Below are 72,089 nucleotides of genomic sequence, written 5' to 3' on the forward strand. Positions count from 1 at the left end.
TCTTGAAATCCCAGTCAAAATGAAAATTTCGGGACGAAATTCCTTCTAACGGGGGGATGATGTGACAACCGTCAAATTTCGGTCAATTCAAAGTCAACAAGTCAAACCGGTCAACTCCAATAACCCTTGTATGCTAGGGTTTACGTTATGTAATCACTATACAATTCGCTATTTTAATGAGAAATCATCATTTGGAAAGTTCATGTGTTTGATTTTCCTTAGCCTTAACAAGTGCTAAACAACGAACCAAAGCGATAAAACACTATTACACAATCATCGGGATTGTGTAAGACACTAAAACACGGTTTAATGGGGTTTACGAACCTTGCGTTGTGAAGCCGGACACTCAAATTAAGCACAAACGAAACCTCTCTAAATCGTTTTCACTCTATCTCTTTCTATTTGAAATCTCTCCCAAATCTCTCTCAAAAGTTACTTTAACTTTTTGTAATCATTTGGGTCATCTCGACCCTTGACCGGGTCAAAAAAAATCGCTTGAAACGGAGTAAAAACGAGTAAAATAGCTTTAAGGATCCGAAACCTAAGCTTCTGGACCGAAGCCTCGCATCCGAAGCCTCGCATCCGAGGCCTCTGATCCGAAGCGAGGGTCCGAAGGTCCGAAGCGAAGGTCCGAAGGTCCGAAGGTCCGAAGGTCCGAAGCCTCGCAGACAGCTCCTTTTTACCGGTTTTTCGACTACGACTTCGTTTTAACTCCGTTTTTCATTATTTTAACGTGGGATTTTCACCCAAAACTTTATTTTATAAACTAAGGCCCCAAAATATATAAATCTCCAGGGTTTTTATAAAATATATTAAAAGAATTGGTGATTGAACTAATTATTGAGGGAATATTTGCTTTTCCTTAATTTATGGCAAAAGCAAACCACCACCACCTCACTCTATGATTAGCCATTCTTTCCCACTACCCCTTGTCTCCTTAGTGGACCTTTACAGCCAATCTCCAGCTCTTCCCACGTTCTAAGAGCTGGAGGATTGATCCTCTCTCCTCATTCTCCATAAAACTCTTTCATTCTACACTTAGCAACCAAGAACACTCTCCAAAATTCTCTCATCTTTTCTCTCAACTTCAAGAACTTCAAGGCTTTCTCCAGGGATTTCTTTCTTCAATTAGTAAGTATCTTCATCATTCACATAATTATTAAACTCCATTCTACTCAAATCATTGATATCTTACACAAGTTCCATCTTATTCGGTGTTAGATTCTCGAGTCGTCAAGACATCTTCTTAGTGTTCTTGGGTTGAACACTTCCTCTCTCTCACTTTCATCTACTGAAACCACATAAGGTGAGTTCATACCCATACATTTACATGTTTTCTTAAGTTTTAAGGGGGGAATACAAGTAAAATCATCAAGAACACAATTAAACTTTTCCTAACAGATTACATCAGAAAAGATGGACGTTAATCACGGACTGTTTTGGTCAACTTAAATATTTTTGTTTTCAAAACTGTTTCAGGTGCAAGTAGTTCAAACTCTTAGCTTTAAAATGGCTACTTGCACATCTCCATATGATTTTTCTACAATTTATGGTGATTTTTACAAAACTGCCTGTCATTTCAGAGGCAAACCCGGACCAGTCTGTGATTATGAACATTTTCACCTCTGTTAGAGATCACTAAAAATCATGATAAAATTTACGAACAAACTAGACTCATATTCCAAACTCTCAAAATTTGCGGATTTGGATTTAGAGCTTTGATGATTTTTCTATAAATTTTCTAAGAACGGTAACAGAAACTGTTTTTAACGAAAAGTTGCTGTTAAGTTCATTTCACCTTGTAACATGTTGAGCAAGGTGTATATCTTTATGTGATTATATGTTACTGCAATATATGACATTTTATCTTAATATTTAGACACACATCAGTTTACAACTGGATTTGGTCATATAAAATATAAAGAATAACAAGTGATTATAATCAAAGTACAATCGATACATTCAAACATTAAATAAACTATTTTGAATATAGTTTGCATACATTACCACGTACTACCCTTGGTTGATAAACTATAATAGGTATAGTTTATGATACATTACATAACACATACATTTAAAAAGGGTACATTTATACAAAGGATATTTTCATTAAGCAAGGTACGGCCATACGGTACCAAGTTTTCATAACACGTAATTCCGTTAATGACTTTGTGAGACATTTACTTCAAATTACCATTAAGTCCTGTATTGTAACCAGAGTCTCCTTGAGGGAGAGCGTGATACTTGTGTATAGATCTATATTGGGTTTGACAAACCCACACCTAAACTGCATGCAACAGTTAGACCGATAGGTCTGGGGTGACAAATGTCATAACATTTCCGACGCCTGAAGAACGTCGTTTTAGGCAACCTTGGTCATAGTATGGTTATAATAAACTCACATAAAGTATTAACAAACATTGGAAATTACGGGAACTTCATTAAAATTTAACGAGTTTATGTCGATTTAAACTTGCATTGTTTTACTATAAATATGACAAATTACTTGTACATTTCGGTCTTTGGGTTTTAAGACTACATTTACACATTAAGGAAAATATTGGATTTTTCTAACACAAATACTACTTTTACAAACGAAAAGCTTATGAACTCACCAACCTTTGTGTTGACACTTTTTCAAACAACTTGTATTCTCAGGAAATCATTAAACAGGTAATCAAGTGCTTTTGAGGATGGGACGCTAAGGCGTCTACTATTTCATATTTTATCAACATATTGTAATTGATTCGTAAACATGTAATTCATACAATGATGTAAATTTTTTTAATTGTATATATGTTGGTTGTGTTTGCTTGAATTACTATTACAATTGCTGTTATGATACTATACATGAAGTCCTCCACCCCCGGACGTTTCCGCCATCCTTGGTTTGGGGGTGTGAAATATATTACATATATTTGAATTTCGTTTGTTTTATTTCTATTGGTTTTGTTGATTGTATACTTCTGTCATAACAATGTAATACAGAAATCAAATATTGAAGAATGGATCAAAATTCCATCATCAAAACACATGTGGAAAAGCATGCGAAATTCAAAGGCTCATATTTTCGGAGATGGCAACAGAAGATGTTGTTTTATCTAACAACTCTTCATTTTTCCAATGCTCTCACTGATGATTCTCCCTCTCTTCCTACTGGTGTAACCACTGCAGAAGGAACAACACCACCCACTGAAGCCCAATTGGCAGAACATCAAAGGGCTGTGGAAACTTGGAACACAAATGAATATAATTGCAGAAATTATATTTTGAATACCTTGGATGATTCCCTCTATGATATCTACTCTACCATGACTACTGCAAGAGATATATGGGAATCACTAGAAAAGAAATACAAAATAGAAGTGGCATGTTCCAAGAAATTCGTGATTGGAAAGTTCATGAATTTCAAGATGGTGGATACCAAATCTGTCCTCAAACAAGTGGAGGAAATTCAAGTCATTGCACATGATCTTGAAGTTGAAGGTATGGGTATAAACTCTAAATTTCTTGTTGGTTTAATCATTGAAAAACTTCCTCCTTCTTGGAAGAATTTCAAACTATATCTTAAGCACTTAACTGATGACATGAGTTTTGAGCAACTTGTGTTGAGAATTTGTGTGGAAGAAGATAACAGATTGAATGAGAAGGCAAATGCAAATTCCTTGGAACCAAGTGAAAACTTTGTTGGAGAAGAAAATACTTCAAGGACAAAGCACAACAACAAGAAAGGGAAGCAAGGCTCCAAAAACTCTTCCAAAGATGGCAAAAATCATGGCCCTAACCATAAGAATTTCAAGAAGAATTCTGGTCTATGTTATGTTTGTTGAAAAACTGGACACAAGGCCAAAGATTGCATATTTAGGAGGGGTCAAGGAGGAAACAATGGAGGAACCAATGGAGGGAACAATGGAAACAATGGTGGTAATTCTGGTGGAGGAAATTTTGGACAAGCCAACATGGTTGAATCACCAAATTAGTTTGTTGTTGTGATTCAAACCAACATGGTTAGCAATTGTGTGGATTGGTGGATTGATACTGGAGCCACAAGGCACATTTGCAACTCTAGAACCATGTTTTCTACATACCAGAAAGTCTCAGATTCTGAACCAATGTTTATGGGGAATGGCTCTACTGCAAAAGTTGAAGGAAAGGGAAAAGTTAAGCTACAACTAACTTCTAAAAAAGAACTTGTTTTAAGTGATGTCTTACATGTTCTAAGAATCTGATTTCTGGTCCTATTCTTAGTAACAAGGGATTCAAACTTGTATTTGAGTCTGATAAGTTTGTTCTCACCAAGGGTGGGATGTATGTTGGAAAGGGATACCTTAGTGAGGGTCTCTTCATAGTCAGGGTCTTACCTTTGTACTATGGTGTCGAAACACCAAACAATGATGTAACCAATGTTAATGCTAATGCAATGATGGGCACTACTAGCCCCTCTTCTATGTATATGCATGATCCTTCATTTTTGTGGCATTCTTGTTTGGGACATGTCAATTTTCGCTCTATTCAAAGAATGGAAAAACTTGGCATGTTACCAAAATGTTCATTAGACAAAAACATAAAATGTGAGGTTTGTGTAAAATCAAAATTTTCACAACATCCTCATAAATCAGTTGAAAAATCTAATGAAATACTTGGCTTAATCCACTCTGATTTATGTGATTTTAGAGCAACACCTACAAGAGGGGGAAAGAATTATTATATTTCTTTTATTGATGATTGCAGCAAGTATTGTTATATTTATTTGTTAAATACCAAGGATGAAGCCTTGAATTCTTTTAAGAATTACAACGCTGAAGTTGAAAATCAACTTGACAAAAAGATCAAAATTCTAAGGTCTGATCGAGGAGGAGAATATGAATCCAAAGACTTTGCTGAATTTTGTTCTTTAAATGGTATTATACATCAAACAACTGCTCCATATACTCCTCAACAAAATGGAGTGGCAGAAAGAAAGAATAGAACATTGAAAAACATGATTAATTCAATGTTAATTACTTCTGGAGCACCACATAATCTGTGGGGACAAGAATGTCTTGTAGCAAATTCAATACTTAATAGAATTCCTCATAAAAAGAGTGATAAATCACCCTATCATCTATGGAAAGGGAGGTTACCCTCTTATAAAAGGATGAAAGTATGGGGTTGCCTTGCTAAGGTACAAGTACCTCCTCTTAAGAGGACTAAACTTGGACCAAAAACCATAGATTGCATCAATCTTGGCCTTGCCATGAATAGTGCAGCCTATAGTTTTTGCACTAACTTCATGATGAGGTTGTTGAGCTCCAACAATGTCTTGTTCACACTATTCAAATGATAACTTATGATGAAATTATCATAAGAACTTGGGAGAGAACCAAGCACAATATCTACTGCAAGGTTCTTATCGAAGACAACATCGAGATTCTCGATTCGGTCATTGTAGCTCTTCATATGTTGAACGTTAGTTCATACCGATCCACCTTCTTTGAGTTTTCATGACATTAGGGCTTTGAGAACTTCAAATTATTTTTCCTTTCCATTTTCTAAAACATATCAGCTAATTGCAAGTTTATTTATACACCAAGTGTTCTCAAATGTCTTCCGAATATCCAAGGACATAAAAACAAGCATGACGCAAAAAAACTTATTCGAATCATCCACGTGTTTGTCGTGATCAACTTTTTCTTCATTGGTAGAGTTTTCATCAATTTTGGGAATAGGATCACTGAGCACGTATTTGTGATTGTCATACCTCAATGTAATCCTTATATTTTCATCCAATCAAGATAGTTTTCCCTGCCAGTGAGCTTCTCTCTATAGAGAACTTATATGAGGGAGAAGCTTGAATTGGTTATAGGACGAGGGGGGAGACGAAGACCATTGATGCGCAACATCTAAATATGAGAGAGATAATTTAGTTAGATAAATCAATACATAAATAATTACCCAATTTATATTAAGGATAGGATCGATATTTTAGATTCGTTTTATGAAGAGGGATACCATAATCATATCACAACTTTTTTTAGGTAGGTAATACACTTTAGCAATTTCAATCTCTATGAAATTCCTAGAACTTTGAGATTCATTGAAACTATTCAATGACGTGTTAATCTCGAATTTGCACATCCTCTATTTTTTGCTAGGATAACGAGGTCTCACAAATAAGATAATGAATTAACCATGAATTAACACGTGACAATCGATTATGTCATGGTTCTCTAATTGATGTGTCAAATAACCACACACGTTCCGTCAAAAAACCATAATTACAAGTGCCACATCACTTTCTACTTACATCTTAAATTCATGTGTCGGTTAACCACACACGCTCCATAAATAGACGATAAGGAATAATGTGTATTATTTATGGGTTAGAAACTATTCACATTTTCCTAATATAAATAGAATGGGAAATTTAGTTCTAGTACTTTATAAGTTATACTTTTGACAAGACATTGCCCTATCAAATCCTTTCAGCTAGCGACAATCCACCACGCAAAGAAGCGTTGAGTGAAAAAGACAGTCATCCAATGATCATTTTATAGGTCGTTTCCTTATACCTCTCTTATAGCATGAATTCATAAATGAGACATACTCTTGATTCGACTAACGGTCTTTTTAAACATGTGAGGACACACGCTTTATATATATATATATATATATATATATATATATATATATATATATATATATATATATATATATATATATATATATATATATATATATATATATAAGGGTGTATTTTAAACAATTTAAAATGTTCAATATTTAAAACATTATCTTTAATTAACATTTAATTAATTAATTTGAAATCAATTCTCTATAATTTCAAATCACTTAGGCATATTTATCCATTTGATTTAAATATTCAGTTTTAACAGACAAAGACAATATTTAAAGTTAGAGATTAACCCCAAAATTCCAAATTGTAGCATAAGACCCGAGACCTGAAAAATACATCAGGGTGGGCCGTGTCGAGCAAAGGCACGTCACGTCCTGTGATTAAACATGTTTCTTTGATCTTTGTTAGTTTTAGTTTATTGCTCAGAATGAAAACCTAATGCCTCTTATACCATTAATCGGTTTTATATGTAACTACGCACTAGATTTAGGCAACAAAAGCATCCAAATATAATCCAAGTGTACATACATGCTAGATCTAGGTTTTACAATTATGGAAACGTACTTACAAAAACTATGAAAAGAAACTAACAAAGGAGATAAAACACCAACCTTTCAATTATCATAGTATATACTTGTGTCCACTTGAAGATCATGAATACTAGTGTTGGTCTTGGAAGTTCTAGCACCCAAAATAGGAATGCCTCTAATGGCTCACACCTAGAATACTAAAACCCTAGAAACAATAAGATATATATATATATATATATATATATATATATATATATATATATATATATATATATATATATATATATATAGAGAGAGAAAGAAAGAGAGTATGTGAGAAAGCCTTTCAGGAGGTTGCTTTGGTCGAATTCCTAAAGGTCCAGAGAGGTCTTTATACACCTGTGGTGATTTGTAAATAACCATGATTTGAGTCAATTAAATAATAAGACTTAATCTTGATTCAAATCGTTTCCTTATCTGTTACTTGGATATATTCTGGAAGCCTCCTAAGAGCCCCTCAAAACCATAACTTATGAACTTTAAAAACATCTGTGATCTAATCTCTATTGGTTCTATATTTACAAGAATGATCATAACATGATATTATCAATAACGTATGATCATATAGGATCAAACTAATAATAAGTATACACCAAATTGATAATTTTAGCTAGTAAATATGTTTCATAGTAAGATGTCGTAACTTTTGCATTTATTATTTTGTGAAAATAATATTGTATCTTAATTTATATGTATGAATTAATTTTACATGTACATGCAAAATCGATCATTGGTGGATATAAACCAGTTTATTTTATTTTTTTCAAATGTGTTTGCTTCCGGTGCTATATTTTATGGTTTTTGAAATCCAACTTCTAAACAAAACCCAACAATCTCTTGTATCCCCACTGATGTGTCATTTACAATATTGAGCATGCAAACTGCTTCGAGTCCGCTTTTCGCAGATTTATTAGTTCTAATATGAAATCCGTTCTCAACATATTTCATTTCTAATGGTAGCTTCATATCTTCTTTGTTTTTTTAATGGTAGCTTCATATCTTTTTTTGTTTTTCAAGAACTAAAACTCTTTTGATATGTGACGAGGGTTCGTTGAGAGTTTGAGAAATGATAATGATTGAAGCAATCTCCGCTAAGTAGCTTTAATTTCTTTAAAAAATTAAGAAGAACAATTATCCTTTTTGGATTGCAAGAGCTCAATGTTACAATTATCACATTTAGTTTCATTAAAATTTGATATACCTTCGTAGTTTTCCAACGATTGTCCGTGTAGGCGTATGTTTGAATCATCAATACATCAACAATTTTTAAAACTTGTTACCTGATTCACCAGCTTCATATACAAGACTATCATAAGCAATTTTCTTACCTCTATGATGCACATCATCGATTTCCCCAGGAAATTCATTATAAGTGGGGGTTATAGATTAGTATGTAGCTAATTGATTAATGTTAGAATGTAATGATCGATGATGAAACTGAAAGAGAATATTGTGAAATGAGTTTTCCCATTAACGAATAATGTCTCATTACAAAGCTTATATACATACAAAGTATAAATAACTACTATAACAACTTTCTAACTCAAATTACATATATACCCTTATGGTTATGAACAACTAATAACGGTTTTGTAAACCAACACCCCCTCAAGCTGAAGGGTGTAAATTCAGCTTGGAAACAGCATCAGCATGGATAGGACCAGATAAAGTTTTGGTTAAAACATCCGCTAATTGCATCTTGGTGGGAACATGGTGTAAAGAAATTAAACCATGAAGAAGTTTTTCTCGAACAAAATGGCAGTCGAGTTCAATGTGTTTTGTTCTCTCGTGGAAAACAGGATTAGATGCAATATGTATAGCTGCTTGATTGTCACATTTGAGTGGAATAGGAGTGATATCAGTAATATCAAATTCATTAAACAAGCGAGTTAACCATGCAATTTCTGAACACACTCTTCGCATAGATCGATATTCGGCTTCTTCGGATGATAAAGAAACAGTAGCTTGCTTCTTAGACTTCCATGAAATGGGTGATCCTCCAAATAGAATAAAGAAACCACTTACAGACCTCCTGGTGATTGGAAACGAAGCCCAATCAGAATCACAGTAAGCATCAAGGGTAAAAATGGAATCTTTGTTGAAAAATAAGCCTTGGGCTTTGGAAGATTTGAAGTATTTCAGTACATGAAGAGCAGCTTCATAATGATCTTGAGTAGGATGTTGATTGAATTGACTCAAGTATTGAATGGAATAAGCAAGATCTTGTCATGTATGAACTAAAAAGTTCATCTTTCCAATCAGTTTTCTATAAGTTGTAGGATCATCAAGAGGAACTCCAACATTGGGTCGTAACATGTTCTTGTTTGGCAATGGTGTAGAAACAGATATACTGTCATCATCAATAGAATAGTGAGAGAGTAATTCACGTATGAATTTACTCTGATGAACAACCATACCAGTAGTATTTCTTGTAAACTCTAGGCCGAGGAAAAAATTGATTGTTCCCAATTCTTTGATCCGAAATTGAGCATCTAGAAAGGCTTTCAAAGATGTAATTTCATCAATATTGTTACCAGTAACAAGAATATCATCAACATAAACAGCAATAATAGTAATAGAACCATTACCCTTTTTTAAGAACAAAGAGTAATCGTTTTTTGAGTGAACATAGCCTTGTTGAAATAATGCTTGAGTTAACTTTGCATACCATTGACGAGAGGCTTGTTTTAATCCATACAAAGATTTGTTTAGCTTGCAAACCAGATGAGGATTATCAACATTATAACCAGGTGGTAACTTCATAAACACTTCTTCATGTAAGTCTCTGTGTAAAAAGGCGTTATTGACATCCAATTGTTGAATATCCCAGCCCTTTTTGACAGCCAAAGAAACTAAACAGTGAACAGTAGTGAATTTAACTACTGGAGAATAAGTTTCGTGATAATTTGTGCCTTGTTGTTGACTAAAGCCTTTAGCAACAAGGCGTACTTTATGTTGCTCAAGAGATCCATCTACTCTATACTTAACTTTGTAAACCTACCGACATTGAATTGGCTTTTTTTTTGGATTAGTGTCTAAGTCCATAACTATAATTGGTATGTACTTGACCCGACTTGGCATGGTCCATTTGGGTCGCACTTCACCGGAACAATTTATATGGATAGTCTTTTGAGAATAGTATGTTTATGATTTATATTAATATATTATAAGTTCTAATATATTAATATGTAATCATATTATTTAATTAGTATTGATCAAGAATTAATTTAGTGATAAAAAAGGAACTAATTAAATATGGACTCTTATATATATATATATATATATATATATATATATATATATATATATATATATATATATATATATGGAATGGGCCAAGTTCATTTAGGTTGGGCTAAGATTTCATGGATAGTCCATGGAGTGTTTAACCCATGGATCCTATGGAAATGAAAGGTCATGGGTATTAGGGTTTACATGAATGTAACCCTAATCCTCCATACTATATAAAGAGGTCTTTGGCACAAGAAATGGCACTAGTGAGTGTGAAAACAAGAGTGGGCCAATTTCTAGTGTGCTTACTATTCTCTCAAGCTTTCCAAGGTGTTCTTGGTGATTTGTGATTCCACTTGAGGCTTCCACACTATTGGGGCTAAGCTCTTAAAGATCAAGACTTCAAGCACCATCAAAAGGTATGTTATCTAACTAGGCTTTTGTAGTATAGTTGCTTCATATTATACTAGTTAGGATGAAACCTTGGAATATTGAATATTTGCATGTATAATAGAGAAAACATAGATCCAAGGTTTATAGGGTTGCATGTACACCATAGGAGTGTTAGAATGCTCAAAACCCTTCAGTGGTATCAGAGCCTAGGCTTGTTTTCATTTATACTTGATGCAACTTATTTTTCAAAACCAAGAATCTGCCCAGACTGAAAACTCGACGAGTTCTGGCCAAAAACTCAACAAGTTCAAGAGTTAAAGCATGAAGTCAACGAGTTCCTTAGAGATCCGACGAGTTGGTCATCCAGTTTGCAGATTTTCGATGTTTTTGGCTGAAATTGGACTAGAATCATTACCTTAAACTGTTTTGGTCTTATAAAACTTGTTTTTAATGTGGTAATGATTATGGTAAACCAATTTCAAGGTTATTATCAAAATTTCAAGTTTTATGTGTGTTTATGTAATTCTTGAAGTTGTTGATATAATTGTTCATACACTTATGAGTTTTGGTAGATCATAGGAATTATTTGCAAATTGGTTGTTAGTTAATTCTTGATCTAAATGTATTTTAATGGAGTCCATAATTTGTCCTCAAGTTATGGATTACCAAAAGTCATTCCTTTTGAAGATTCATTAAAATGCAAAGGTTACAAAATTGAAGAGTCTTTTCGTTTTATGAACTTCATAACTTGTCCTCAAGTTATGGATGTTCAAGAGTCTTTTCATTAAAGTTTTTAAAACCTTAATTAAACTCATAAGTTATGAAAATCCAAAAGTTTATGAATAGTTCAAAACTTGCCCTCAAGTTTTGGAATTTGTAAAGTCTCACACACACTTTAATTCCAAACCCTAGAGTTTTAAAAGTTAAAATTCAATCATTATACTTTATAGTATTATAAGTTAATAATATATATATATATATATATATATATATATATATATATATATATATATATATATATATATATATAAGAACAAAGTCAGTCTTACCGTTAGTACGCCTCATTCACGAAGCCGGTCTATAAGGGGGGTATAAGGTTACTGCCTATAAAATGGCAGTTTAATGGGTGTCCACTCTCACCCACCACTTCCTTGACTGGTGGAGGGTCGTTAGCCGAACGGGTAGGATAATGACTATAATTCTCCCTTCATTATAAGTATACTGATAAATATAAAGTAACTAAACCTATTATAAATTCCCAATCTTAGTTACTTTAGGAAAATGTGAATTTGGTGCTAACCCATGAAATTACACTTTGCACTTTACTTAAGTCGTTAGTGGAGCGTGTGTGGTTAACCGGCACACTAACCTGGATCTAACAAGGTAGGCAAAGGGTAACTTAATGTTTATCATAGGATCGGTGGAGCGTGTGTGGTTAACCGGCACATCGATTAAGTGATAAATATTAAGGGTACCAAGTATATTTGCATGGTTATTCACACCTTGTTTTGTGATCCTCGGCATCCCAGTCACAAAACTTGTGAGGGCACAATCGAGATTGAAACATGCCGTTGAAAAGTTCAATGAATCTCAGAAGATCTAGGAGTTTCAAAGCCAATTAAAAACCTAATAATTTATTTCGTTTTTCATGGTGGAAATTGGTGAATCGTCATTCACCTACCTTCAAATATTTTGTAGCTTGGATTACGGCATCCCTCTTCCAAGTTATAAAAGTATTGTGTTGGGTCCTAGCCTTAATATTTCATATTGGGTGTTATATTAAGGACTTAAATCAACTAACTTGAATATCTCCCATTGTAGATGTCTGGTTCAGACAACTATGATCTTCCCAAATCCCTAGGAACAAGCTTTCCTAATGAAGATGATGTCCCATGGTTGGTTCATGGAAATCATACTTCACTTCCTTCACCTCCTCCAATTATTCTCCCTAACCCACAAGTTCTTGAAAAGTTCAAGGTCACTCAAGCCCTATTTGCAAGCAAGGTCTATGTGTGCTAACATCTTAGAGATAAAGTCACATATTGACAAGCCGGGAGAGTTGGTTGTCAAGGTCTAAAGGAAGTTGGTTGTTGATTAGGTTCTTCAGTCACTTTCTAAGTCACATAGTGAGCTCCTTTAGGACTACTATATGATAGACCATGACATGACCGTTAATGATCTTACCTATTTGCTTGATGCTGTTGAATCAGCAATGATTTGAAGCACTGGTAAAGCAAATATGATTGGAAGATCGACTTCCCAAACTTCTATGGAAATTGACAATGGTGACATTGGAAATCCAGAAAAGCTTTCTCTTCCCAATGGAAAGGGATCGGCCATAGTCAACTCAGTTGACCAACTGGTAAAGAGAAAGGCTGAGTCTGAGATAGTCCCGTGTACCATGACTAAAGAGTCCATAAGTTTCTATTGCCAAAAGAAGGGGCACTGGTTGCGAAGCTCCCCTGTTTACCTGAAAGATCATAAGGTTGGTCAAGTCAAAAAGTTTGATTCTACTTCTGGTAAGTCCACTATCTAACTCTATTAAGGTCCTATTTGGAGATTCTTATTACATGATGTGACTGGGTCACATGTTGAAGTTTTAAGAATCAAAAAAAAGAGAGGAAGCTTAAAGAAGAGTAAGCTGGTTCTAATCGCGAAGATGGATTTCGATCGCATACTTCGGTGATCAGAATTTTTGAGCTGCTGCTTAAGAGTTGTGATAGATTGCTTAGGAATAGATAACAACATAGTTTTCATATGCATTTGAATTGTAAAGATTAGTTTTTCCGCAAGTTTTAAATAAAAGAAAAGTTTCGTTTTTATTTATTTTAAATATCCTTACAGTGGCATTTGTGAAAAAACTGTTGTTTATATGATTCCATTTATAGGAACATTGGAAAATGGATTTGATTCTTTCGTTTGTGTTAGTGTCATAATTTACCAAATAAGGAAAGATTCTCATCACCCAAGTTTCAATTGGACCGAAACTTAGAATCATGCAAGTCGTATAGTATGATGAATGAAAATCTTCATCTTTGGAAAATTAAGACTGATTCCTTGTTCACATGTATATTTGAATCAAGTGAAGGACTAAGGGATCGAGTACACATTCTTGTGCACTCGTCAAGTCCACCACAAAAGATCGTCAAGACTATTCGTCATGATTTACTAAAGTTTAGTAAATATGGTTATACTTACAAGTTTAAGTATAATTCTAAAACCTTGGAAAAGTTTCAATGTATTGCAGAACAAATGAGAAGAATCAAATTAGGCAGAAAGATAAAAGTTTCTTAAATCTGAAAAGATGGGAGAGTACTTTAGTATCATGTTTTATGGTCATCTTAATGATTATGAAACCATATCATAATTGATCCTCTAAGGACATCCTAGTGCATTCTTATGGCTAAGAAGAGGAGTCATGAATTGTTGAAATGGTTAAATCAAGAAGATGAATCATACTTCGTTCCAAAACCATTCTTAGAGTCATACTCCAAGATTGTAACTTGAGTGACATATCTAAAAGAAGATTTATAACACTTGTCAAATGTAGAGTAAAATGTTTTCTACTCTTGTACATTTGAAATTGGTAAGTTGTGATGTTTTGGATAAAACAAAGACCAACTAAGGCCAATTGTGTGGAGTGTTTCTCTTGATAAGAGTCCGCACTATCTCTTGAATATTTGTTTGTCAAGGAATGGGTCTTGGCAAGAGAGTCTTATATGTCAAGAGGACAGTAAGAGTCTAAAAGATCTTGAAAGAGTCTAATCAAGAATAAAACCTGTAGTTTATCACTAGCACACGACTTGAGGTTTATAACCTTTCGTGTTGACATATTCCTATTTTTGTGCCCATTCTAGTTAAAGTTGGCTTTGCATATGTGTTCTGAGAGTTCTCAATTGGTTGCATAACAACTTGGAAGCAATGGCAGACCCTTGTGCTGCCAGGTGGCAAGAAGTTAAGACTGCACAAGTTCAGTCCATATGAATTTGTCACTAACCGTGTCTTGTGATTATGGTTTTGACAAATTCACATGGAAAGGAACACATACACCATAAAATCTAAGTGTCATAAGGTTTCTCTCCGATTCATGAAAATGATGGTGAGGAAACGCTTTCACTAAGAGGTTTTAAGTAGATAGAAATTATGATATTTGCATTCTCAAAGTCGCTAGTGGAGCGTGTGTGGTTAACCGCCACACTAACATGGACTTGTGAGAAATGGAAAAGGTCTAAACAATTGAGACTATGATTACGGCATCCCTTTTCATAGTTCTGAAATTGTTTAGACACACATGTGTGCTATCTAAGGAAATGTATATGATTTTGATAAAGTTTTATCAAAGCATCTCGTATCAGAAATCTGAACTTTGGTAAGAAAGTCAATAAAGTATTGATTTCTATAAGTCCAGCTGATTTCTGAGTACATGTCAAAGCTAGTGGGAGCATAAGTGTTATGCTAATAATCACCATGTTAGTGGGAGCCTGATAATTATGATAAGTGTTGCAAGTTAGCAATGTTAATTATAGAAAACAAAAGTATTAATTGGGAAAAGTTGTTTTGCTATAATTAAGGGAGAGGAAATTATACTTTATTTCAAATCTAAAAGCTTAGATCGTGAGATTTTAATCATATTTAGTCAAGGATATATATATATATATATATATATATATATATATATATATATATATATATATATATATATATATATGAATTTTATGTTGGAATGGCTCAACTTGACGAAATTCTATATATAGTGTGTTCTCAAAATTTGATTATGATTACGACATCCCTCTTCATAGTCGAATTATGAAAACATGGCAAATACAAAAATTATTGTAGCAAAATACTGGTCTAGAATCATGTCTTTATGTGAGACATCATGAATCGTGTCCCATATGCTTCGGGTACAGGATCGATTGCATGTGCTATAATATTTATCCTTTCTAAATTTTCCAAAGTGTCTAGGGGCATTAAGAGGGGAAAAGGTCTAGAATTGGATATGACTAAAATGATTAAGCAACTGTCGAGGACAATCTAAGGTTTACCAAAGGTTGGTTGCTCAGGGACAGTTGGAAGTATAATATTAATTTTGGAAGGACCATATTGACATATTCTGAAAGGAGGCAACTCTTGTTCAGAAGTGATAGTCAAAATGGGACTATGGAAATGTCTTCATGGGTGGAAACTATTCAATTTGTGTAAGATTAGAAAACTTAATGCAAGAAGGATGTTCAAAGAAATGTACTTTGAATATGAGACTTCATTTCCATGGAGTTGATCTCCATTGGAATACTCTGTAATGTCTGTTGACAAGTCTTTGTGACTTTGTGCATAATCATTACAGAGGATCAGTGCATATAAGTTTAAAATCTAACAGATTTCGGTAAATGGCAGGAATTTGGAATTCTTGCATTTGCGGTAAGGATTTGGGATTGTGAAATGAGAATCATTGGAATTATGTTCAATCGATCTCTTTCACAAAGTAAAGATCATAGACAAACTTAGTGTGCATACTTAGTGAATGGCATAACTAATGTTTGGACAAACATAGTGTGCGTACTTGGTGTATGGCATGACTAGTGTTTAGAAAACATAGTGTACATGTTTGGAGCATGGGACAACTATTGTTTTAATTCAAGTATTAAAGTTGATAATTTGAAACAGTATACAATGAATAATGTGTAATCAATATGGTGATAAATAAAAGGTGTTCTATTTATATTCATAAGTTTCTGAGACCATATTGGATTCGATTATTCTTGTGTTTCACTTTGCATGTTTTCACTTCCAGAATAACTAGGTCATTCTTCCTGAATGACTAAGTTATTCAAACCATCCAAAGTCGATAATACGTTGGAAGTAGGTATTAAGGCAATACTGTCATGAAGTTGGTTTGTAGATGTCTAAGGTATTGGACATAGCAAGAGTTGCTACAACATTCATGAGTGCTCATAAGTTCTGAGTATTGGATTAAAACCATGCTCATTTGACTCACTTCATGGATTTTATCACGAGTGATCCTGAGACGATAATATCTTATATTCTTCAAACCTAGATATATGAGTTGTTGCCTATGAGTTGGTTATACATTGATTGTACGAAAACGCATTGGTAACTCAATGTTATAAATTGTGCCTTTGTGTATGATTCAACAAGTAGTAGGACAAGCATATGAGTCGAAGTTTATCCATTCCTTTTACCCTTGATGGGATAAAAGCGATATTTGTGGGCCCCTCGATGATTTAGTGATGGCACACCTAAGTGCTTGGCCAAGCCTGGAATGATTTGATTTGTTCAATTAGTCGGTCGTCATAAATCGGAAATCGGGAAACAACAAATGGACAAAGAGAATTATTACAATCCATGTCTCGGTCCATATGATATCGAGAATGGAGGAATATATGATCCCTTATCTAATGGACAAGTCATTGACTAAGGCCAGAGTTCGACAGCGGCTTTAAGAGCTACGATTGCTAGTCGGGTTTTGGAGTTATACGCAATAATAGTTTTAGACTTATCCAAGTGGGAAACTGTTGGATTAGTGTCTAAGCCCATAACTATAATTGGTATGTACTTGACCCGACTTGGCATGGTCCATTTGGGTTGCACTTCACCGGAACAATTTATATGGATAGTCTTCTGAGAATAGTATGTTTATGATTTATATTAATATATTATAAGTTCTAATATATTAATATGGAATCATATTATTTAATTAGTATTGATCAAGAATTAATTTAGTGATAAAAAAGGAACTAATTAAATATAGACTCTTTTATATTTATATATATGGAATGGGCCAAGTTCATTTAGGTTGTGCTAAGCTTTCATGGATAGTCTATGAAGTGTTTAACCCATGGATCCTATGGAAATGAAAGATCATGGGTATTAGGGTTTACATGAATGTAACCCTAATCCTCCATACTATATAAAGAGATCTTTGGCACAAGAAATGGCACTAGTGTGTGTGAAAACAAGAGTGGGCCAATTTCTAGTGTGCTTACTATTCTCTCAAGTTTTCCAAGGTGTTTTTGGTGATTTGTGATTCCACTTGAGGCTTCCACACTATTGAGACTAAGCTCTTAAAGATCAAGACTTCAAGCACCATCAAAATGTATGTTATCTAACTAGGCTTTTGTAGTATAGTTGCTTCATATTATGCTAGTTAGGATGAAACCTTGGAATATTGAATATTTGCATCTATAATAGAGAAAACATAGATCCAAGGTTTATAGGGTTGCATGTACACCATAGGAGTGTTAGAATGCTCAAAACCCTTCATTTTTACCCTTAGGTAGTTTGACTAAACTCCATGTGTTATTTTCGATAAGAGCAGATAATTCAGTTTGCATAGCTTGTTCCCGGCAAGGATTACCTTTGTCTTGATGGTAAAATGCAGGTTCTAGAACTTGGAGTGTAGTATGAAATGCAAACGAATGAAAATGGTGAGCATGATTTTAAAATGTGGAAGGAGAGGGAATGCATAAATTTGTTAAGGTATGAGAACAATGATCAGTAGAGTTAACATTGTTATAAATATAATCTTGAAGATAAGCTGGAGGTTGTCGAACACGTGAAACTCTTAGAGCATGAGTTTGAGGTGGTTCAGGGGCATTTCGGTCATTTGGAATAGTATTGAAAGAAGTATTTGGATAAGTTGGAAGATCAGGGGCATTATTGGGAAGAAAAGAATTAGGTGTATGAGATTTAGGTGTAATCAAATGTAAAGGGAAAACATCTTCCACAAATTGAATATCTCTTGAAATTTGTATTGATTTGGTAATCAAATTGAGAACTTTAAAGGCCTTTTTTCCAATTGGATAACCAATAAAGATACAAGGAGTTGATCTTGGCATAAATTTTTCTCGAGGAACTGAAGATGTAGCAACAAAACAAAGATATCCAAATGACCTGATTTGAGAAAGATCTGGTTTTTGATTGAATAACACTTCATAAGGTGATTTATTGTGTAATACTTTTGTGGGCATTCTGTTGATTAAATGAATTGCAGTTCGAACACATTCAGTCCAATAAGCACTACCCACTCCATATTGAAAATATAAAGTTCTAGCAACCTCCAAAATGTGTCTATGCTTCCTTTCAACAGTTTCATTCTGTTGAGGGGTATATATTGTTGATCGTTGATGTTGAATACCTTTTTCTTGAAAAAATTTGATTCCTTCATTACTAGAACCAAGCTCTAAAGCATTATCTATTCTAATGATTTTCACTGTCTTTTGATATTGTGTTTGAACATAAGTAACAAAGGATTTGATAAGAGTAAGAGCATATCCTCTATGGGTTAACATGTGAACCCATGTATGTCGACTGAAATCATCAACAATGGTGAGGAAAAACTTATATCCATCATGAGATAAAGTTTTATAAGGTCCCCAAACATCAATGTGTATTAGATCAAACGGATGATTAATAGTAGAAATGCTCTTTGGAAAAGGATTTCTATGTTGTTTTGATTTAAAACAAATAAAACAAGAGTCAATAGATGAATCATGAGAACAATCGACAAGAGACATAGAATGAAGTTTTTGAACAAGTAAATGCCCTAATCTGTTGTGCCACAACATAACATTGGAATGTTTATCCATTACATTGAAAGAATGAAAGTTCAATGTATTTATTACAGAAAAAATATAAGAAAAATTGTGCTGAATGAAGTAATGATCAAAGACATAAAGGTCTCTAATCCTTTGGCCAAAAGAAGCAAGAGCAAACTTATCCTTTACTGAAGGGTCCTGCAACATACAGTGTTGATCAGTAAAAAGGATAAATGTATGAAGCTGAGAAGCAAATTTAGGTACAGAAACAAGATTTTACTTGAAAGAGGGAACATAAAGAACATTGTGAAGAGTGAGAGTTTGATGTATTCGAACATTACCAATGTAAGAAACAATAGTATCATTCCTTGTCACAACTAGCATTTTCGACTAGGAAATTCTATTTTCCATGTAAACATCAGCTATTGTAAAACTTGTACTTTAAGTGAATATCATGCTATATGCTAACATCAAATCATCCATTTGAATCCAAACCCTTTATTGAAGTTCAAAACCTAATACAATACATCTCATATGTTCAACTATGGATTGAAAACCCTAAAATCCCGGTTCAAGTTTATTATGGACTAGGATCCTCTTATTGGGCCTAATGGACCAATAACTTTCAATTTGACTACTTTGGGCCTTGGAACCCTATTTGGGCTCTAATTGGACCCACATCCATGAAATTAAGGTATTTTGGGTCATATGGTCCTAGAATGATCCATCTTATTTCTAATGGGCCATAACTTGTTTCATAAGCCCTAATGGGCCGTAAACTACATCATTGGGCTTCATTGGGCCGTGAACCCTCATAAGGGCCCAATAGGCCGAAAATATTCATGTTGGGCCTCATAAAATCGGACTAAGTCAAGGGAGGGCCCAAACCATTTCATTTCCTTTTTCCTTGCCCCTCTCTCGGCCCAACAATAAAATAAAATAAAATAAAGGAAAAACAAATGGGAGGGAAATGGAGTGACACCTCACTATTGCTTGTTGGATATCCATGCAAGAGTGCATGTATCCATGCAACTCTCACATCACCCTCTTCCAAAGTCAACTTTCCTTCTCTCTTATCTCTCACTCTATCTCTCGGCCTCTTTCTCACTCTCCAACCTCTCTCACATTTCAAGATTAACACCAATTTCTCTCAACACTCTTCCCCTATTTTCCCTCAAGAAATTTGTGAGTCTTAGGAGAGTCATCAAGAGGATCACTTCAAGCTTCACATTGTGGTAAGATCTTACAAACCTAAGTTGATATACTTCATTTTTAAACTCAATCACTCCTCTTACACCCATGTTTTTCGTGAATCATGTTTCTTAGAACATCCAAAGTTCGAAAATCTCCTCAAGAACACATCTAGGGCCGAGATCTCCTCATCTCTTCACCAAAAACCGAAAACTTTAAAGCAAAGTGAGTTTATACCCCCTATTTTCAATTTTCACTTTGTTTAGGGGGAGAATACAAGTTGTTTTGTGTAGATCTATGTGTGTATGCATGATTTTGTGTGTTTTCTTTAGTTACATATGTGCTTATGTGTTGAAAACTTCATGAACTAAAGGATCTACCAAAAGATGATGATATTAGTATAACATAACACTTATTTCAACATATCTCACAAGAAAAAGGTTTAAAATACATCAAGGGTACTTGAATCTAAGAAAAACTTCATGAAAGGGACTAAAACTGACAAAAGTGACAAAATATGGGTTGTTTATATAAATCTCAGCTAGTAAGGGGTTCAAAAGGAAATTTTTTCTAAATAATGGCTAATCTCGACAATTGAGACCTTATAGGGACCAAAAATGTAAATATTTGCATAAGTGGGCCTTATTTGGGCTTCTCACGGTTTTGGGCCCAATAATTGAAATTTTTAGTCTTTTGTGGGTTAAATTGTCATTTTCAAGAAAATTGTGTCAAAAATGTAAATTTTTGATAAAAAGGGTCAAAGTTGCGAAATTATGAACATTTGGGCCAAAAAGATGAAATTTTCTATAAATGGGCCGAAAATGTATTTTCACAAAAATCAAGCCAAAAATGATATTTTTGACAAAAATGAGTTGAAAATGTTATTTTTACAAAAACTAGCCTTAAAATACAAGTTTTGTCCAAAATGGGGCCTAAAATGTTATTTTTACTAAAATTGGGCATTAATTGTAAATTTTTGGCTTATTGGGCCAAGAATGTCATTTTTACAAAAAGTGGACTTTTTATGCTATTTTAGTAAATAAATGAGCTAATACTAGCAAAATAATAACAAACTGGCTAATTTTGTCATTCTCATGTTATTGGGCCTTAGTGGCCCATTAATATGCTTGATAGGTCCTGAATACTATTTATTTGTTTAGTGGGCCTCACTGACCCATTAACATGCGCGGCGGACCTTGGATACTATTTGCGTGCTATTTGGGCCTATAAATACCTTACATGTGAAATGGGCATTAGTTGTCCTTTTACATATATTTTGGGCCCATGTTATATAATCTCATTCCTTTCGGGCCTAAAAATGACCTACGAGTTTAGTGAGACTCAGTGGTCTGCTTACATTCATTGGGCCCGGAAGGAGTTTTATATGTTTCTCTTCGCGTAAAATTCGATTAAGGATCTAGTGAGACTTGTCGTTTGACACCTATTGAGTGTACGATCGTAGCCTGTAGTTATAACCAGAGTCTCTTGGAGGGAGAGCGGGGGTTTGTATATAGATCTATACGGGGATGACACCCCACACATGAGCTGTTCGCTACAGTTAGACTACATCAGTCTAGGGTGACGATAACTTAATTCTATTTTCTGACGGCGTTCACAAACGCTAAGACAGGCGAAATTGTCATTAATTAGTATGGTTATGACGACTCACTTAGAGGAATTAACATTATGAAATTTACAGGAGACTATTCTTTTCCTTCTTTTACATGCAACATAGGGTTGTCTAGGGGCATTCTATTTACATTCACTTCACTCACTTTCGGCATTCTATTAAACAATAACACACATGCATTAATACCAGATCGGACACAAACATACTAAACTATTTTAAGAAAATACAGGATTTTCTTGTGGTTACATAGTTATACAAATCATTTTCTCAAACATGCTTATGAACTCACCAACATCTTTATGTTGACCTTTTTGAATTAACTTGTATTCTCAGGAAACCGTTGAAGCAGGTTGGGATGAACAGTTTAATGGATGTTTTGTTATATTTTGCTCCATCATACTCTAATTGTTTTGGCATGTAATATTTAAATACAATACTCGATGTAAACAATGTATGCTGTTATATTACATGTGTGGTGATGATGATGTTATGTTTCAATTATATACTTTGTGATGATACTCCAAGGATGAAGTCACGCGCAAGCCCCCGGACGCTTCCGCCGTCTAGTTCGGGGGTGTAACATTCCTATTAGGAAGACCAAGAAAATGTGGTTGTGAAAGTTTTGATAATGAAGAGAAAAGAGATCGATTAGAGCAAATATGGCCAGTTGCACCAGAATCAACAATCCAAGAAACATGTTCATGTAATAGAGATGATGATTTGTAAACATTAGCAGCAAAATGTTTAAAATCAAATGGAATACCTTCATCTTGCATAGCACCATTAACAATTGAAAGATTTGTCTGAGAAGATAAACCAGCACTTGAGAGAGAAGTGTTGTTAAGCAATTAAATCAATTGAGTGTACTGTTCTTGTGAGATCGGTGGAGAATCATTAGAAATAACATTCTGAACTGTAGGTTTAACATCATCTTTCTTGTTCTTCGTGAACTTGAAGGTTGAAGGAAAACCAATAAGACGGTAACATTGAGCCTTTGTGTGCCCAGATTTCTTGCAATGATTGCAGGTGAGTTTTTTGCGAGAAGAATCAGATGAGATTTTCATAGCGACTGCATCATTTGAAAGAGTAGAAGGAAGATTGATTCCTCGTTGGCGTTCTTCTTGTATTAACAGAGAGTAAGCAGTTGAAACAAATGGTAAAGGTTTCATCATCAAAATTTGACCACAGATAATTTTGTATGATTCATCAAGTCTCATTAACAGCTGAATTAGGCGTTGTTCTTCAAAAAACTTGTTAATTGCAACAGAGGCACCATAAGTACAATTAGGAATAGATTGGATCATATGAATTTCATCCCAAAGTTTTGTGAATTTAGTGAAGTAAGAAGAGAAATCATCAGCACCTTCAGATAGAGATTACAACTGTTGTTCCATTTGATGGATGAGAGCGCCATCAGATTGTTCGAATCGATGATGTAATTCTTGCCAAATTTCTTTCGCATTTGGAAGGAATAGAAGACTATCATCAATCGTCTTAGAAACAGAGTTTAAGATCCAACTGATAACCATTGAATTAGCGCGAAACCAATTAGAATATGTAGAAGAAGTCGAAAGAGGTGCAGTAATAGTTTCATCAACAAAACCTAACTTGTTCTTTGCAGACAGTGAAATAACCATTGATCGCTTCCAAGAATTGAATCCAACACCAGTGAAAACATTTGAAACAAGAACATAATTTGGATTATCAGAAGATCCAATGAAGAAAGTGCTAGATACATCAATGGAAGAAGTAAATGATTCATTTGTTGAAGAATTTGACATGATGAACAAGAAATTGATTAAAATTGGTCAACAGAATCGATTACACGTCTGATACCATGTTAGAATGTAATGATCGATGATGAAAATGAAAGATTGTGAAATGAGTTTTCCCATTAACGAATAATGTCTCATTACAAAGCTTATATACAGACAAAGTATAAATAACTACTTTAACAACTTTCTAACTCAAATTACATATATACCCTTATTGTTATGAACAACTAATAACGGTTTTGTAAACCAACAATTAACACCACTTTGGATACCATGATTCAAAAAAAAAAACACATACACTATATCTCAAAGGCATTAGTAACAATACTAACAAAATATTAGACATTACTATCATATTACTTTGTAACTATTAATGATTTTCTACTGTATGACACAGTATTTATTAATAAGAAGTACCAAGTTTTCAGATTTCTTCGCAATTCGTTAAAAAAATGGATAAGTTCGCAATATTTTTTTCATTCATAATGGTTATTTTTGTGAACATTTCTTATTACAACTATTATACTAGAATTTAGAATAGCAAAAATGTTTTTAATATCCACTTTTAGTATGTGGTTGGAGATTAAAGGGTTTTAGTATAACTTTTATACCGAAATCGTGTAAAAGTGTAAATTTTTGTACTACGATTAGAGTTGTTATCATATTTTGTTAAAGAAGTACCAGAAGTTTATTATATAAACAAGGAGAGGCATCTTTATTTTTGAGGTGCAAATTATTAATGTACATCTGTTTGGTCGAAAAAGAATTTTGAGTGTTTCTTGCCCACCTCTGTGAAAAAGGAGGAACTTTTAGAGAGAAGTGATTCATTGCATGCTTGTCGGCCATTGTAGCTTCAATTCAAGAGTTCTTAACCCATAGTATTTATCTTGAAAACTAGAAAGATTATTGAAAACCCAAAATTTCAGCTTCATAATTTCAACTGTCAACAGACGTGGCTGTGTGCTGTTTCGCTTCTTTACTAATCTTTCATTGCCCCCAAATCAATTAATATTTAATCCCTTTTCTCACTCTAATCAAAAAGGCTTTTGATTCATTGCATTTGATTTCATTTCTTTCCGCGTTCAAAAGTGCTTGTTCTTTTACCAAGAAGAAAAGCTTCATGGATCTTTCTCCTTTACTTCTGAAATGGACTTTTTAGATTGGAAGATCCCACCATTCTTGGGAAAAATAGAAGAGTGCAAACTCACACGCATCTACTTCAATCGATATACATGCCAAATACTTCAACTCCATGAACTTCTTTCTGGAATCATCTCAAGGAATTACATGAACCCCTTCAGATTCTTTGGGAAGACTTTGATTGCTCTGAGTTAAATAACCCTCAAGGTAAGAAGATCCATCATATCCTTTTCATTTTTTGAATGTTTTGTTCCTGAAGTCAATTCGACTTTATTAACTTCTTTTTGTTCTTGACTTCTTTCTGAGCTGATTTTGAAATACCCATTTGGATTTATTGAATCTTTAAGCTTTTTAGAATCTTACTTGGACTATTCACATGATTGATCAATCGAAAATGACAAATTTATGCCCCTTTTCTGGGCTACTTAAATCTTTAAATTTTCTTGATTTGTTTGATTCGTGTAAAAGGACAAAACTTTCCCCGATTTTCTTTGTTCTTATACATTTTAATCGCCGTGCAGACTGAAAAATCATTGACTACAAATCTAATCACTTGGAAGGTACCCACAATGTCCATGGTTTTTGGGTTGTCGCTTTTAGTTGCTATTTCTGTTCTTTTACCTTGCAAGGGGTTAAATTCAGATGGGAAGTTCCTTCTGGAGTTGAAGAAAAATATCACCGATGAATTAGGGTACCTCAAGAACTGGAATGCAAAAGATAACACCGCTTGTGGATGGATGGGTGTGAATTGCACATACGATTACACTCCTGTGGTTTGGTCTCTCGATTTGCATTCGATGAATCTTTCAGGAACAATAACCGCAAGTATCGGTGGTTTGAGTTCGTTAATTTATCTTGATCTTTCTAATAACAATTTCGTTGGCAAAATTCCTAAAGAAATTGGGAGTTTAACGAATTTAGAGATGCTGTTCTTGAATGGTAATCAGTTCGATGGTGTCATACCAAATGAGATAGGAAATCTAACTCATTTGCGTCATTTGAATATATGCAATAACAAGATTTCCGGTTCAATCCCAGAAACATTCGGTCAGCTTTCTTCTTTGGTCGAATTCGTGGCGTACACCAACAATCTTGAAGGGTCACTCCCGAATTCCATCGGAAACCTCAAGAACTTGACCACTTTTAGAGCCGGGCAGAATGAGATGACCGGAAGTATACCCATGGAGATCGGTGGTTGTGAAAGCTTACAGTATTTCGGTGTTGCTCAAAATAGTTTTGACGGAAATATCCCCAAGGAATTCGGGCAGTTAACAAAGCTGACCGATCTAATTCTCTGGAATAATCAGTTAACCGGAATAATCCCGAAGGAGCTCGGAAACTGTTCGTGGCTTGAGACGCTTGCTTTGTATCAAAATAATCTCGTTGGTGAAATCCCGAAAGAAATCGGGAAACTTAAGTACTTAAAGAAGTTATATTTGTACAGAAATGGATTAAACGGAACAATCCCGAAAGAAATCGGGAATCTTTCTTTCGCCATTGAGATCGATTTCTCAGAAAACCATTTAACCGGAGAAATCCCGACGGAATTAAGTCAAATAAAAGGGCTTACTTTGCTTTACTTGTTCGAAAACCAGCTGCATGGCGTCATACCGAGTCAACTCAGTAACTTAAAGAACCTTTCAAAGCTTGATCTCTCGATAAACTCGCTCACAGGTCCAATTCCGGTGGGTTTTCAGTATCTTCCCAAAATGTATCAATTGCAGCTTTTTAGCAATTCGTTAAACGGAACAATTCCACAAAGATTTGGGCTTTACAACCGACTTTGGGTTGTTGACTTTTCCGACAATATGTTAACCGGAACAATCCCGCCGTATACCTGTCGGAAGGGTAACCTGATGTTACTGAATCTTGAATCGAATAATCTTTATGGAAATATCCCAGATGGAATTATTAAATGCAAATCGCTTGTTCAGCTTCGGCTCAGTGATAACAAGATAACCGGAAGTTTTCCTTCATCTGTGTGCAATTTGGTTAATTTATCTGCAATCGAATTGGGTCAAAACAGGTTCAGTGGTCCGATTCCCAATGGAATCGGGAATTGTAAAAAGCTACAACGACTTGATCTTTCCGGGAACTATTTCTCATCGGAATTACCTAACGAGATTCAGAAATTAACCCATTTGGTGACGTTTAATATCTCATCAAATTTAATCACCGGAAGAATACCTCTCGGGATTCTCAATTGCAAAACGCTTCAACGCCTTGATCTCAGCCGGAACAGATTTTCCTACGAAATCCCACCGGAGATTGGCGGCCTTTTTCAGTTAGAGCTTCTGATGATCTCAGAAAACAAAATTTCCGGCAACATCCCTCCTGCCATTGGTAACCTCTCACGCTTAACTGAGTTGCAGATGGGCGGCAACTCCATCTCCGGCGAAATCCCGCCGGAGCTCGGATCACTTACAAGCTTACAAATCGCTCTAAATCTCAGCCACAATAATCTCTCCGGCGAGATCCCTCCTCAGCTTGGAAACCTCATATTACTTGAAAACCTTCTCCTCAACAACAATCATTTTTCCGGCGAAATCCCAGCCACCTTTGCAAATCTTTCAAGCCTAATGACGTGTAACTTTTCCTACAATAATCTCAACGGCCCATTACCTTCCATACCATTATTTCAAAACATGGCACTCAGTAGCTTCACCGGAAACAATGGCCTCTGTGGCGGCCCTTTACCGAGCTGTGGCGGAACCACCGGTTCCCTCCCATCTCCGCCTTCTTTCCGAAGCATCGAAACTCCCAGGGGCAAAATCGTCACAATAATCGCAGCGGTTGTCGGCGGGGTATCTCTCATTCTCATCATAATCATTTTATATTTCATGAAAAAAACCGCTACACAAAACATCACCTCTTTGGAAAACGATACCGAAGGATCATCTCCCGTTTCATCGGACATATATTTCCCGCCAAAAGACGGATTCAAGTTTCAAGATTTGGTGGAGGCCACAAGAAACTTCCATGACAGTTATGTAATCGGAAGGGGGGCAGTTGGGACAGTTTATAAAGCTGTTATGCAATCGGGAAGAACAGTTGCAGTGAAAAAGCTTGCTTCAAATCGAGAAAGTGGGAACATGGAAAACAGTTTTCAAGCGGAAATCTTGACACTTGGAAAGATTAGACATCGAAACATTGTGAAACTTTACGGGTATTGCCACTACCAAGGGTCTAATTTGTTGCTTTATGAGTATATGGCGAGGGGTAGTTTGGGGGAAATGCTTCATAATGGTTTGTCTTGTAGTTTGAATTGGCCAACTCGGTTTACAATTGCTCTTGGGGCAGCTCAAGGTTTGGCGTATTTACACCATGATTGTAAACCGAGGATTATTCATCGCGATATTAAGTCGAATAATATTTTACTTGATGAGAATGCGGAAGCTCATGTGGGTGATTTTGGATTGGCTAAAGTCATTGACATGCCTCAGTCTAAGTCCATGTCAGCGGTTGCTGGTTCTTATGGTTATATCGCTCCAGGTAAATTCTTATTTTTGTTTGCACTTATTTTGTTACCAAGTTTGCGTAGATTTATTTATACACCAAGTTTTTTCAAATGTTAATTAAATTGTATTTACCTAATTACATGTTATAGTGTTTTTTTACTATTGTAGAGAGGTATGTTTTTTTCTATCCTTATTAACCATTGTGGGTATTGTAAAATTAGCTTACCTTTGTTCAATTTATTTTATTTTACTCCTTTAATTATAATTGAACTTCAAATCTTTATTATTTTTAACTAATTAGTTTATTTCATTTTAACCTATAGTCTCAAATATTAGAATCATAATGGTTATAAATAATTTTAGCATTTTTTATGTTTTCAAAAAATTTGTTACATTAATTTTCTATATTTTAATATATTTATTTAAGCAAATTTCACTATCAAGTTATATTTCTTTTGATAAATATGGCGGGCGCTAAAAGAATGATAAAATAGTTGAGTGAGCTTTATAAAACAATTCACAAAGATTAGGATAAATTAGTTAATTTTAGAAAGAAAAAAAACATTTGAAAAGGCTCCATCATTGAAAAAGGTTTTTGTCTTTATGAAAGTAGGTTTTTGTTAAATAAAGTTAGTGGAAATCTGACCATGCCAAAACATAAACACTTAAGAAGAGGTTAACCATGGTGGATGCTTTAATTCTAGGACTCTACATATCTAACAATATTTATTATTATTATTCATTTTTTTTTGGCAGAATATGCATATACGATGAAGGTGACAGAGAAATGCGATATATACAGTTATGGAGTGGTTCTCTTAGAGCTAGTAACAGGAAGAGCCCCAGTGCAACCACTAGATCAAGGAGGAGATCTTGTTACATGGGTAAGAAGTTACATCCGAAAGCATTCATTGGGTGTTGGGATTCTTGATAGTCGTTTGGATCTTGAAGGCGATGAACGTACATCAAATCACATGCTTTCTATCTTGAAAGTGGCAATAATGTGCACAAATATGTCACCATTTGATAGACCTTCTATGAGAGAAGTTGTGTTGATGCTAATCGAATCAAATGAAAGAGTTGGAAACCTTGTTTGTACGGTGTACGATGATCCTTGTTTGAAAGATGATCAATTCTTGTGAATGGATGGAAACTTATTGCTAGGTTTCTATTAACTAAAATGATTATGATTCTTATTTTCATGGTTTTTGATCACTTTGTGGTTTACTTAATTTTATGAGATTGTACATAATAATGTTCCTCTTGTGCTTCTCGGGGGTCGTTTGTGTTGCTCATCGTTTATATGATATAATGACAAAATACTTTTAACTTATGTCTTCTGATCAGATTTTCATTGGTGTGAATTCATTCATTGTCAAATTTGCATATAATATTAATAGGTTGGTCAAATTGCCAGAAATTGTAGTTGACTTGTATTGATTCCAACAAAAAAAAAGTCAAAAACGATCAAGTCAAGATTCTCTTGATTGAAGTTGGTGAGCACCTGCAGGAGAGAGATTAGGTTTCTCTTCTAGATTGAAGCAAATGATGACTTTCTGTAACCCAAAGGGACATGTTCCATTTTAAAAACATATGTATGTGTAAGCAGATCGTACGATAAATAAATCAGAAATCAGTTACTTGTAAAATACCCATTTTGATCTTTGTAAAACTGGATTTTCTCCAAGAAATCTTGAAGAAAATCAGGCTTTTTATTTGTATGAATAAATTATAAAAATGATTATCTTCCTTTCGTTACAAGTATGAATCATCGTATCTTGTATGAGAAGATGAAAGCATCCAAGAAACACTTATATATAAGGCCTTCCGGTATACGTGCAACGAGGGTGCTCATGGTTGAGGTGGACCATGACCACGACCGTACACACCATCCCGGCCGGTCGTGGTTGATGTTGGTCGTTATGGTCCGTGTTCCCGACGACGAAAGGAAACACCCAATCAAATCAATTTCCTTTCTTTTGACCGTTGAACGGTCAATTTGTTATGTTTAATTTTTTTTTTCAAAAACTCAATACCTATATAAATCTAATAAAATCCTTACATTTCATCACATTTTACTCTCATTCTAAACCAAAAAAACACATGGAGGATTTGAAAGTGTTAAAAAAGTTTGACTCAAATGATGACGGGGAATTCATCTCGACCTTCTTCAATGTTGTGCAACGCATTCACGATGAAGAAAGTTCGAATGTTGTTCGTACAGGGGTGGTCGTCAATCGTGATCGTTAAGCCGCACAAGACTTATTGGTACGTGATTACTTCGCCGATAATTTTCTTTACAATGATGACGCATTCGAACGTCGTTTTCGTCTAAATAAGGCGATATTTTTACGTAGTAGTAATGCTTTAGAAGCCCGTTATGATTTTTTCAAACAAAAACCCGACGCTAGAGGAAAAATGGGTTTTAGTAGTATACAAAAGTGTGCGGCTGCGCTTAGGTATTTGGGATACGGTATAGCATTTGATGCATCTGACGAATACTTCAAAATATCCAAGAGGACCGCAATTGATTGTGTAAATTGGTTTTGCGCATGTGTGTATGAGGTTCTTCATCAAGAATATTTGCGTAAACCAATTCCATGTGATATTGAGAGATTATATTTGGCTCATGAAGAGAGGCATGGATTTTCGGGTATGCTTGGCAGTCTAGATTGTACGCATGTGGCTTGGAAAAAATGTCTAAATGCATTGTGTGGTCAACTCACTCGATGAGATATAGGTGAATCAAGTATAATCCTAGAAGCTGTCGCATCTCAGGATTTATGGACATGACATTCTTTTTTTGGAGTCGCGGGGTCTAACAACGACATTAACGTTCTTGGCCAGCCTCTACTTTTTAACGATCTTTGGACCGGCAAAGCATCTGATATGACGTTCACGGTGAGCGGACATTCGTACAAATACGGTTATTACCTTTGTGATGGGATACCCGGATTATTCTACACTTATGAAGGCATATTCGGTTTCTCAAAGTGAAAAGGCAAAGTTATTCACAAAGAGACGGGAATCAGCGAGGAAGGATATCGAGAGGGCATTTGGCGTCCTCAAGCAGACGTGACATGTAGTGAAATATGCTACACAACTTTGGGATAAGGATAAAATTAAACGAATAGTCCTAGCATGTATTATAATGCATAATATGATCATTGAGGATCAAAATCGAGCGATTTGCACGATCCGGACGATGTCGTCATCCCGCTTGAAGATTTCGTACCCGAAACGGATGAATTTTTATCAGAAGTTGTTGAAATTCATAACAGCAAAACGTGTTTCAATCTTCGAGAAGATGTCGCAGATTATTTGTATCAACTCAACATGAACGAAGATTAGTTTTTTTTTACTTATGTTTGTTTGGTTTTTTTTTTTTTTTAAATTTAGGTTATTTAAGTTAATGTAATGGTTTTTTACTCTAGGTTAATTAAGTAATGTAGTTTGAAGTTGTATTTTTATTTTTAATGTTTTTTTTATTTTTTGTATTTTAATTAATGTAATTTGGTATTTTAAATTAATGACATTTAGTATTTTTTAAAAAAATTATATGATTTTTTATGTATTTTTTTATTTAAATTTAATTAAAAAAATGAGGTGGAGTGGTGTGTTTAGTGGTAGGTATCCCATGGTTAGTGATGGAAAATGTGGTGATGATGTGGCACCTTCCACTATAATGGTTATTGGTGAGTATAACGGATGACCTAATATCAAATAATGAACGTGAGAAAAGCTGAAAAGCAAACGAGCCAACTTTTGATTCGAACGGAGTTAGAAGGCCTTTTGATGGTTTTCATAATAAATTCCATACTTTGGGAACTATTTTGAATTATTCCATAGTTTTATATTTCCTTGCGTTTTATTTTACTTCGGTGTTTTCTTTATCCTTTATTAGACATGGTCAGGTTAGATGGAAAAAGTACGACCCAATTAAATTGAGTATTTTTTTTTGAGAAAATTGCAAATTTAGCTTAAATATTTTAATTACTTTGGGAAAATAGTCAAAAAAACCGAAATTACATTTTTAGCCATCAAAATCGCAGATGCATTAAGCTCATCTGCAATTTTTGTAAGCCATCTACGAACGTACAAGTCGCTAAAGCACAGTTGTGCTTTAGCGACTTGTACGTTCGCAGATGGACTAGTCCATCTGCGAACATAGCAAGCCCATCTGCGATTTTCGAGAATGCAGGTATAAAAGCGTAATTTTTTTGGTTCATTTTTCACTCTTTTTTGTTGGAAACTCTCTCTGAGAAACTATTTTCTTAAACTATCTACGATTATGGACGATTTCATGAACAATCCCGATAATATGGTAAGATCTTTACTCATTTTGTGTTTTAATTATCATTTATCAACATTAGGCCTTGTTTATTTACGATTTATTCAGAAAAATTTGAAAAAAAAAAACGAAACTTTATTGTGTTTTATTATGCGGTTTTGTTAGATCTATGTGTTATATTTGATAGTTATCTCTAGGGGGATAGCGGCAATACTTCTTTCTTGCATAACCGAACTTATCATTATACTTATCATTCGTAGATCTTAGGGCATGACTTGTAAGCCTACTATACTAGGTCAGATATTTATTGCTAAGCGGATCGAGTTCTTCTTTTTGACGCACATGTGCTTGTCTTTGCAGCGATGACTTTTTCTCTGCAACTTGTGCCCGGAGCTTCAATCCTTTTATCTAGTCTTAGCTCCACATCTAACCTTTAGATTATATTAGACCGACTTATGACACTTGTTTTGATGATTCCCAACTCACCATTGATGGTGTGAATTTGATCGATGTGACGAGTAGATAGGATAGGTTTGACGGAACTATGTTACGTTTCGAGGGAAAGGGATAGGTAGTGAATCCTATGTTGATTTATGGCCTACTTGTTCTCATAATTCGAGAAATCAACTCTTTTCTTAAGGGATTTGTCTCATCCCCAGCAGGATCGTCCTCCTTAGAGAACTCTGAAGGGTCCTCGGAGGACTCTTATGACGATTCACCTAACTCTCTAGTTGTTTATGAGGAATCGTCCGCTTATGGGGTTCCTCGTTAGGGTTATAGAAAAGTATGGGTATCCTCGGTCTTAAGAGGGGATGTCACAACTTGATCTTTCTCTGGAAATGGTTTCGTTACCCGGTTTCCAAGATCTGCCATTCTTATGCACTAACAGTGCTATCTTTCCTAGATAGTAATGGTCTGAATCGTTGGGTTCTAAGTTCTATGGGATTCTCGAGAATTTCGTCTATGTACTGCCATATCCAAGATTAGTTGTATGTCGGTCAAACCATAATTAAACATTGGTGTATAGGCTATGCCTAGTTGTGGTTCAACGCACATATTGTACCAATCTCAGATATCATATTTGACCTAAGCTCTTGAGTTTGGGTTCCTAAAGATTTCGTTGTATATATTTAGGTATTTTCTCATCGAGGGACTGGGTTTACATATAACTCTATATTTGAATTTTGTTTGTGTGTTTTATTAATTTTTCTTTTTCACTTCAAGACTATCAAATAAGGATCGGGTAGGTGAGAAGTGTCGGAGGGCAAGACCATTTTAGCATGTAGACATTCTAAAATCCAACAACCCAAGTGAAGGTTCAAACTAGACACCTCTCATGTATGTAGTCTATCAGTAGTGTAATTAATAATAATACTTTTATATTGTAGGTTTGAGGATAAACCTAATCGAAATATAAGCCCAAATGCTATAGTAGTAACTCCTAAGGAAGTACTTCTTCGCTATAGCCAATAACTTTGATACTAATCTATCACACCCTCGGATGGCGGCGTAAACGCCTAGCTGTGTAACGTTAGAATATAAGATCACAAATATTGAACATACATTGAATAGTACAAATGGTGACATAACGATAATAAGTATTTGGTATCTTCATCGATCAACTGCTGCGTTCGGAGGTGCAATCTTCCATCTTGCGATTTTTTAGTAATACTTGTGGTTTTGAAAATGTCAACGTAATGTTGGTGAGTTGATAGGTTTTGTATTTTATACTTTGAAAATACTTTTTGTTTATAACCCAGAAATCTCCAGAAAAGTCCCAATATTTTGGAAATATTTTTAATAAAGTCCTAAATTTTATTTTTTGAACAGAAAAGTCCCGACATTATAACTTTTTGAAATAAAAAAAATCCAAGAAACCGTCTAATTTATTCACTTTAGCCCTTTTAACCTGTTCAGCAGGTCATGAGACAAAATCGTTAATTTTTCCAAAATAATAGGACTTTTCTGAAAATTTCGTCAAAACTTATATATAATGTATAAACGTATTTTTTATGTATTTATAACTATTATATATATTTTTTATGTTTTTTATACGTATATAATTATGAATTTTTATGTATTATATATATATATATATATATATATATATATATATATATATATGTATGTATTTTTATTTTTGAAGAATCAAAGAATCGAGTATAAAATGAATCAGAGTATAGAATCAAGTAAGAATGCGAAATTGAACACTGGATGTAAATATGATCTTGTTTCAGCTCTATTACGCTTTCGAATGTTTACAGAGTACAAAGACAGGTCTGTAAAAACTCTTATCTAACTCTAGTAAATATCCCTATTTATAAGGAACAGAAAGCGTACAAAAAATATACTAAGGCATAGACACTAAAGTTTCGAATAAAAGCGTCTTAGTAAAATACATTACAAAACATTCGAAGAGGCAACATATATTTCGACTAATTACAACATTTTAACCCTTACAATCTCCCCCTTTGTAATCATAGTCGAACATCTTAATTCGTAAGAAGCTGGATGGAATACAGCATCACTCTTCGAATTTCCGTGTACCAGGAAATAATCTTCTTAAGCTCTTTCTTATCTCCTTCATTGTTCTTCTTACAATGATTCATACGAACAATTAAGTTTGTATATTGAGACGTTGAATACCTTTCCACTTCGCATGCCTGGAACAAGAAACGTTTTGCTTTTCCAGCTTTGTCTTTTCCTGCGAAGACCATTCCAAAAGGCTTCAAGCAGATTTCACCATCAACATACTTCTTCAATTCTGCCTGAGTCTTTGTAGGAGCCATTGGAGCTTTAATTTCCATACCTTTAGCCGTAGCTAACTCCACATCAGTTAGAGCCAAGCACTCATAATAATTTTCGAAGAAAATCTTGATGTGAGCAACCCCAAGCTTAAATTCTTCAGGTTCCGTGTTTTGAAGATATGAAAACTATTTGTCTTTCAGAATCAAAGCAACTTGTATAAGATCATACAAGTTCATTAATGGAAAATCTGCAATAGTAAATTCGCAAATATTTCCATTTGCCCTAGCAACCACATACTTGATATTTTGGACTGTGTTTTCGAAAACCACATCCTTTTTCATACTGATCACTTTCTTGATCTTTATCAATGACCAAACTTCCTCAGGGGCTTTTGCAAGAACATCATGAAATCGAATTCTCATGTGTGTACCATCATCCTTTTCTTTGAAATTACATTCTGCTTTAAATTGAGGCATGATGAACATCACATTTCGTTTATCGGAAAGTCCAGCTGACTTGAATCAGTATTCGTAACCATATAACTTTGTTTTGGTTTCTTCTCAAACGAAAACATATGATTAAAAGCTACTTTGGCCTCAATTGTTTCATAATTGTAGTGTTTGGCCGGATCACCTTTGTCCATTCCCTTCGGATCACTTGCACGCTGAGTCATTATGCTTTGAATCAATCTTAGCTTTTCGATTTCAGCTGCTGCTTCGGCTTTCCTTTCTTCTTTCGTTTTTTCCACCACAATTGTTTTCCCTTTATCTTTCACGACTGAATCATCTTTTACCTCCATTGTTTTCGAACTACTCCCAACTTTATCAGTAGGTTTACCAATCACAATTCCTTTCGAAATTGGTCTTGTAATTGGCATGGTTGTTACGACTGTTGAAGTAATCGGCCCAACAGATTCTATAACTGGCTTTGTTGTTGGGATCTTTGAAGAAAACATCTTTCCTACAACCTTCGCATCATCACTACTGGCCTTTGAATCACCAGTTTTTCTTTCTCCCCCTTGCACCCCTGTGAAAACAGGTGGGGCATTTGTTGTTGGAAGAAGGCTGGATATGCGAAATAGAGGAGCAAGTTGCTTGTTGAGAATTGCTTCGAATTGTAGAAACTTTTGAGATAAAAATTCAGGAGTAATCAGGGAAGAGGAAACCGGCTGGACAGATAGGTCTTTTAATTCCTTTAGCAAAGTTGTCACTTCCAAAAAGTTGGCACTTTCTGTTGTTGAAAGATGAGTAAGTTGAGGACTCAAACTTTCATATAATTTGACAAATCTTGTGACAGAGTCACAAATAATATCAAACTTCTGATTCAGAGATGCATAATCTTTTTGAACATTTGCAATCTCTTTTTGCATATCTTCACGAAGTTCATGAATCTGCAGATTGACATCCTCCCTGACTTTCTTTACTTCTTGAACAAATAGAACATGCCTTTCCTTTGTTACATGCTTGAATTCTTTCATATCTCCAGCAAACTTCGAATTTTGAGAATTGATGCGTAGTTCATTATTTTGATCACTATGATCAACCTTCTCCAAAAGTCGAGATTCAGAGTCTGTAATCATCCCAGATACTTTACTTACAACTCTGGCTTCGAACATTTTCAACAATGAATCAACCTCTAAACTTGAAACAGACGAACCACCCCCCAGATCAGCTTGAGATTGAATTATAGAATTCAACTTCTGATTCAAAATTTTAAATTGCTTCATTGTCATCAGCATATGATCTGGAAACTCCTCTTCGTCTTCATGAAACTCTAATTCTTCAAACGTACCTCCAAAACCCTCATTATCAATTTCTGTTTCCATAAAAACGGTTTCTTGAACGGTGGAATTAGGTTTGGGTGTGTCAGTGGATTGAGAAGAAAAAATAGAAGTGAAGGGTTGATTGATTATGTTTTCGAATGTAGGGGAATTAGTGGTGGAAGAAATTGGAATAATTGGTGGAGGTAAAGAAACAGTATGTTCGAAAGATAAAGAAGTTGGATGACCATGATCTTCTTTATTCGAATCTTCTTCACCCAGATTGACATTTGCATCCGTATCAGATACGTTTGCAGGGTTGCCTGAAGTTCGTACCTCCTCAGAAACTGATTTGGCAACCGAATCTTCGGGTGGTATGACTATTGTCTGCTCAGGAGTTGAACTTTCTACATGAAGATTTATTTCTGGTGTTTCAGGAATTCTTTCATCATCATCTTCTGTAGACTCAGTAGAAAGCATAAGCTTTTGTGTCTTCTTCTTCTTCTTCTTCGACAAATGTTTGGCCATATCCTCAACCCTTCGTTTCTTGGATAATGGAGAAACAGGTGCTGGCACTTCTCGAATTAAAACACCTTGATGAGTGATGTGAGGTTTTCGAACCACTTTTTGTGTTGGAGACTTGCTTTTATGTGTGGACTTCATTTTGATTCTTCGAAACATACCAGTCTTCGAAGGAATGATCACGTGTTCTTGAGTTTCTTCAGCAACATGCTCAATCACTTGTGTCTCAGCAACAGACACTTCAACTGTTAGAGGCTTCTTCTTTGGAGATTTCGAAGAAGTCAACTCTGTGATTTTGTCTTCATGAGAAGTAGTTTCAGTCTTCTTTGACCGCTTGGATTTCTTACCTTCCCTGTCTAATAGTTTCCCAGTTTCGATAGAAGAATCAATAGTCTTCAAATATGCCACTAAAACAGAATTTGAAGGATCAACTCTTTTGAGCATTGCATCTGGAATACGAGCAACAGATGGAAAAACCTCAGCACTATCTGTGACATCCTTCGGATAGTGGTATGGTTGAAAAACAACTTTTTCTTCATCAGTGGGTACCAAAATCCCTTCCTTGTTGTAAAAATGTTGTAAAATCAAGCTCCAATATCTTGCACACGAAATACCATGAATAGAATTCATGTGTTCTACACTCTTTTGGAATTCCTTCCACAATTGTGTAGAACAATCCACTTGAAGATCATAGTATAGCCCAGCAACCATGACATATACTTCCATTCTTCCTTTGTCAAGACCAACTGTTCTCCCAGTTAAACATCTTAGAAAAATACCAAATAAGAAATTCTAGATACTTGGAAGACCAGATTTCTTAAAATCACTGATCTTGGATAACTGAGGCTGATATCCCATCTCATTAAACATATGAACTATTTGAGGAAATGTGAAAGCAACATACGGAGGTGAATTCGGAATTTCAAGAATTTGGCAAAAGAGTTTCTTTGATAATCTGACCTTTTTGTCATTCACCAGATGGAAAGTAATTGTATCAGAAGCTTTATTGTAAGTAGCGGTTGATCCGGCTTGAGAAAGCCATGACATTGGAACAGAGAATGAACTGAACATCGCCTTAGACAAAACAGAGCTCTTCAAGGCAACGATTAACATCTTCAATTCTTCCGGGTATTTAGAAACATCACCCTCCAAGTAATAGTTAGTTGCTTGAATCTTCATAATTGGCAATGAAGATACATCTTCAGTGGTATGAGAAGGATCAGCATCAACATGAACAGAAGTCGCCATTGTTAGGGTTTGAAAACTTTGAAGATCAGAGAATTTGGGAATTTGTTCTTTTTGATCGCGTAAACTGAAAATGAACCCTTGAATCCCCTTTTATATGTAACCCTGAGGTTTGAATTTGAAGCGGGATGTATATTTAATGATATCTGACGTGGTACCTTGAAAATCGGACCATTACTGCGTAAAAGTAGCCATGCGTCAAAAAATATATGTCACATCACCTTGAAATCCGGACAGAATACCACATGTCATTAAAAACCAGCCTGTATTGTTATCCCCAAGAAAATTGTAACCGTCAGAACCCTTTGTATGGAAGCAAGGCTCTTTCGCATTTGGGATTAAAAGCGAAGTCATATGCCAGATGTTTGAAATCATCAGCCTGAGTTGGTATTACTCAGAACCTCAAGGATTTCGTGAGTGCAGTGTTCCAAAGAATTTAGACGAGAAACAAAGATAAGAAAAATTTGGGATAATGTGATGTCAAAATATTAATTTGACACAAAGGCAGATAAAATCTCGGGCAAAGATTGCTTCATTAATCATTAAGAGAAATGATCAACAGCTTGTGTAGGTTCCCGTGAAATACAATCGAATACTTGTAAATAAGTATCAAAGGGCTTCTTTTATAATGCTTCGTGTGTAGTTTAAAATTTTCGTTACATGTCAACCTAAACATAAGGTGATAAATTGTAACAGAAATTACTTGTTTGACCAGTGTAGTCAGGGACAAGTTTGTTTTGATAAATTTGAAGTGACATTGAAGTTCGAATGAAACTCACACGGAAATCATTTTCAAGAAAAAAATTTGTGGTGGATCTTGTTGGGTAACAAGCATCATGGGTTTCGAATGTTTGATCAAGACCACTCATACGAATTGAATGTGATTTGGAGTTTCGAATGTTGGTACTAAACCAAATGTTTCATGAAAATCTGGAACATAGTTCCCCGTCAATTCCTTAAAAGTTTAGAAAATTGGGTTTCTCTTTCATCACGGTCTCATGATGTCAGATCATAAACACAGATTTTTGATATATCTAAGTCTCGATGGGTTTGATCAGAGACCTCTCGGACATATGTCTTTGTGTGTGATCGTGTAAGAACTTTATGGGTGAAAAAGATTGGTGTATGACACGAAAGGTACCTCTGTTATTTTTGGACAAAACAGTAAACTCTTAACTCATCTTGAGAAGAGTCAGGTAGCTCGGAGACTAATGTGAATATAAGCCTTATTGGGAAGAAATTTTCGTATGAATAATTTCATTAAGGCTTTCTTACACACACATTGAGTCAGCGGAGGTTTTGGACAACATGCAGCAGCATGCTTCTAGGGACAGCTTAACTAGTTCAAAATATTGATAATTTATCGATTCGTACGAAAAATGTACCTGACCCTAGAACTGCAAGCATAATCCACTGTGTATCATCATACATATCTGCAACAAAAAACTAAAAAGAAATAGGAAACAAAATATTTTTGTTATTTTGATTTTTCGAAAATAGAGACAAAACAAAAGCAAAATAAAATCTTTTTGGATTTTTAATTTTTCGAAAATTAAATGACAAAAACAAACGAAAATCTTTTTGTATTTTTAATTTTTCGAAAATTAAATGACAAAAACAAACGAAAATCTTTTTGGATTTTTAATTTTTCGAAAATTAAATGACAAAAACAAACGAAAATCTTTTTGGATTTTTAATTTTTCGAAAATTAAATGACGAAAACACACAAAAATCTTTTTGGGTTTTTTTTTAATTTTTCGAAAATTAAAAGCTAACTGTACTTGTTGCAAATACACGAAATTTTATCATCCCCTGATAAGTGACAAATTTATGAATTCGAAGGGATTCGAAGCGTTGACTATGAATAGTAACCTCTGAATCAACCCTTAAAATATATGATAAATATACGAATTTGAAGGGATTCGAAGCGTTGACTATGAACAGTAACCTCTGAACGTTAACTGTTATTGCTTTGTTTTTCATTCAGCACCTCTGAATCATTCATAGTCAATCATCATTCTCCTTTTTCGCATGGAACAAAATTTCCATCTATCATTCCAAGTCCTTCTAAAATTTTCACAAAGGATTTTTCATCTAAAGGTTTTGTGAAAATATCAGCTAACTGATCAGTTGTTTTCACGAAATGTACTTCAATATTTTCATCCTCCACGTGATCCTTGATGAAATGATAACGAAGAGCTATATGTTTAGTCTTCGAATGTTGCACAGGATTATGACAAATTCTTATTGCACTTTGAGAATCAGAATATAATGGAATCTTTTTCATATTGATTGCATAATCACGCAATTGACTTTGAATCCATATAATTTGTGATGTGCAAGCAGCAGCAGCCACATATTCTGCTTCAGCTGTTGAAATTGATACACATGTTTGCTTTTTCGAATGCCAGCTCACCAATTTGCCATCGAGAAATTGACATTCGCCACTTGTGCTTTTTCTATCAAGATTACAACCACCCAAGTCTGCATCCGAATAAGCTTGTACAAAGAACCCTGTTTTCGAAGGATACCACAATCCTAACGAAATTGTTCCTTTAAGATAACGAAATATATTCTTCACAGCAGTGAGATGTGGTTCTCGTGGATTTGACTGATACCTAGCACAATTACACACAGAAAACATGATATCAGGTCTACTCGCTGTAAGATAAAGTAATGAACCAATCATGCTCCTGTAAAGAGTTATGTCAACTGCAGGTTTATCTAACGAAGGTGTCAACTTTATGCCAGTTGCCATAGGGACTCGTAACTTTGTGCTATTTGTCAACCCAAACTTCTCTAGTAGATTCTTCGTATATTTTTCTTGATTAATAAAAATTCCTTCTCTGTTTTGACGAATATTTAGTCCAAGAAAATTATTGATTTTTCCCATCATGCTCATTTCGAACTTACTTTTCATCAAATCTTCGAATTCTCTAGATAAAGCAGGGTCAGTTGAGCCAAAAATAATATCATCAACATAAATTTGAACAAACATTAGATGATTCCCAACTTTCTTTCGAAATAATGTGGGGTCAACAGATCCTTGTTTAAATTTAGATTGTTTCAAAAATGAAGTAAGAGTTGCATACCATGCTCGTGGTGCTTGTTTTAAACCATAAACTGCCTTATCTAAAATATAAACATGATCTGGATATTCTTCGTTAATAAAACCTGGGGGTTGTTCCACGTAAACTGTTTCTTCAAGCTCTCCATTTAAAAATGCACACTTCACATCCATTTGATAAACATCAAAGTCTTTGTGAGCTGCATAAGCCATAAATATACGAACAACCTCGAGTCTTGCGACAGGGGCAAAAGTTTCTTCATAGTCGATTCCTTCTTGTTGTGAATATCCTTTAACAACAAGTCTGGCTTTGTTTCGAACAATATTTCCATCTTTGTCGGTTTTGTTTTTAAAAATCCATTTTAACCCGACAATCGAAACATTTTCAGGTTTACGAATTAATCTCCAAACCTTGTTTCGTTCAAATTCAGACAATTCAGATTGCATAGTAACAACCCAATCTGAGTGTTCCATTGCAACCTTAACTGTTTTTGGTTCAATTTTAGAGATGAAAACATTAAACATGCAAAATTCTTAATGAGTATTCAATACCTCATTCTTTGCACGTATTTGAGCTCTTGTTAAAACACCCTCTTGTGGATTTCCAATTATTTGATCTTTTGGATGATCTCTTGTCCATTTTTCCATTGGCGGATAAGCTGGATCAAATTCCAAAGGTGCATCTTCGTATAAATCATCATTCTCTGAACCTGCAATCGAACAAACATCATCAAAATCATCATTATTCTCAATGTTTTCTAAATGTTCCCCCTCAACATCAGCATTCAATCTTTCATTCTCCCCCTCGAAAGAATGCTCTCCCTTAACTAGAGTGTTCGAATCCAAGTGCTCCCCCTCCACTTGATTATTTTGCATACTTTCGCCTTTCTCTGGAGAAGTTGATGTTGAATCATTAGTAAGCTTCGTTAATTCAGAGAGATGATTATCATTTGCATTTATTTCAGCATCAACAGCATGATCTGAAATACCAAAAATTAAATCATAATCAATATCTAAGGTTTGTAAAGATTCAGATTGATCTTGTATTTCTTTTAGAATAGGATGATTTTCACACTTCGTTTCAGTTTGTTTAATATAGTAATCATCAAATGTAAGATTAAAATTTTCTTCAACTTTTCTTTTTCTTTTGTTCAACACACGATATGCGACTGAATTATGCGAATATCCCAAGAAAATCCCTTCATCTGCTTTAGCTTGAAATTTTGTAAGATTATCCTTGAGATTCATAATAAAGCACCTGCATCCGAAAACATGGAAAAAATTGACGTTAGGTTTTCGATTGTTAAGTATTTCATATGGAGTAATGTTAAAACGACGATGAATGAAAGATCTGTTTTGAGTAAAACATGCGGTAGATACTGCTTCAGCCCAAAGGTATTGTGGAAGATTCGCATATGCCAACATAGTCCTTGCCGCTTCGCATAGAGACCTATTTCTTCGTTCAAACAACACCATTTTGTTGTGGTGTGTATGGAGATGAAAAATTATGCGAAATCCCTTTGTCCACCAAAAATGAATCAAGAACATTGTTCTTAAATTCAGTTCCATGATCACTCTTAATTTTTCGAACAATCTTCTTCAATGTTGTTTCCATCTTTTTGATAAAGTCAATCATGATTTGTGCAACTTCGGATTTAAGCCTGAGAAAATAAACCCACGTAAATCTGGAAAAATCATCAACAATGACTAATATGTACCGTTTCTTGTTGATTGTTGAAACTGTTGATGGACCACACAAATCAATATGTAACAGTTCCAGAGGTGCGACTATTTTCGAATCTATCGTAATTGGATGTCCTTGTTTATGTTGCTTTCCAACTTCACAAGCTGCACATAAAGAATCATTATCAAATTTAAGTACAGGTAAACCTCTTACCAGATCTTGTATCATAAGTTTATTGATGTTTCGAAAGTTGAGATGAGAAAGTCTTCGATGCCAAAGCCAACTTAAGTCTGATGTTGCTTTTGAAAGAAGACATATAGCAGGTTTCCCTAATATCGGATTGATGTCCAAAGCAAACATGTCACCTTTCCTTTTGGATTTAAGTAAAACTTCGTTAGTGTTGACATTTGAAATAACACTTCCTTCTTCATTAAAAAGAACTTGATTGCTAGTGCCCACAACAAGTTGGGAAACACTTATCAAGTTATGTTGAAGACCTTCAACATACGCAACACGATTCATTGTGAATTGTCCGTTTGTGATCTTCCCATATCCTTTGACTTGACATTTTTGATTGTTCCCAAACTTCACAACTCCAACATTCTTTAGACTTCGAAAATCACGTAAATTCTCCTTCTTCCCAGTCATGTGACGAGAGCAACCACTATCAATGTACCATTTTTTATCATATGACTCGTCACATAGTACCTACAATCAGTGGAAAAATTTAGGTACCCAAGGCTTTTTGGGTCCATGGAAATTAGATTTCAATTTCGAATGTAATGAAGAAATTTTAACCCAATCACAAACTGTGGTTTTGAGACTATCAATTAAGTTTACATCTTCATTTAAAGGAACCGAAACATAAGATTTTGATGGTTTCGAATGTTCACTAACATTACCCTTCGTATTCTGAGTTTGTGAATGTACATTCTTTGTTTTGATTACTGGTGTCCATGCTTTGACAGATATGTTCGAATCCTTAGAAGATAAATTTCCATTTGATGAAGTATTTACATACTTTTCATAGGGTTCGTGAATTTGCTCCTTTGAAAATGTATTCGACTGATACATTTTTCCTTTGCCTTCAAGCCAATGATCAATGTTCTTCCTTGAAGTTATTCCCTTTTCATGTGAAATTTTCATAGTTTCTTTCTTCGTATGATTAGGAAAATTTGGCTTTTTAGGAACAAAATCAACTTTTGGATTGGTTAGAAAAGATTCACCATAAGATGTATCAACAGTGGATTTAAAATCCTGACGTTGAAAGAATTTTTGATTTGGATTTGATGTATTAGTTTTTGAGACTTTCGAAAACTTTGGTTGTTTATTCACTTCAGACCTTAAATGATTTGATTTTGATGAATGTTGATTATTTGTTGAAAAAGAGGAATTTTTAGCTTTAAAAACATTTTTGGGAGATTGTAATTCGGACATCTTTTGAGACTCAATAATCTGCCAAAATATTTTCTTCCGAGCTTGTCTTTTTGAAATGTTTTTTTCCTTCGAAAATTTGTCAATTTGATCTTTGAATTCCATGGAGTTTAGTTTGACAACTTTTTCATTTTCCTTTACAACTTGTTTTGAATTCTCTTTTTCAACTTTTGATTTTTCAACCCATTTTCTTTGCGGTTTTTAACGGTGAAAAACATACGAATTCTTTGTTAGGTTGTTTTCAACTGTGCTTTGATTTTCAAAGAAACCTTCATCAGTTGTTTTCAAATTATCTTCTTCAACTAACTTCTTTAATTCTGGTTTGATATTCTCAACATTTCCAGTAGTTACGAATACTTGATTTGTAAAAAATGACATCATCTGTACACTTGAAATTTGGATAAACCACAATATTCGTTTCAAGATAGTGATCACCTTTTTGATTCATCACTTTTTCAAACTTTTGTGTATCACCATACACTTGATCAACCACTATTCGAGGAATTTCTTCTTCCTTTGAAGATTTCTTTTCCTTCGAAATTTCTTCTTCTTTTTCATCATCGATGTCATCAGTTTGACTGTCTCTGAGATCGACGAAGTCCATATCACAAACTTTCGAAGTTGAGGGTATATCAGTTTCTTTCTTAACCATCAAGTCCTTAACTTTTTCTTTCCCTTTAAATGTTGATGCAACATTAACAACAGACAACTGGGAACAATCGACATCCTCAAGATCACTAATTTCACTAATATTGTCAGAATTATCTTCAATATCAGCAAAATTAGATTGAGAATCAGATGTTGAATTCTCAGTCTTTTTCAAAATTTGAATTTGTTCAGATTTAGTCAAAGTATCATTCACTATGTTAACTAACTCATTCGCATCAAGACATTCATCAATTTTGACAATTCCATATTTATATCTATCATCAGGAAATTTGTCAAAATCAGCTATTATTTTCTCACAATCATACGAAATATTATCTACCTTAGCTCTTTCCAAATGCTAGAAAAGGTAGTAATTTTCTATGTTGCTCTTTACTTATTTCACATGAATGATGTAAATCAGTTAATTTGCCATAAAGTCTTTTAGCAGAATTACAGTATATGTTTCTTTGTGCTAGCAAAAGTTTGACTTCATTTGACAAAGTATCTCTATCACACATAATATTCGTTATTTGTAATTCTAAACAATCAACTTTACTTATTTTCATGTCTAATCGCTTTTTGGTCTCTAATAACTCCATGGACAACTTGTTGGCCTCATTGCTAGCAGACACAACAATTGAATCAAAATAAGTAACAGTCTCATCAAAAGATATTAGTTTAGAGTCATAAGCATGTGTAGGAATATTAAAAGATTCGAGAATATTACGTACCTTTGTTGTCATTGGAGATTTGTCTGCTGTCTTGGATACGAAGCATCTTCCTTTCACTTCGAATTCCTCTTCATCTGAGTCCTCCTCCATCTTCGTATACATTGCTCCATGTGTTGGTTTCCTCATTTCTTCATCATCTGATCCGGATGACCAGATTTGATATGTTCCATCCTCCTCCTGTTCACCCCTTGCAACCAGTGATAAATTCTTGGCTTTCGCACGAACCTCCTCAAGCCTCTCTGCATAATAAGCCTCATCTTTGACTTTATTCTTTCTCTCATCCTTCTTCCTAAGCATACAATCATTCGCAAGATGATTGGCTCCATTGCAATAATGACAATCAACACCAGCATCACCTTTTAGCTTTTTCTCACTCTTTCCTTCAGACATTTTCGAATCTTTCTTCTCAATCTTCTTTTTCTCCTCAACAACAGTTTTACTCACAGTACTTCCTTTTACCTCGGCAAGCTTAGCCTTCGGATTGAACGACTTTTTGAAAAACTTCTTGACACGATTATTCGAGTAAAATGCTATTGCCTCATCATCCGAATTCATGATGAATCCCTCTTCTTCCTCAGAATCACCATTTTCAGCTTCTTTCTCAGATATCTTTGACACAAGTGCCAATGGACCTCCCAAATTCAGCTTCGTCTCCTCAGCAATTTCATTTACCTCAGTTTCGTGTGTCTTCAACTGATTGTACAAATCATTGAGAGTTGATGTATCAAAACTTTGCTGATTCTTCACCATCATACTCACGCTTCTCCATTCTTTTCGAAGACCCATCACAAAGATGAGATTGAATTCCATTGAAGTCCTGGTAATTCCATAGCGATTACAACGATAGATTAACTCGTTCAGTCGATCATAGTAGACTTCAATTGTTTCACCTTCTTTTTGTCTGAAATCTTTCAGCTCAACCAAACACTGTTTGACTGAATTGATTTTCGTCTTCTCACTTCCTTGAAACTTATCTTTCAGATTGTTCCAGATCTCCTTTGCAGTTGTACAACTCCTTATATAATTGTACACAACTAGAGGTAAAGCTCCTCGCAATTCCCTCATACACCTCTTCTCCAGTTTCTTCAGACGATCAGTTTGATTATCAACACCAGAACTTGTAGAAGATGATCCAATTGCTTGAACATTCACCGGAACATTGACATTTCCAGTGATACATGACCATAATTCTTCATCAAGACCATTCAGATAATCCTGCATACGATCAGCCCACTGATCATAATATTCAGGGATTAGCATTGAAATTTTGGTTGATGATCCTAACGAATGAGAAAACGAGGTCATCGAATTGAGATTGAAGCTCGCCATTGTTGTACGGAAGATGACTTTGAAAATTTTTAAGAAGATTTGGAAATTTGAAAACAAACTAGTTGAATCAAATCGGAATTACAAGAAGAACACTCGATTCAACAATTCAAATGTAGAATCAAATCACAAACTAAAATCTAGACAAATTTTTCACGATCAAAAAGTGCGGAAACTTTTGAACCAAAAATTTGATTCAAAAACTTTTTGAATGGATGAAAATCAGATCACAGATGTGATTCTTGCTCTGATACCAATTGAAGAATCAAAGAATCGAGTATAAAATGAATCAGAGTATAAAATCAAGTAAGAATGCGAAATTGAACACTGGATGTAAATATGATCTTGTTTCAGCTCTATTACGCTTTCGAATGTTTACAGAGTACAAAGACAAGTCTGTAAAAACTCTTATCTAACTCTAGTAAATATCCCTATTTATAGGGAACAGAAAGCGTACAAAAAATATACTAAGGCATAAACACTAAAGTTTTGAATAAAAGCGCCTTAGTAAAATACATTACAAAACATTCGAAGAGGCAAAATATATTTCGACTAATTACAACATTTTAACCCTTACAATTTTACATATTTACATGTATTTTGATGTATTTTACGCATTTTAATTGTATTTTTATATGTTATTTTTTTATGTATTACGTATTTATATATATTTTTATGTATTATGTATTTTTTTTAAAGTTTTTATATGTATATGTTTACATTTTTTTTATGTATTTTAAATGTATAAACTCATTTTTTACGTGTGTGTGTGACTATATATATATATATATATATATATATATATATATATATATATATATATATATATATATATATATATATATATATATATAAAAGCATTTTTAAGTACTTTAAAAAATTTTGTTTATTTTTATGTGTTACTTTTTTATGTATTACATATTTATTTAATTTTTAAAGTTTTTTAGATAGATGTTTTTGGTTTTTATGTATTTTAAATGTATTAACGTATTTTTTACGTGTATATATATATATATATATATATATATATATATATATATTACATATTTTTTATGTATTTTTATATTTTTTATGTATTACATATTTATATGTATTTTTACGTATTTATGTACTTTTTTTTCCTTCAGGTCGTCTAAACCATTTCATCCGGTTCGTACAACTTTTTCGAGTATGTCTACTTAGTTTTCCCATATACCTACATAGTTTAAATTTGTCCTATTCACTTATCTTAAAATTAAGCCTCGAATAGGAAATACTTAAATCATGTGGGTATGCATAAAAACCATCTAGTTATACTCGAAAAAGCTGTCCGAATTAGATGAAATATTGAAGACGACTTGAAGAAAAAAATACATAAATACTTAATAATAATACGGTTATACATTTAAAATACATAAAAATAAATAAACATTTATATGAAAAACATTTAAAAAAATACATAAATACGTAAAAATACATATAAATACGTAATACATAAAAACACATAAAAATAAAAAAATATGTAAAATACTTAAAAATACATATAAACACGTAAAAAAATATGTTTATACATTTAAAATAAATAAAAATACAGTAACATATATATATATATATATATAAACTTAAAAAATATACATAAATACATAAAAATACATATAAATACGTAATACATAAACAAACACATAAAAATATATGAAAAATATGAAAAATACTTAAAAATACATATAAATAGGTTTATACATTCAAAATACATAAGCATCTATATAAAAAACTTAAAAATATGTAAATATGTAAAAATACATATAAATACGTAATACATAAAAAATAACACATAAAAATACATAAAATATATGTAAAATTGTTTAAAAAATACATATAAAAACGTAAAAAAATATGTTTGTACATTCAAAATACATAAACATATACATATAAAAACTTAAAAAGATACATAAATACATAAAAATACATATAAATACGAAAAAATACGTTTATACATTATATACAAGTTTTGACGAAATCTACGGAAAAGTACAATTGTTTTGGAAAAATTAACGATTTGGTCTCATAACCTGTTGAACATGTCAAAAATGGCTAAAGTGAATAAATTAGTTGATTTTTTGGGTTTTCTATTCAAAAATTTAAAAAGTTGGGACTTTTCTGTTCGAAAAATAAAATTTAGGACTTTAATAAAAATTTTACTAAAATATTGGTACTTTTCTGGAGATTTTCATTTATAACGTTGTTAAGTTTTAAAAGTATTTCAACTCCTTGAAAATAGTGTTCTATTATTTAGAGGTACTATGGCTTCTGGATTTCTTATTCCTTATAGGTATTATTCGTGTATTCTTACCATAATGATTATATAGTATCTTATTCTTTACATTTGACCAGCTCTAGGTACTATTTTACCCTAGAGAAGTGGCTAGTATAACGATTAGGTATTATGTTGTCCAAGCGATTTAGCCAAAATAATGACTAGGTACTAATTTATCATAGGGATTGACCAGCATAACGATTAGGTATAATATTATTTATGAAGATTGGGCAGAGTATCTACTGGGTAGAATATTATATCCTAAGACTTTAGCAGAGTAATGATATAAAGTATATTTATATACAATATAAATTTATATAATGCAATGATAATATATATATATATATATATATATATATATATATATATATATATATATATATATATATATAATCATTAAAATAATTATTCATGTATTCCCCGTATATTTGATAAATTTTTTTTTGGAAAAAGGGGCCGTGAAACTCACCACTGTAGCATGCTTTACTAGACTCTAGGACTTCTACTGGTGGTGGCGTCTGGGGCACGTGTCCAAAATCTGTTGGTGCTACGTACCCCCTTCTAGAAGCTGGTGTGTGCTACGCTCTGCGCGACAGGTGCGCGCGAAAACCACTGATTCTTATAACATTCGTAACTTTATCATATGAACTCCGTTTTCGACATTCTTTATATCCAAGCATAGCCATCGTCGAGTACTACAACTTTCCTTTAGGTTGTATTGTCTAATTCTGAATTTATTTATCGTCCCTATTTTTATAAAATTTAATGATTTTGCGAAAATCATATCTCTCACGTATGAACTCTGATTTTGGCATTCTTTTTTCGTAAAATTCTTATCTCGATGAGTACTGCGATTTTCCTTTTGGTGACTTTATCTAAAAGTCAACCATTCTCTTCGTAGTTTTTTGACGTCACACATTCCTTGTGCGCGACTGACTTTTATATCTTATAAAATCATATATAATTAATACGGACTTGGATTTCTGCGAAATTTATATTTTTTGGATTGGGACGACGTGTACTTTCGGAATATGTAATAAATAATTTAACTTTTTTGCGCACTTATTTTTGTAGTTTACGGACGATTTAGTTGATTTTTCCTATTTAATTTAATACGAAACTTTATATTTTTATCATAGATTGATATATATTGCGTATTAAGTCTATTATACTCGACTTTGGTCACTTTCAGTAAATATCGATCGGTGACATTTATCGTAATTGTTACACATATAGATTTATACATAATTCTCCCGCACTTGCAATTAACGGTTATAAGTTAGATGTCTTTCTAAGTATAATGATACTTAGGTTTATGAATAGAAGAGTCACATCAATTTAAAGCATATTAATAACCCTAAATTTAATAACAAATTTTTGGTTATTATTTCCGCAATAATCTACCCTATTGCAAATATTCCTTGATTTGTATTGGGTATTGAAATTGTTTTATTTAGAATACAAACCTACTATATTATTTTTTTTAATGGAATCCCAATATAGATTTAATAACATTTCTATATTCCTAATAGTAATAAATAGTTATTGCATTTATTCCCCCACCCCTTGAAAACGATAAAAGACATTAAATAGGGCCGTGACACTTACTTGTGAGGTTAGTAGTCGAGAAACCGAAGAGAAAACGATTTTCGAGAATTTTGGCAGTTTTGCACTCTGATGAATAGTAACTTTGATTGGTGAATAGTGTTGTTGACCAATGCAAATAGTACCCAATTGGAGCTTGATTAGAAAACCACACAAATCTGGCTGGAAAAATACTCTGGCGACGGTGGCCAGCGGCGGCAGTCGGCGATCTTGGCTTCGTCGGAGCAGTTGGATTGAAGGTTGCTGGTTGGAGGGAGCTTCTTCGGTGGTTGGATTGGATAAAAGGAGTGGAAGCCGGTCTCTTCCGGTGTTTCTCGGTTTTCTGGAGAAGCGGAAGAAGGTGGCACACGGTGGCCGGTGGTGGCTCGCGGTGGCTCCGATGACTGAGGGGGAGAGATACGGTGAGAGAGAGAGAGAGAGAGAGAGAGAGAGAGAAGGAAAAGGTGTGAGAATGAAAGCGATCGATGGTCCTAAATCAATCTAGCTTTTTAGCTCTTATCCAACGCAGGCGACATGCTTAAGGGAAATTTCGAGAGGTGACATTTTCATTAACTAAATCAAATACTAGACGTTTTTTTTTAAGAAAAACAGTACAATTTCTAGATGCTAAGAAACAACGTATGTATCCTCACTAAGCGTTTGAAAGTATTTTTCGAGCACTTTCCGTTTATAGCCGCGAACTTTCACTTCGTAAAAGAGTCGATATGACGTGTGATGAAACAATTAGCTCTTGAATCAAATACTACATCAAAATCTGATTCATAATATCTAACTAAATTTTTGATACGAAGCCTGAAAATGAATCTATTGGTCGTACGAAGATTGCTTAGGGAAGAAGGCAAACCTTATCCGTACAACCATATCCTCAAGAGCTCGGGGTATTTTCGGGCGTAAAAAGTTAGGAACATAGTAATTTTCTAAACTAAATGAGACTTATGTGAAAATTGGTCATGAATAAAAATTCATTTCCAAATACGTCTCGTTTTTCATTTGAAGTGGGGTTTTAACACCTATCAGGCGGTGAGTTATTACCCGGTTGCACATATTCTTAAAATAATCGTATCTTTTGCATACGAACTCCGTTTTCGACATTATTTATGTCTAAATTTTCCTACTTTCATGGAATAGGTGATGAGCCTATTGATTCCTCATAATAATGTTTAATACATATCTCTTTCAATCATATGCATTAACCCATTCCTTATGTATACCGAAACTATTCATTTATTAGGGATTCATATCAACCCAAGACTTGATTGATAAATTGGATGTATTTCAAAGTATAATACCCTATAAACAACAAAACCATGACTTATTTCATATTAGGTCTATTTCAAAAGTGATTAGGTTAATACTGTTCGTTTAACGATGACCTAATTTCTACAGTTGTCACAGATCTTAACTATCCTGTTTTAGTAAAATGGACAAATGGTCATCAAAAATCATAAGTGATTGGTGAAACATCAACTTGAGTTTTTACTCGTGCACAACAAAAGGAGAAACAATCTTTGCAGAATGCAAACCAAGACATATTTATGTTTAATTCTTTCATTTCAAAACTTAAACCAAAGACAGTCAAAATTGCTCTTGATCATTCTATTTCGGTCAAATCTATGCAAGTTGAGCTTAATGAATTTGAAAGAAATAAAGTTTTGAGGTAAATTCCAAGACCTCCAGATGCTTATGCAGGGTTAAATGAGACTTTCACAACAAGCTAGACAAAGAAGGAAATGTTGTAGGTAAGAAGGAGAGGCTTATAGTAAAATGACATTGTCAAGAAGAAGACATATACTACGAAGAGACATTTTCTCCAGTTGCGAGTCTTAAAATTATTCGTACTTTTGTAGCGTATGCTGCTAACAACAACTTTGAAGTATTTAAAATGGACGTGAAATGTACATACTTAAATGGTGAACTTGAAGAAACAATTTATGTCGAGCGACCTCCAGTTTTTGTGAATGAAAAGTATCTAGATCATTGCTGCATATTAGATAAATCTATTTATGGCCTTAAGCAAGCTCCACGCACGGTACGAAACTCTATCTCATTTTCTTGGACAATAAAAATTCAAACATGGTTCAGTTGACCTTACTTTCTTTTTTAAAAAGGTCGGTGATCACTTGATAATTATGGAAATTTATATTGATGATATTATTTTCGGGTCACCAGATCCAAATTTGACTATTGAATTTCGAAAATTAATGAAAAAAAATTGGGATGAATTTAATGGGTCCGATTAATTTTTTTTCTTGGTGTGAATGCAAGACAGAGTAAGGAGAGTATATTCATAAATTAAGAAGATTTTATGAAGATATTACTTACAAATTTTGGCATGAATGGTGAAACAAAAGTGAAAACCTTAATGGCAGTCGGAACAAATCTAACACCTTCGCTTGATAAACCAACATCTGATATTACTTTATGTCGTCAAATGATTGGTTCATTACTTTATTTAACATTTAGTAGACCTGCCATAATGTTTGTTGTGTGTTATTGTGAAAAGTTTCAAGCTAATCCATGAGAACCTCATATGATGGCAGTGAAGAATATCTTTAGATATCTTCCCAGAACTACTTCTCTTGGGTTGTGGTATCCCTCTAATAAATGTTTCTTTGTGCAGGCCTATTCTGATGCACACTTGGGTTGATGTGGAATTGATTGAAAAAGCACTTCATGAGGTTGTTCTTGGATGATAAACTCGTAAGATGGGAATCAAAGAAACAAACGTGTGTTTCACTATCTACTGCATAAGCTGAATATATCGTTCTTGCTTCTTGTACATCACAAAATATATGGATTCAAAGGCGGTTGCAAGACTATGGTTTAAGTATGAAGAATATACCATTATACCATGATTCCGAAAGCGTAATTCACATTATTCATAATCCGGTACAACATTCAAAGAAAAAGCATATTGCACTCTGATATCACTTTATTAAGGATCATGTTGAAGATAGAAAAGTAGAAGTATATTTTGTTCTATCGAAGGATCAATTAGCAGCTATCTTTACAAAGGCACTACTAGAAGCAACATTTAATTGTACTCGTCAAGGGTTGGGAATGATTGAGGCTCAATCTGCTCCTAAATCATCTTTATTTAAAATTGCGATATGAAGTTACTATTCATATATGAAGGCATGTGAGACATCACAATTCATCGCATCTATTCATCGTTGTCGGTACAACTTACATCGGTAGTTTATGGTTATTGTTCATCTATGAAGGCCTCCGAGACGCCTCATCCCATCATATATTGTTTTTGTTCTTATCTTTGTTCGCAGCTTATTGCAGGCTTATTTTTTATTTAGTTTTTTAAAGAAAATTTTCAAAATCCAAAAATATTTTTCTTTATTCAAATTCACAACATTCCGAAAAGCTTTTGTATTTCTTAAAATTTCAAATATCCAAAAATATTTTTCTCTTTCTTAAATATTTAAAAATTCAAAAGGTTTTATTTATTTTTTTTTATTTTATGATATCAACTCAATGGAATTGGTGGTGAACAGATGTTGAAGGAGATCAAACTTAAATACCGATTCTAGTTGAGGGGAGCAAATACAAACACAACCTCGAGTTGAGGGGGAAGAATTGATATCAAATGCTAACATTGAGGGGGGGGGGGAAACATATAACATATTCATATGTTCTGGGGAGCTAGGTAAAACACATGTCGAAGATGTTAATCAAATGCATGCCGAAGATGAAAAAGATGCTCGAGGTAATGCAAATATTGTTGATGATATTAACGATACTCTTTCTATTAAGGAGTTTTCTGATGGAGAATAAATCTTTGAGGATGTTGATCTTGATTTGATCCATCTTATCCTCCAATGGAGAAAGACACTTATGATCATCCTAAACAACAAAATCTTGGTAATCCTAACTTGGGTGTGTTAAAAAAAGCACATGTTACAGCTAAAAATGAAGTTCTTAATGTTCACTAAGATTTTTATATGTTTAAAACCTAAGACAATTAAGGTTGCATTAGAACATCCTGATTGAGTTGTTGCAATGCAACCTAAATTGGTTGAGTTTGATAGAAATAAAGTTTGGAGGTTGATTCCTAAACCAGAAGGTGTTTGATTAGTTGATCCCACTTTATTCCAAAAGAAAGTTCGGGATCATATTATACTTGTTCAAATTTATGTAGATGATATAATTTTTGGTTCTACTGACCCTGTTTTGTCAAAAGAATTTAAGGATTTGATGTGCAGCCAATTTGAGATGACGATGACAGGTAAAATCATTTATTTCTTGGGGTTGAACATTCGCCAGAGCAAATAAGGCATGAAGAATTTGCTTGAGCGAAGAATTTGCTTGAGCGATTTGGAATGACCAATTTTTCAGATGTGAAGGTTCCTATGGCATATGACACACTCTTGACTCCATATTTAGATAAACATGTTGTTGATTTGAAGACAATGCGAATAATGATAGGTTCTTTTTTATATCAAACTGCAATTCGACCTAATATCATGTTTTCTGTGTGTAATTGTGCTAGACATCAAGCGAACCCAAGGGAACCACATCTCACTGTCATAAAGAATATCTTTTGATATTAACATTGAACTCCAATGCTTGGAATTTGGTATCCTATGAATACATGAATTTTTCATTCAAGCCTATTCTGATGCAAACTTGGCAGGTTGTCAACTTGATAGAAAAAGTACAACTTGGCAGGTTGTCAACTTGTGAGTTGGCGGTCGAAAAATCAAACAAGTGTGTCGAGATCCACTGCAAAGGCATAATATGTTGTTGTTGATGCTTTCACTTTGCAAGTGCTATGGATACAAAGTTAATTACGTGACTATGCGATCAACATGAAGAAAATTCACTTTTTTGTGACTCTCAGAGTGAAATTCCTTTTTTTGTTAGCCGAAACAATATAAACCAGAGTTGAAGGTCTTGTAGATAAAATTTATTTGATATGAATACAGTTGAGAATGGATGTCGTATGAAAAAGTTATTGTATACAGACATTAACAGTCTAATCCTATTAAAAACATAGCTTTTAAAATAAATTGAAAATTAGCCGATAGAGTCTAAATGAAAGTTGTATAGTTTGTCGATCGCTACGTGTCGATATAAAGAACATCAAAAACGAAGCTCGTATGATAAAATATGAATTTTTGAAAATCTGCGAAATCGCACGCGTAGGCACGCGTGCCTCTAACACACCACGAAAAATTTCACCACGTGTCAGCGTTAGAATGGATCCATGTCAACTCTTCCGACCAAGTGCACGACATGCATCCCAAAATCGGCTATAAATAGCCTGCCATGTCTCTTCACTTCTCCACACCATTCCCCAATTTTCTCTCATTTTCTAAATCGGGTTTTGGAGGTTTTTCTTCAGGATTTCAAGAATATGTTAGTTTAGCAGCGCTTCGGGCATCTAGGCTCGACTAGTAGAACCTTTTGGGTTGATGGTCTGTCTGCATAAATCCTGACTTTTGCTAGAAACTCTCTTTAAAGTTAAGCTACACTTACTAGGCTTCTAAGTATAACTTATATTTATATTCATAGTCGTTATTATGAATACTTAAATAATCAGTAATTCCAGTTATAATACATATTGATATACTTAAAGGAGATGCCTAGAATGGTCATGTTTGCATGGTTGTTGGATTTCAGAAATGTTATATGTTGAAATTGTACTGCCTCCCAACTATCCGACCTGGCTGATCCTTAATTCATAGAACTTTCGGCATACATCGGGATTAGTGAAATATCTAGGCTTAATTACCAAATTGTCCGAATGAGTAATAAGTAGTAATATTCTAGGTTAATACTCGTTAGACTCGTTGCCTGCAAGTATGATTGATAGAAAGCTGTTAAACTTTTGAGAAACTGCCCAGGTGAGTTATCTTACTATGCTATGTATTACAATACATATCCACGTGTGTTAGGTTATAAGAGCTAGTAGAATAAGAGCCGATAGTGTAGTCTCTAGAGCTCATTGTCATTTTATTCGAAGTTAGAAGTATAGGCTCTACGTGCCGATACTACTAGAGCCTGAAAGCATAGTCTCTATATGTGTAATGTAACATCCCGTTTCCTGCCATTTCTGATCCATGGACTAGAAGTCGATTGTTTAAGGTTTTGGGCGTTAAAGAGGCAAAGTTTAGTCCTTGTGGAAGGAGGTAATGATAGTTAATAGATTTTACCATTGACTGGTGTTTTGGGCCGAAAGGTAGAGAGGGAAAAGTCATAGGCCATGTCCTTACATGAAATACGGATTTTTTTTCGAGAAGTTTTTAGTCCATGGTATTTAGATAATATTGTAGAGCTCTTCAACACCTTTCCGTGGATACAAAGAACGTCGAAAATGGAGTTGGAACGAATAAGTTACGACCGTTTGAAGTTAGGGAGATTTTTTGGGTTAGCCACGTGCGCAGGGCGTACGACGAGTACTTAAGGCATACTAGGGCACCCCTAGTATGTTGGGCATACCACGAGTATGCAGGGCGTACATGATTAGTGCCCAAATCCTATTTTCATGGTTTGAGCCCTATTTAAGCTCCTTAACTTCCCCAAACCCATTACGTTCTCAGCCTCCACATCTTCAACTCCCTCTCTTAAAACCCTAACCCTATATTGAGCATTGTGTGCAAAAAGAAGGTACTTTTAAGTGATTTGGAGTGTTCTTCGTGTACCTTGGAGAAGAAAGAACTCATTGAATAAGTGTTGGTTGCATCGGAGCTTGTAGATCCAAACTTTGTTCACCTTGATCTTTCTTCTAGAGGTATAAAGTTTGAATCTTGATGATGAAATTGTTAGATCTAGCTAGTTTTAGGTGTTTAGAGCTTTTGGTCACTTTAAGTTCATATTGTTTAGATCTTGAAAGTTTGTGAACTTGTTATGGAAACTTTATCCATCTAAACATTATTTTGATTCAGATCTGAAGGTTGGATACTTGGACTTAATGGATTAAGTTGAAAAAGATGCCCTTTTGGGTCCCCTGGAGACTTAAAGACTAGATCTTGTTGTTAGGACCATTCTAATGGATAAAGTTGGAAACTTTATCCATTATGGAGCTATTATGAACCATAAAAATGTGATCTTGGCCCTTTTATCCCTTCCATACTAGAGTTGTGATGTCTTATTTCGTTAAGAACTTTGGGATTTGGACATTAAGCACTTTATAGCCATGAAAAGTCATAAAGTTGAAAACTTTATGACTTAGGACATCATTTTGGGATTGGATCTTAGTTTTGGACGTAACGGATTTATAGAATAAGCTCTTAATGAAGTTTTAGGATTGGGCTGCGTACGTCGGGCGTACCTGGTGGTACGCTACATACTACATGGTCAGCGCCCTGCTGTTGGTCAACATCAGAGTATGCTGGGCATACTCTCTTGGTACGCAGGGAGTACTCCGCTAGGAAGAAATATTGACTTTTGGACCTTGACCGTTGACTTTGACCAAGTTTGACTTAAGGGTATTTTGGGTCTTTTGAGCTACGGTAAAGCCTTGGTCTCTATCTGTTGAATAGGTGACATGTAGAGCCGATATTTGGAGCAGTGTGGTGTTCAACTATTCATCATATTGTGAGGTGACTTTTCCTCACTGTACCCATGGGTCGAAGGCACCAATGCCAACCCATTAGATTATTTATCCTGGTCAGGATAGTCATATGATAGTTGTAGTTGATCGGTGGATCTGTTTGAGTATCTGTATTTGTTGGCTCTGTGTTTATGTTTATTTGTTGCATATGTCAACATGTTGTGTTGGGTTGAGACGGTCTTGCTTTGTGCTGTAGGCCAAGACACTTGGGGACGAGTGGATATAATGTAGGCCTGGCGAGGCGGTCCAGTTAGGACGGCGGCCCGTGGAGTGGAGGCTATAGACCCTGCGCGGTGGTCCAATCATGTCGAAGGCTTGTAGAGTGGTCCAGATAGGCTGTAGGCCTTGCGAGGCGGGCTAGTCAAGTTGGATGTTCATATTGTACACTTGCTTGTTGTGGTGTGCTGGTACGTTGGGGGAACCCACTAAGCTTTGGCTTACAGTTGTAGTTTATGGTTTCAGGTACTTTCAAGGATCGTGGGAAGGCGAAGGCGTGATCGTACATAGCTTCCTGTTTTTATGTATCTGGGTCTCGAAAAACTCTGATTTAGAAATAATGTTTTTTTGGAAACAATGACTCTTTTGTAAACAATGATGTTAAATTGTTGATTTTGATAATTTCAAATATCTTTGATTTTTGGGATGTTACAACTTGGTATAAGAGCCTTGGTTTGAGATAATTGGATGAACATTCGTGTGAATCCAGACTTAAACTAGGGAACTGTTAAAGTTTTTAAACTAATTTTCAAAATTGTTTTCAAAAACAACCAAGGAAGTATGCGATGTGTACGATCAGTCGGAGCAAGAAAGTATACCCCAAGTTACCTACACCGTTATTTGATATTATGTGTATGTTAGAGCAACACGCTGGTTGTAGGATAGGAATCTTCAGGGACTGCATGATAGAATTTCCTAATACATGATGACTTATTTCCTATAGAGTTTTCTTGCTGATTGTTGTATGACTCTTTCAGGTGTGAACTTACTATTAACTGAATACGTTAAGTCACATGCTGCATGGGTTAAATAATTTTTGAGTGAAGGATTTGGTCCTATGAGGCAACTCTTTTTTGAGTCCAACCATTGTAGGGTTGAATTTTTTAATAAAATAATATTTAAGTTATGTTCCATGTGATTGTATTCATGAAATAGTTCACTGGCACCAATGAGGTTCATTTTCCAGTTGATGGTAGGGTGAGGTGTGAATCGTAGAAGAGTCTAGGAGGTTCTTTAGTGTGGTTTCTATGCTGTTTAGCGGGTGTTCAAAGTAATATTAAGAGTAAGTAACTTAGAGGACTCGGGATGATTCTTGAGGAATGTATGGATAGGTGCCGAAGGTAGTATTGGGCCCATATTATTGGAAGCACAGGATCCATACTCGAATCAATGAAGTCACGAGGATTATAAGACGCTGATTGAGGGTAGATATCATGGTTGGATAACCATGACTCGTGGTAGTGTTTCTGTATCTGTCAATCTTTGGGTTGTGGTTGTTCAGGCTGAGGATGAGTCTGGTGATTGTTGTACTTTAGAGGTCATGTTAGTTTGGGTATGAATGGTGCAGACCTAAGTGAGTTAGTTGATTTTGAGGTCTTAGGAGCCTTGCTCAAGTAGTGCCAGTTGAGCCACGGGACTCAAGAAGGAAGCTGTTGTCGGGAGCGGATCGAGAATTTTGGCCGAAGGATGAGTGATTGGCAGATGGATTGAAATGTTACTATCTATGGCGAGGGTTATGTCCTTCTAGTTTTTCAAGTTCAGGGAAGGAGTGGGTAGGCATGTGAATTTAAAAGTTGGGATGTAAACCCAACATAGGGCTAGTTGGCTATGGTGTTTGGCGGCTGTATGACATCGTGGGAATGCGTATGAGGATTGTTGTGGTATGGATGCCTCGTAATGAGAACAAAGGTCTAATTCTTGGGATATGGGCAGGTTGATCAGGTGAATTGGGAGCGACAACTTTTGTTGTCTATGATGTATCCCGACTATGAGAATGATGAATTTTGGTATTTATGAATTGCCAGGTGGGATTGCAGGTGAGGAGTGTATGTTTTGGGATAGTAAGTTGGTGTTTTGCTTATACGTTTGCATGAAATCCTTAATGTTAAAGGTGGTTATGATTGGAAATTTCTGAGATTCAGAATCTTTTAGGGTTTGCTTGGTCCTTATCTGGAAGATCATCTTGCGTGTGTTATACGTTGCAAGATCCAGGGACGGTTGGTAACTGGTTGAGCCGTTTTGAGATATGGTTTGGTTACAACACCAGTGGGTGGTAGTTCGAACCCTAAGCGGGGGACAATAAGGTATTCTGCTTGGAGGATCATTGATCTATTCGAGTTTATGGTGTCAGAAGAATGGCTCATATGGGTCTGTGGTGCGGGTATGAGGGATTTCAGTTTAAGATTTGGTCAAGCCAGGGGTTTAGAGCAAGTGGCTATTGGATGTATGTGTCCAAGAAATTCACGAGTTGTCTCGTAGCAGGAAGTAGTTGGTCGAGGAGCTCGTTGTAGCCATTGGTTCCTTTTTAGGATGCCAATGAATCGATGACGAGGCGCTAGGATCGCTCATGTTGACTATCGGTTATTGAGGGACTTGTCAGCTCGTTGTATGGATGGTTATTTACAATCTTGATTGGCTAGTTGTCGATCGGTAAATCAGTTTCACAAATGGGTATGTTTAGCTCTGCGTGGGTTTTGGTTTACTGGATTAGGTGTCAATGTGTTCTCGATCATTGGTCATTTCATACATCAGCAAAGCGGAGATTCTTTATAAGTTTTGGCCTGTATCCGTTGAATTTCAACGGATTCATCGACCTATCATCAAGTTCGACTCGAGTTTGGAAGATGTCCTTGGTTATTAGGACTCTAGAATTTGGGAAACGTTGTTCACTTTTCTAGACGAGACATTAGATCTACGTGGAATCTAATTTTTGGCATGTCGTGTTGCCAGGGTTGGTATTTGGATTGATCCAACAAGAGTCTTAGAAGCATTTCTAGATAACCTTCGAAGTTTTATCGAGATAGTTACGTATTGATGGGGTCTGTTCAGTCTCAATCAAGGTATGGGATCTTGTTTCGATAGCTCATGAGGATATATTTTGTTAATGATTAAGGTTCGTCATTTCGTTAGAACTCTGGTACTTCTCCCCTTTTGGGTAAGGTTTTGGGTTCCCTAAGGGTGTGTATTATGGTAAGTTCATTAGATATTGTCATGAGGGGTGTATGTGGGTTGGACATGATAGAAACGGAGCAATTTGTTCGCATTATATGCATGGTTCTTATTTGGGTTATATCCTTTGAATTGAAACAAGAGTACAACCGTTTATTCCATTCTCGGGTCGTATGCGAACATGTTTTCGTTGGATTTTGCGTTGGTAGCAACTTGTACTGTGAAAGGATTCGTGCATGGAAAAAGAGTAAGGCATTGTTGCGCTCGGTTGGCATTGAGAGGGAGGTTAATTGGGTTCCTGCAAGGCGGTGGAATGAGGTTGAGTATCTTTAGGCCCCCATGGTGTCGGTCGTGAGTTTCCAGGCGAATGATGGAATGTCGACAAGATCGGTGTAATACCGGGAGCATTCCAGACATAGGTTGTGGGCCCAGTGATCATGATTGTTTATTTCTTCTGGTTGTGGTGCTTTCGGTGTTGGTGTATTTTTAGAAGTCAGGAGAGACTCACGAACCGGCTGGTTTGGATAAAGTGAACAGTTAAGGGTTGTTGGGAGTATCTGTCGTGCATTAGAAAGTCTGTGCGGAGTGTTTGCATTATAAATCCCGTTTGTTCGTAAGTTGTTATTAGGAGTTTGGTTACCAAGGCTGGGTATCGATTATGGAGTCTCGAGTCATGAAGTTCATAGTGAATGTCGCGAGTGATTATCCAGGTGGGAGTACACCTGAGCTGATAAGGGTTAGATGCAATGTGAAAATTCTTGGATTGATCATCTTTGCTCGTAGGAGCAGTGGTTGGTAATGGCATGACAGGGAGTCAAGGGTTTATTTAAGGTTTTTGGTACATCTTATGGATTTGGAATTGGTTGAAATTCACGATCGATATGTTTTGAGAACTTCATTTCGCGTGTTTGGTGGTGTTCTTAGTCAAAGACAAGGGGTAGGTTCAACGAATGGATGAATATTAGTCCTGGAATATGGGTTCTGAAGTTTAGATCTGATGGGTTCCCAATCTCGCACTACTAGAAAACAACCCTTTAATGACGCGCAAACAATGACACGCGCTGATAGAGGAAGCGCATTTGTGCGTGCCCTAAAAAATAATGTCAGTTCTGCAAAATTTGAAGGATAGAGGGCACACATTTTTGTGCGCCATAAAATTAGTGTCCAACAAAAAAAAAATTAAAAACACGGAGGGCACCTATCCTAAAAAGCGTGTCGTGTTACCCTGTCTCTTTATAATTTTAGTCTATGAGCGCGCGTTTTCATTTTTTGGGGGGAATGAAATCCAAAAAATTAAAAACCCCGCTTGCGTCTCCTCCTTCCACGGGAACACTCACCTCATGAGACTCACCACCATCTCTCTCTCTCTCTCTCTCTCTCTCTCTCTACAGTTCCCCTTCATACCACCACCATGGTCGTCGCAGCTACATCTCACCACCTGCAACCTCAACACAATCGACCATCACCACCATTCCTACCATCCATCGCCGCCTTACCATCTTCTCCATCACCACCTCTTTCTTGTTCTATGTGAAAACCTAAAATAGGTACCAACAACTAATAGGGTTTGGAGAAAAAGTTGATCTAATAAAAATTTAAAGCAAACGACTTAGAAGATGCTACCATATACTCGTACAAAGCTGCTCAGGTAGGTTATTTCCTAAATTTTTTCTTTAATTCTAAAGATTATTCCTTCGATTCTAACCCTAGTGCGTTCTTCCCCCCCTCCCCCTTTAGATTCAGATTTTTTGTGTGATTGGAGATGTTTCATTTTTATATTGGATTCAATCATCGATATAATCAAATCTATTCATATTCTGAACCACCATCCTCACAGAAAACACAAACCTCTTATAATTTCCAGATTTAACCACTTCAATTTCTGCTGCATATTTCTTGCATCCTGCATATGATTTTTAAGAAAATGTAAAAACCTGATTACATCCACTTTTTTGTTTAAATTGATTTATGTTCTTTGCTTCTGTAGTAGAAGGCTAGAAGCGATATGACTTATAGCTTTGGTGAAGAGGGCCCTACCATTGTGCAATTGCAAAAATGGGAATCTTCTCAATTGCAAGCAAACCTGACAGTTTCATGAAGCTTTCCTTTCCCCAACCAGGGAACTTATATTATTTCTTTCATATCACCATGAATGTTACTTCTTCCTCTAGTCAAAGGGGAACATCCAATCTAACAATCTTAAGTGCTTATGCTATGATCAAACCTGGTTTATGTTGATTTTAAGATGTGAGTTATTTATATGAATCTTCTGTGCAGGTGAAGCTGTAAGTCGTATTGTAAGTTATCCCATGCTTTCTGATATAAATTCACTTGCTTGGGGTATATGTGAAGATTCAAATAGTCAACATGAGGGGGATTTATTTAGAGAATTTCTCTTTGTGGTTGGAGATCATGGGTTGACTGCCCATGCGTTTTGTCAATCCACTGAGTGCAGCAGTGAATCCCTTGAACCTATGCCAGATGTAGATAGTGAAGAATGGGTTGAATGGGGCCCATCTAATGATGCAAAGCATATAAATAAACCGGAAAATGATGGTGAATAAAGGAGATGGTTGAGAACTTTCCTTACTAAAGCCTAAACAGTCAAATCCGAAGGCTATGATTATGAATGATGGTGGTCAGGAATAGGAAGTTACTGTAGGAGATGCAGTTGGATGTGTGTTTCATGGACGTTTTTATTTGGTCACATCAGAGGGTATTTCTGTAATTCTACCCTATATTTCATTGGAATTAGCTTCTGGTTGTATTCCTGTTGAAGCTATTGGATACCGACAAAATAGTATATGCTCTATGGATCAAACTGTAAACCTAATTGAAATAAAAGGAATGAAGCAGCCATGGCCAACTTGGAAAATTGAGGTTTTAGATAGAGTTCTTTTGTATGAAGGATATGAAGAAGCAGATCATTTATGTTTGGAAAACAATAATTTCTTTTTAATTCTAAGTGGAATTAAAATAAACATATGATTAAAAATTTGTTTTTTCTTGTTAATTTTTAATCTTGTAGGGTGGGACCTGAAGGTTTCCCGGATTCGTCGGTTGCAACTGGCACTGGATTACTTGAACTTTCAGGAGATTGAGATGTAAGATTTATTATTTATAAACTTCAGTTTGATTGATACATAACTAAATATGACATTATCTCATTATTATTATTATTATTATTTTTATGGATAATTAGTTCATTAGAGATGCTTGCTGGTGTGAGTTTGGCAGAAGAAGGCGTCCTGAGATTTGGTCATCATCTAGGATTCTCAGGTTCCTATTGTTGTCAATTGTTAGGGTGGAATTAGTGTTAGAAACTGAGAGTGGATTTTGTCTGCTTGCAATCCATATAAATTTTTTTTGGAGGGACGTTTTTGAATCATATACCAAGATATAGGTTACTGGCCAGAACTACCTGGACTGAAGAACCCTAGCTCAAAGATTTGATTGGAAGAGACAAGAATCTGCTCTAATGATCTTGGACTATTTTTAGTCAATATATAAGTTGACTTGCAGTGTTGTAGTGAAATAATCAAGATATACATGCATGTCTGCAACTTTTAATCATAAATCATCATTTTTTCTCTTCAATTCTTTCTGTTTTCATGTTTTGGTTGTAAACTTCTAAACTTCAAGTTTAATAATATTTTTAGTGATCTTAAGCTTGCAACATATTTATCTAAGAAGAAATATACAGGAGCCCCTTTCTATCGAAATGGTTGGTAACAATTAAATAATAATACCCAAGTTATTTTTTTATTAATCTATTGGATGATTTAATAATTCTCCAAGTTGTTGCTATGATACAGGTGTTCCTTCACTTTTGGCTTTTCCACCTGGCTGTAAATCCTCAGATTGCATTGTGAGGTGAGTTTACTTTATGCGGATAATAATATTAAGTTAATAACCATATTATTGTTATTAAAAAATAAAAATAAATAATTAATCTTCCAAGTAATTGTTTAGATTATACTTTTGCAATTTGCTAGGTACACCGGAGAGTTGTCTGTTGATGCTGTTACTGATTGGTTTGCAACAATCATTCTAAGCTTACCTCGTATTTCTTACTACTCTAGGGACGCTTTGGTAATTTCCATAAACTCTCTCCTCAACAACGGTTTAAATTAGTGATTAATTTAAATTATATATAGTAATAATTCCAGATTTAGTGTGGAAGAAGCTCCTGCCATTGTTATTCTAAGAGACCCCGGCGTCAAACATGTAGTCTACCATGGCTCAACCAACAATTCAAGACTTATTGATTTCATGGAACAAAATAAACATCAAGGTGCATAAATCATTAATGTCATTTTTCAGACCTAATATTATATATAATCATTTATTTTTTCAGTAATGTTTCCCTAATTAAGAAGTGTTACATCTATGGAGCTTGGTTGTGATCCCAAAGGCTACTCACGTGCTGGAAATAACACCACAGTTTGGTATTGTGTTCTTCTTATTGGAAGACAAAGCACAAAACTCCATAAAATGTGTGAAGTAAGATTCTTATCTTAATTCATAAACAATAGTCTTTTTATTTCTTTTCTTTAAAGATAAATATTATATATATATATATATATATATATATATATATATATATATATATATATAATATATAAATATATATATATATATATATATATATATATATATATATATATATATACAAATATATATATATATATTATATTGTTAAAGACCATGTGTAGGGTCGAAGAGATACTATCAGATAGTGAAAATGTAAATCAAGTTGACCAAGACCAAGCTGCCATGTCAGCATTGAAGGAAAAAAGACTCACATTTGCCTGGGTGGATGGTGAAGCACAAAAGGTATACATATGTTGTAGACTGAAACAAACAAACAGAACACAAATACTAATATTTATTCATATTCACATTCATCTCTTTCTGTAAGTTAATTATTTTAAATAAAAAATACCTGAAAAACCATAACATCCTGGTAATCAGATTTCTATGATAATATGGCCAGCTTGCAACATGTTTTTCTTTTATTCTCTACTCGCGCCTATTATGCAGGATTGTAATAGTGACAGTGTTGCCTGCAGTGATAACTCTTTATCCAAACAATCATGAGGTTCCCATCTATAAATCAGTTGAAGAAAATTAGGAAAGGATTCATGTTCTGCAAAAGGTACTTGATATTTATTTATAGGCTTATATGTCATGATTTCAAACTTGCAGTCTTGAAAAAACTTATGGTTTGATGTTTATTTATAGGCTTATATGTCATTGGAGGAGGGGTATATGCCACCTGTAACATCCATTGTTGTACTAAAGAGGCATCACACACGTTTCTTTCCTATGAAGCATGGAGGTAAAGCTAGCACCGACAGGAGTGGCAACATTCTTCCATATTTTAACAGTTTTATTATTTGTAAATAAGTACATAATTATGGTCTCATTTATTAAGAATGAATGTTAAATGTTATGTTGGAAGGGACTGTGGTTGACACCAAGATTTGCCACCAAATGGAGTTTGATTTCTACCTGTGTAGTCATGCTGGTATTCAGGTGAACCAACTGAACTACTTGAGCTTAATAAATCTTTCAGTTTAAAAGGTGATGATATATTTGATTTGCAGGGAACAAGCAGGCCAACACATTACCATTTGTTGTATGATGAGAATTAGTTCACTCCTGATGGTCTCCAAAATCTAACAAACTGTCTATGCTACACTTATCAAAGGTGTACAAGATCAGTGTCCATAGGTATAAATCATATCTGATTGTTCTTGTTCTTTGAGTGTAATATTATGCTAAAACTATATATGATATATTTCAAACAAAAAAAAATGCAGTTCCTCCTGCTTACTATGCGCATTTGGTTGCATTTCATGCCCGTTATTACGTGGTGGGGGTGAATTGTCTGACAGTGGTTCTTCACATGGAGCCGGGGGGCGTGCAACAAGAAGGTTCCACTTAATTGTAATGTAGTATTAGGTTATACAGTTAGGGAAAACCTCTTAATAACAATATACAATCAGATCCCCTTAATATCAATGCATTACAATTTTTTGACATAATGTTATTGTATGAAATTTATTGTTTTGGTATATATTTGTTTCTACAATTTTGTATTATGCGTAAATAAGTATCGTAAAGGCACGTCGTATATGCATATGGTAAATGGCTGCTGAAGTTTATGACACGTAAATGCGTGTCATCTTCATTTATGACAGGAGCTTTAATGATACGCAATGTGTGTCCTAAATGCGCGTCGTAAGGTTACGACACGCAAATGCGTGTCATCTTCCTTTATGACAGGGCCTTCCTTGATACGCATTGCGTGTCGTAAATGAGCGTCGTAAATGCGTGTCGTAACTGCGCGTCGTAAATGCGCGTCGTCTATAGACGACGCGCAAAAGCGTTTCGTCTCTCGTTATGACAGGGCCTTCCTTGACACGCATTTGCGCGTCGTCTGAGCGTTTTACGACACACATTGCGCGTCGTAAAAGGCTGTTTTTCTAATAGTGTTGGGAAGCATATTGATATAGTTTATTCGGTGATTGTAGTTTTGAGAGTCCCCGGCTTTGTGGTTCTCACTAGAAGTTCGGTCTTATAGCTAGGAAGTTGTGGAATATGTTGGTGTTGTATGTGATTCTTTGCAGCGGTTATATAGACGAGACTCGCGTTGGGAGTCGCCTTGTTTTTGAATGGAGGTTTCAACAACAGTAGATAGTCAGGGCTTCTATTTTCCAGTTGGTTCTCGTCACGATTGTGCACTTATGTGCGGAGTAGCATGATGACGACTGGCTGAGAAGGTTTAGAGTTGATAAAATCTACGGGTTTTCGGCTAGGGGTTCCATCATGAATTGGAAGCGAGATATGATTTTGAAGACGGAATCTAATTTAAGTGGGGGAGAATTGTAACATCCTTTTTTACTGCCATTTCTGAGCCATGGACCGGAAGTCAATTGTGTATGGTTTTCGGCCTTAAGGAGGCAAATTTTAGTCCTTGTGGAAGGAGGTAATGATAGTGAAGAGATTTTACCCTTAAATTGTTAACTGGACCGAAGGGTAAAAAGGGAAAAGTCATAGGTCGGGTCCTTGCATGAAATATGGATTTTTGGTCAAGAAGGTTTTAGATCAAGATATTTAGATAATATTGTAGAGCTCTTCAACACCTTTCTGTGGATATAAAGAATGTCGAAAAGGAAGTTAGAACGAATAAGTTACGACGTTTGAAGTTAGAACGATTTTTTGGGTTCACCGCATACGCAGGGCGTACGAGGAGTATGTAGGGCATACACTATAAGTGCCCAAACCCTATTTTAGTGGCTTGAGCCCTCTTTAAGACCCTTAAATTCCCCAAACCCATTCCATTCTCAGCCTCCACCTATCCAACACCCTTCCTTGAAACCCTAACCCTAGATTGAGCCTTGTGTGCAAAAAGAAGGTGCTTTTAAGTGCTTTGGAGTGTTCTTTGTGCACCTTAGAGAAGAAGGAACTCATTGAAGAAGTGTTGGTTGCATTGGATCTTGTAGATACAGACTTTGTTTACCTTGATCTTTCTTCTAGAGGTATAAAGTTTGAATCTTGATGATGAAATTATTAGATATAGCTAGTTTTGGGTGTTATGAGCTTTTAGTCATTTTAAGAGCATAAAGATTAGATCTTGAAAGTTTGTGACCTTTTTATGGATAAAGTTGGAAACTTTATCCATCTAAACATCATTTTGATTCAGATCTGAAGGTTAGAGACTTGGACTTAATGGATTAAGTTGAAAAAGATGCCTTTCTGGGTCCCTTGGAGACTTAAAGACTAGATCTTGTTGTTGAGACCATTCTAATAGTTAAAGTTAGAAAATTTTTCCGTTATGGAGCTACTATTAACCATAAAAATGTGATCTTAGCCCTTCTCTCCCTTCCATACAAGAGTTGTGATGTCTTATTGGCTTAAGAACTTAGGGTTTTGGACATTAAGCACTTTATAGCCATGAAAAGTTATAAAGTTGGAAACTTTATGACTTAGGACATAATTTTAGGCTTGGATCTGAGTTTTGGACGTAAGGGATTAATGGAATAAGCTCTTAATGAAGTTTTGGGACTGGGCTGCGTATGTTGGGCGTCCCTAGTGGAATGTTGCGCGTACGTGGTCAGCGCCCCGCTTTTGGTCAACATTAGAGTACGTTGGGCGAACTCTCTTGGTACGCAAGGTGTACTCCACTGGGAAGAAATATTGAGTTTTGGACCTTGACCGTTGACTTTGACTTTGACCAGGGTTGACCAAGTTTGACTTAAAGGTATTTTGAGCTATAGTTAAGCCTTGGTCTCTATCGATTGAATAGGTGACTTGTGGATCCGGTATTCGGAGCAGTGTATTATTCTGATATTCGTCAGACTGTGAGGTGAGTTTTCCTCACTGTACCCGAGGGTCGAAGGCACCAATGTCGGCCCACTAGATTATTTATCCTAGTCAGGATAGTGATATGATGTTGGTGGATCCCTATGATTATTTGTATTTGCTGGCTCTATGTTTATGTTTATTTGTTGCATATGTCGACATGTTGTGTTTGGTTGCGGCGATCCCACTTTGTGCTATAAGCCAAGATACCCGGGGATGACCGGATAGGCTGTAGGTAATGCGGGGCGGTCCAGTTAGGCCAGCGGCCTGTAGAGCGGTCCGGATAGGCTATAGGCCCTGCAAGGCGGTCCAATCATGCTGAAGGCTCGTAGAGCGGTCCAAATAGGCTATAGGCAATACGAGGCGGTCCAGTCAGGATGGATGTTCATGTTGTATGCTTGTTTGTTGTGGGGTGATGGTACTTTGGGGGAACTCACAAAGCTTTGGCTTACAGTTTTAGTCTATGGTTTCAGGTACTTTCAAGGATCATGGGAAGGCGAATGCGTGATCGTACACAACTTCCTATTTTTATGTCTTCAGGTCTTGGGAAAACTCTGATTTTTAAATATTGTTTTCGGAAACAATGACTCTTTTGTAAACAATGATGTTAAATGGTTGATTTTGAAAATTTTAAATTTCTTTGATTTTTGGGATGTTACATGTGATATGATTATGTATGCCGGTTGGGGCCTATCATTGGGCAGGGCCCACTATGTTTATTGGGTGGGGCCTGTTATGTAGTTTGGGCGGGTCCTGTTTGTATGTTCATTGAAAGGGGTCTCATTTATATGCTTATTGGGTAGGGCCCAATATAAATGTTTTTCAGGTACTCATCTGAAGGGAAACGTTCGACTGTACACATGTGCATTCGCAACATGTTTCCGCACAATGTAATCATACTTTGATAGATTTTAATAAATAAAAATGAAAAACTTTGGTTGAAAATTAGGACGTAATAATGTGTTAGGGAAATAGGTACACTATAATTTTTCTTCAACTTGAGGGACATTATTGTCTGCTCGTATTTATCGATGTGGTGTTTGGGGTTAGTTGTCCCGTTTTAAGTTTTCAACATT

The 72,089-nt window shown here is 35.0% G+C and overlaps 2 protein-coding genes across 2 annotated transcripts; both read left to right on the forward strand.

Annotated features, from left to right (window-relative positions):
- Window positions 1-3,005: 3,005 nt before the first annotated feature.
- On the forward strand, window positions 3,006-3,830 carry LOC145121920 (uncharacterized). The gene has a single exon (XM_079057601.1). It carries the CDS (start codon window positions 3,006-3,008, stop codon window positions 3,828-3,830), a length of 825 nt encoding a protein of 274 aa, XP_078913727.1.
- Window positions 3,831-24,684: 20,854 nt separating this feature from the next.
- On the forward strand, window positions 24,685-29,891 carry LOC145118617 (uncharacterized). Its single transcript, XM_079054313.1, has 3 exons — window positions 24,685-25,307; window positions 25,622-28,592; window positions 29,315-29,891. The coding sequence occupies exons 2-3, from the start codon at window positions 25,670-25,672 to the stop codon at window positions 29,698-29,700; spliced, it is 3,309 nt and encodes a 1,102-aa protein (XP_078910439.1). The 5' UTR covers window positions 24,685-25,307; window positions 25,622-25,669; the 3' UTR covers window positions 29,701-29,891.
- The last annotated feature ends 42,198 nt before the right edge of the window (window positions 29,892-72,089 follow it).

This window comes from Lactuca virosa, chromosome 6, assembly GCF_052849685.1.
Source record: "Lactuca virosa cultivar CGN04683 chromosome 6, Lactuca_virosa_CGN04683_v6, whole genome shotgun sequence".
Classification (NCBI taxonomy): domain Eukaryota; kingdom Viridiplantae; phylum Streptophyta; class Magnoliopsida; order Asterales; family Asteraceae; genus Lactuca; species Lactuca virosa.

Excerpts from the sequence above, each read along its gene's own strand:
- LOC145121920 (XM_079057601.1), top strand. The coding sequence starts at position 3,006 with ATGGATCAAAATTCCATCATCAAAACACATGTGGAAAAGCATGCGAAA.
- LOC145118617 (XM_079054313.1), top strand. The coding sequence starts at position 25,670 with ATGTCCATGGTTTTTGGGTTGTCGCTTTTAGTTGCTATTTCTGTTCTT. Across the intron at positions 28,593-29,314 it reads TTATGGTTATATCGCTCCAG|AATATGCATATACGATGAAG; the intron begins GTAAATTCTTAT and ends TTTTTTTGGCAG.